Source organism: Ranitomeya variabilis, chromosome 4 (genome assembly GCF_051348905.1).
Source record: "Ranitomeya variabilis isolate aRanVar5 chromosome 4, aRanVar5.hap1, whole genome shotgun sequence".
NCBI classification, from domain to species: domain Eukaryota; kingdom Metazoa; phylum Chordata; class Amphibia; order Anura; family Dendrobatidae; genus Ranitomeya; species Ranitomeya variabilis.
Window position 1 is genome coordinate 82,438,224 of NC_135235.1, and position 72,089 is coordinate 82,510,312.

The 72,089-nt window shown below is 44.0% G+C and overlaps 1 protein-coding gene across 1 annotated transcript; it reads left to right on the plus strand.

Moving 5' to 3' along the window:
• The first annotated feature begins 12,594 nt into the window (after nt 1–12,594).
• On the plus strand, nt 12,595–47,809 carry IPMK (inositol polyphosphate multikinase). Its single transcript, XM_077258867.1, has 6 exons — nt 12,595–12,900; nt 24,371–24,456; nt 32,460–32,556; nt 33,994–34,166; nt 44,503–44,584; nt 46,597–47,809. The coding sequence occupies exons 1-6, from the start codon at nt 12,780–12,782 to the stop codon at nt 47,202–47,204; spliced, it is 1,167 nt and encodes a 388-aa protein (XP_077114982.1). The 5' UTR covers nt 12,595–12,779; the 3' UTR covers nt 47,205–47,809.
• The last annotated feature ends 24,280 nt before the right edge of the window (nt 47,810–72,089 follow it).

Genomic DNA, 72,089 nt, shown 5'->3' on the forward strand with positions numbered 1-72,089 from the left:
CGGCGGTTAGCAAAATGCCGAGTCTTCTCCTGGGACAACTCCAAATTGTCCACCACCTGTCCCCAAATCCGATGCAACCTATCCATCACAGTATCCACTCCAGGACAATCCGAAGACTCCACGTGACCAGAAGAAAAGCGAGGATGAAACCCCGAATTGCAAAAGAAAGGAGAAACCAAAGTGGCAGAACTATCCCGATTATTGAGGGCAAACTCCGCCAACGGCAAAAAGGCAACCCAGTCATCCTGATCCGCAGACACAAAACACCTCAAATAAGTCTCCAAGGTCTGATTAGTTCGCTCAGTCTGGCCATTAGTCTGAGGATGGAACGCAGACGAAAAAGACAAATCAATGCCCATCCTAGCACAGAACGCCCGCCAAAATCTAGACACGAACTGGGTCCCCCTGTCAGAAACGATATTCTCCGGAATACCATGCAAGCGAACCACATGTTGAAAAAACAGAGGAACCAACTCGGAAGAGGACGGCAACTTAGGCAAGGGCACCAAATGAACCATCTTTGAAAAACGGTCACACACCACCCAGATGACAGACATTTTCTGAGAAACAGGGAGATCAGAAATAAAATCCATAGAGATGTGAGTCCAAGGCCTCTTAGGAATAGGCAAAGATAACAACAATCCGCTAGCCCGAGAACAACAAGGTTTGGCCCGAGCACAAACATCACAAGACTGCACAAAAACTCGTACATCTCGAGACAGAGAAGGCCACCAGAAGGACCTAGCCACCAAATCCCTGGTACCAAAGATCCCGGGATGACCTGCCAACGCAGAAGAATGAACCTCCGAGATGACTCTACTGGTCCAATCATCAGGAACAAACAGTCTACCAGGCGGGCAACGATCAGGTCTATCCGCCTGAAACTCCTGCAAAGCCCGTCGCAGGTCTGGGGAAACAGCAGATAATATCACCCCATCCTTAAGGATACCTGTAGGTTCAGAATCACCAGGGAAATCAGGCTCAAAACTCCTAGAAAGGGCATCCGCCTTCACATTTTTAGAACCTGGTAAGTATGAGACCACAAAATTAAACCGAGAGAAAAACAACGACCAGCGCGCCTGTCTAGGATTCAGGCGCCTGGCAGACTCAAGATAAATCAAATTCTTGTGATCGGTCAATACCACCACCTGATGTCTAGCCCCCTCAAGCCAATGACGCCACTCCTCAAAAGCCCACTTCATAGCCAAAAGCTCCCGATTACCAATATCATAATTTTGCTCGGCGGGCGAAAATTTTCGAGAAAAGAACGCACAAGGTCTCATCACGGAGCAATCGGAACTTTTCTGCGACAAGATCGCCCCAGCTCCGATCTCGGAAGCATCTACCTCAACCTGAAAAGGAAGAGTAACATCAGGCTGACGCAACACAGGGGCGGAAGAAAAGCGGCGCTTAAGCTCCCAAAAGGCCCCCACAGCAGCAGGGGACCAATCAGCAACATCAGCACCCTTTTTGGTCAAATCAGTCAAAGGCTTAGCAACATCAGAAAAACCAGTTATAAATCGACGATAAAAATTAGCAAAGCCCAAAAATTTCTGAAAGCTCTTAAGCGAAGAAGGTTGCGTCCAATCACAAATAGCCCGAACCTTGACAGGATCCATCTCAATGGAAGAGGGGGAAAAAATGTACCCCAAAAAAGAAATCTTTTGAACCCCAAAAATACACTTAGAACCCTTCACACACAAGGAATTAGCCCGCAAAACCTGAAAAACCCTCCTGACCTGTTGGACATGAGAATCCCAGTCATCCGAAAAAATCAAAATATCATCCAGATACACGATCATGAATTTATCCAAATATTCCCAGAAAATGTCATGCATAAAGGACTGAAAGACTGAAGGGGCATTTGAAAGACCAAAAGGCATTACTAAATACTCAAAATGGCCCTCGGGCGTATTAAATGCGGTTTTCCACTCATCCCCCTGCTTAATTCGCACCAAATTATACGCCCCACGGAGATCAATCTTAGAGAACCACTTAGCCCCTTTTATTCGAGCAAACAAATCAGTCAGCAGTGGCAGAGGATACTGATATCTGACTGTAATTTTATTCAAGAGTCGATAATCAATACACGGCCTCAAAGAGCCATCTTTTTTAGATACAAAGAAAAAACCGGCTCCTAAGGGAGATGAAGGACGAATATGTCCCTTTTCCAGGGACTCCTTAATATATTCTCGCATAGCAGCATGTTCAGGTACAGATAGATTAAATAAACGACCCTTTGGAAATTTACTGCCCGGAATCAGATCTATGGTACAATCGCAATCTCTGTGAGGAGGTAGTGAACCAAGCTTAGGCTCCTCAAAAACATCACGATAATCAGATAAAAATTCCGGAATCTCAGAGGGAATAGATGACGAAATGGAAACCAAAGGTACGTCCCCATGAGCCCCCTGACATCCCCAGCTTAACACAGACATTGCTTTCCAGTCAAGAACTGGGTTATGAGATTGTAACCAAGGCAATCTGAGCACCAAAACATCATGTAGATTGTACAACACAAGGAAGCGAATCGTCTCCTGATGGTCTGGATTCATACACATAGTCACTTGTGTCCAGTATTGTGGTTTATTACTAGCCAATGGTGTAGAGTCAATACCCTTCAGAGGTATAGGAACTTCCAGAGGCTCTAGATCAAACCCACAGCGCCTGGCAAAGGACCAATACATAAGACTCAAAGCGGCGCCAGAGTCGACATAGGCATCCGCGGTAATTGACGATAATGAACAAATCAAGGTCACAGACAGAATAAACTTAGACTGTAAAGTGCCAATTGAAATAGACTTATCAACCTTTTTTGTACGTTTAGAGCATGCTGATATAACATGAGTTGAATCACCACAATAGAAGCACAACCCATTTTTTCGCCTAAAATTCTGCCGTTCGCTTCTGGACAGAATTCTATCACATTGCATATTCTCCGGAGCCCTCTCAGAAGACACCGCCAAATGGTGCACAGGTTTGCGCTCCCGCAAACGCCGATCAATCTGAATAGCCATTGTCATGGACTCATTCAGACCTGTAGGTGCAGGGAACCCCACCATAACATCTTTAATGGCATCAGAGAGACCCTCTCTGAAATTCGCTGCCAGGGCGCACTCATTCCACTGAGTAAGCACAGACCATTTACAAAATTTTTGGCAGTATATTTCAGCTTCATCTTGCCCTTGAGATAGGGCCATCAAGGTTTTTTCAGCCTGAATCTCTAAATTAGGTTCCTCATAAAGCAACCCCAAAGCCAGAAAAAACGCATCCACATTGAGCAACGCAGGATCCCCGGGTACCAACGCAAATGCCCAATCCTGAGGGTCACCCCGCAGCAAGGAAATTACTATCCTAACCTGCTGTGCGGGATCTCCAGCGGAGCGAGATCTCAGGGAAAGAAATAATTTACAATTATATTTGAAATTCAGGAAACGAGATCTATCCCCGGAGAAAAATTCTGGTATAGGAATTCTAGGTTCAGATATAGGAGCATGAATAACAAAATCCTGTAAATTTTTAACCTTCGTAGCAAGATTATTCAAACCTGTAGCCAAACTCTGAGGATCCATTTTAATCAGGTGAGATCAGAGCCATTCAAGGATTAGAAGGAGAGAGAGAGGCAAAGGCTGCAATTAGAGCAGAAATGTAACTGAGTCAACTATAGAGCAAGCTCAGAAGAAAAAAAAAAAAAAAAAATCTGCAGACTTCTTTTTCTCTCCTTTCTTCTGCCAACGGTTTTAACCCTTGGCCGGCCATACTGTCATGGTTCCCAATGGCAAGGGAACGTCAGAGAACTTAAATAACAGACTAGCTCTTGGGTGATGGAATCTCGAGCTGACCGTGAGCTAAACCTACCACACAACTAACAGTGGCCGGGTGACGTACCTACGTTTTATCCCTAGACGCCCAGCGCCAGCCGGAGAACTAACTAACCCTAATAGAGGAAAAAACAGACCTGGCTTACCTCTAGGGAAATTCCCCCAAAAAGGAGACAGAAGCCCCCCACATATATTGACGGTGAGTTCAGAGGAAAAGACATACGCAGTATGAAGGTAGGTTCAGCAAAGCGAGGTCCGCTTACTAGATAGTAAGAAGATACAATAGGGAACTTCACGGTCAGCTGAAAACCCTATTAAAATACCATCCAGAAATTACTTTAAGACTCATGTGTCAACTCATGACACCGGAGTGGTAATTTCGGCCCACAAGAGCTTCCAGCTACAGAAACATAACATAACTGTGAACTGGAACAAAAATGCAAACAAACTTAGGACTAAGAGTCCAACTTAGCTGATAGTAGTCTAGAAGCAGGAACATGCAACAGAAAGGCTCTGGTTACATTGATGGCCGGCACTAGAATAACTGAGCAGCAAGGCTAAATAGGATACTCCCATATCCTGATGGAAACAGGTGAACAGAGAAAGTGAAGCACACAAGTCCAGTACCACCAGTGACCACCGGGGGAGCCCAAAAACCAAATTCACAACAGGCCACTATACAGTATTGAGCATCATGTGGGGCCATTATACAGTATGGAGCACTGTGTGGCCATTATACAGTATTGAGCATCATGTGGGGCCAGTATACACTATGGAGCACTGTGTGGCCATTATACAGTATGGAGCATCATGTGTGGCCATTATACAGTATGGAGCATCATGTGGGGCCATTATACAGTATGGAGCACTGTGTGGCCATTATACAGTATTCAGCATCATGTGTGGCCATTATACAGTATGGAGCACTGTGTGGCCATTATACAGTATGGAGCATCATGTGGGGCCATTATACAGTATTGTGCATCATGTGGGGCCATTATACAGTATGGAGCATAATGTGTGGCCATTATGCAGTATTGAGCACTGTGTGGCCATTATACAGTATGGAGCATCATGTGGCCATAATACAGTATTGAGCATCATGTGTGGCCATTAGTGTTGAGCATTCCGATACCGCAAGTATCGGCCGATATTTGTGGTATCGGAATTCCGATACCGAGATCCGATACTTTTGTGATATCGGGAATCGGTATCGATATTAATGTGTAAAATAAAGAATAAAAATAAAAAATATTGATATACTCACCTCTCCGACGCAGCCTGGACCTTACCGATGTAACCGGCAGCTTCCGTTCCTAAGAATGAGCGCTTGAAAGACCTTAGATGACGTTGCGGCTTGTGATTGGTCACGTGAGCGGTCACGTGACCGCCACGCGACCAATCACAAGCCGCGACGTCATCTAAGGTCTTTCAAGCGCTCATTCTTAGGAACGGAAGCTGCCGGTTACATCGGTAAGGTCCAGGCTGCGTCGGAGATGTGAGTATATCAATATTTTTTAGTTTTATTCTTTATTTTACACATTAATATAGATCCCAGGGCCTGAAGAAGAGTTTCCTCTCCTTCAGACCCTGGGAACCATACAGGATACCTTCCAATACTTGGTGTCCCATTGACTTGTATTGGTATCGGGTATCGGTATCGGCGATATCCGAAACTTTTTGGGTATCGGCCGATACTATCCGATACCGATACTTTCAAGTTATATATAGTCATATATAGTCATTATACAGTATGGCGCACTGTGTGGCCATTATACAGTATGGAGCATCATGTGTGGCCATTATACAGTATTGAGCATCTTGTGGGGCTATTGTACAGAATGGAGCACTGTGTGGCCATTATACAGTATGGAGCATCATGTGGGGCCATTATACTGTACGCAGCATCATGTGGGGCTATTATACAGTATGGAGCATCATGTGTGGCCATTATACAGTATGGAGCATCATGTGGGGCCATTATACAGAGCACTGTGTGGCCATTATACAGTATGGATCATCATGTGTGGCCATTATACAGTATTGAGCATCATGTGTGGCCATTATACAGTATGGAGCACTGTGTGGCCATTATACAGTTTGGAGCATCATGTGTGGCCATTATACAGTATGGAGCATCATGTGTGGCCATTATACAGTATGGAGCATCATGTGGGGCCATTATACAGTATGGTGCAGTGTGTGGCCATTATACAGTATGAAGCATCATGTGGGGCCATTATACTGTACGCAGCACCATGTGGGGCCATTATACAGTACTAGACTGTGGCCCGATTCTGACGCATCGGGTATTCTAGAATATGCATGTCCCCGTAGTAAATGGACAATGATGATTCCAGAATTCGCGGCAGACTGTGCCTGTCGCTGATTGGTCGAGGCAACCTTTATGACATCATCGTCGCCATGGCAACCATTATGACATCTACGTCGATACTGTGCCCATCGCTGATTGGTCGAGGCGAATTCGCGGCAGACTGTGCCCATCGCTGATTGGTCGAGGCAACCTTTATGACATCATCGTCGCCATGCTGTGCCCGTCGCTAGATTGTGGCCCGATTCTAACGCATCGGGTATTCTAGAATATGCATGTCCCCGTAGTATATTGACAATGATGATTCCGACTGTGCCCGTCGCTGATTGGTCGAGGCAACCTTTTTGACATCATCGTCGCCATGGCAAGCATTATGACATCTACGTCGATACTGTGCCCGTCGCTGATTGGTCGAGGCCTGGCGGCCTCGACCAATCAGAGACGCGGGATTTCCATTATGACATCATCGTCGCCATGCTATGCCCATCGCTGATTGGTCGAGGCCCAGGCGGCCTCGACCAATCAGCGAATGAATAAACGGGACAGACAGACAGACAGACGGAAAAACCCTTAGACAATTATATATATAGATGGAGCATCATGTGTGGCCATTATACAGTATTGAGCATCTTGTGGGGCCATTATACAGTATGGAGCACTGTGTGGCCATTATACAGTATTGAGCATCATGTGGGGCCATTATACAGTATGGCGCACTGTGTGGCCATTATACAGTATGTAGCCTCATGTGTGGCCATTATACAGTATGGAGAATCATGTGTGGCCATTATACAGTATTGAGCATCATGTGGGGCCATTATACAGTATGGAGCACTGTGTGGCCATTATACAGTATGGAGCATCATGTGTGGCCATTATACAGTATTGAGCATTTTGTGGGGTCATTATACAGTATGGAGCACTGTGTGGCCATTATACAGTATTGAGCATCATGTGGGGCCATTATACAGTATGGCGCACAGTTTGGCCATTATACAGCATGGAGCATCATGTGGGGCCATTATACTGCACGCAGCATCATGTGGGGCCATTATACAGTACTAGATGGTTGCCCGATTCTAACGCATCGGGTATTCTAGAATATGTATGTCCACGTAGTAGTAGTATGCCCAGCCACGTAGTATATTGCCCAGCCACGTAGTATATTGCCTAGCCACGTAGTATATTGCCCAGCCACGTAGTATATTGCCCAGACACGTAGTATATTGCCCAGCCACGTAGTATATTGCCCAGCCACGTAGTATATTGCCCAGCCAAGTATATTGCCCAGCCACGTTGTATATTGCCCAGCCACGTAGTATATTGCCCAGCCACGTAGTTTATTGCCCAGCCACGTAGTTTATTGCCCAGCCACGTAGTATACAGCACAGAGCCACATAGTATATTGCCCAGTGACGTAGTATATTGCCTAGTGACGTAGTATACAGCACAGAGCCACGTAGTATATTGCCCAGCTATGTAGTATATTGGCCAGGCACGTATGACACAGGTAAAAAAAATGAAAAATAAACATATACTCACCTTCCGTAGCTGTGTCGCCTGTGTGCGGAGCAGTCGGCAGCTTGCGGTCCCAGGCTGTGATGACGTCGCGGTCACGTGACCCTGTAGCGGTCACATGACCGTGACGTCACGGCAGGTCCTTTCCGCTCAGGACTTGTTATGACGTCGCGGTCACATGACCGTGACGTCATGGCAGGTTCTTCTGCCAGACCATCCGTGCCAACGGAACGTGGCAGTTGCATCGCGAGGAGCGGGAAAGGCGGCGTAGCTGAGTATATAATAATTTTTTTTTAATTATTTTTAACATTAGATGTTTTTACTATTGGCGCTGCATAGGCTGCGTCAATAGTAAAAAACTTGGTCACACAGGGTTAATAGCAGTGGTAACGGAGTGCGTTACCCACGGCATAACGTGGTCCGTTACTGCCGGCATTAACCCTGTGTGAGCGGTGAGCGGAGGGGTGTATGCGGGCGCCGGGCAGTGAGTGCGGGTAGTAAGGAGCGGCCATTTTCTTCCGGACTGTGAGCGTTGCTGATTGGTCGCGGCAGCCATGACAGGCAGCTGGCGAGACCAATCAGCGAACGAATAACCGCGACAGACAGACAGAAGGACAGACAGATGGAAGTGACCCTTAGACAATTATATAGTAGATGGAGCACTGTATGGCCATATTTTTTTCTATTTATAATTATTGTTCATGAAACAGTGTGGTTGGGGCATGGTTATGGGTGTGACTAGTTGTGAAATGGGTGTGGTCAGGAGCGTGGCCTAAAATCTGCCGCTACCTTTGTCCCTCTTTGCCTTCTTCAAAAGTTGGGAGGTATGCTTCCAGTCATGCGCTGTGCTCGCCTATGGAGCTGGGAAGCATACACCGGGCTTCAGAGACGCAGTGACATTGCTGGAATGAGTGGTGCACCTGCGCAGATTTGCATAGGTGGCGATGACGCCGCTTGTGTAAAATATATCACGTCTACAGGAAGCATAACATGGAAAGAGAGCTGATTAGTCTGAGAACTAACGCCCCATCTACTAGTCAGAGCCCTCCTTAGGCTAGGTTCACATTGCGTTAGGGCAATCCGTTTAGCGCATAGCGCTAGCGGATTGCGCTAATGCAATGTATCTATAGGGATCGCTTTTGCCGATCCCGCTAGCGCAGATCCCCGATCTGCGCTAGTGAGGAACGGACGTCGGGCGCACCTCGGACGCTGCAAGCAGCGTCCGAGGTCCGTCAGGAAATAACGGCACATCGCTAGCGCGTGCCGAAAATGGCATGCGCTAGCGATGCGTTGGCAACCCGTTAGCACATTGCTGTCAATGGGTGCGCTAACGGACCCGTTACATGGCGTTAATTGCGACAATTTCGCCATGTAACGGAGTCCGCTAGCGGACACCCATTAACGCAATGTGAACCTAGCCTTAGCATAGGGAAAGCGGAGGTTGTGATACTTTTTTTTTTTTTTTAAAGCATTTATTTAACTGAATAATGTTATACAGGGCTGGTTAGGGAGGGAGTTTATTCACACATAGCTGAATGCTGCTGGATTGGGGACCTGACAGGCTTCTTTTAAGGCTACGTTCCCATGATGACCTTTTGGTGAGTTTTTGATGCTGTAGATTTCCCGGTCTCCAGGTTTGGCCAATATAAGATGAAGCCACCGCCTTTCGGGGCTTATCTACAGCATTCTATAAGGCTACTTTCACACTAGTGTTGTGTGACAGACGTCGCAATGCGTCGTTTTGGAGGAAAAACGCATCCTGCAAAGTTGCCCGCAGGATGCGTTTTTTCTCCATAGACTTTCATTAGCGACGCATTGCGACACGTCGCATCCATCGTGCGGCGAATGCGTCGTATTTTGGCGGACCGTCGGCACAAGAAAAGTTCCATGTAACTTTTTTTGTGCGTCGCGTCCGCCATTTTCGACCGCGCATGCGTGGCCGGAACGCCGCCCCCTCCTCCCTGGACATTACAATGGGGCAGCGAATGCATTGAAAAACTGCATCCGCTGCCCCCCGTTGTACTTTTACGCATGGCAATGGCCCCGTACCGACGCTAGTGTGAAAGTAGCCTAATGCTGAAGAAAAACACAAAACTGAGCCGGAGTATGACTTGAAAACATGCAAGATGTAAAAGCATGTTCACACTGGCCATGGAAACAAACAAAACCAAAGAAAAACAATATGTGCATATACCCTAAAGAAAATAAGTAAAAAAGCAAGTGCATTAAATAATTAACATAGGGTACTTAGTAAACACTGTTTTAGATTAAAAAAAAAAGCATAAAGCTGTCCCACCGTGGCAAGGTGAACCCATTTAGGACAGTAACTACACTCTCTAATGTTAAAACCTACCTAGTGTGAATAGTAGCAGAGTCACCAGGTCCCATCCTGCTTTGGAGGAACTTTACATGAACTGTGAGCTCAGTGAAAAGGGGGCCACACCCTATTTGTACAGAATACAAAAATACTGAAGAAAGACAGAAAACTGAGCTGAAGTATGACTTGCACATATTGTTTTTCTTTGGTTTTGTTTGTTTCCATGGCCAGTGTGAACATGCTTTTACATCTTGAATGTTTTCAAGTCATACTCCGGCTCAGTTTTCAGTTTTTCTTCAGTATTTTTGTATTCAGTACAAATATGGTGTGGCCCCCCCTTTTCACTGAGCTAGCAGTTCATATATAGTTCCTCCAAAGTTGGGTGTCCGTATGGGTCCAGGTGACTCTCTGCTACTATTCACACTAGGTAGGTTTTGGCTATGTGCACTTTGCGGATTGTGTGCGGATTTTTCAGCACTGTTTTTTACAAAATCCGCAGGTAAACCGCACTGGGGATTACCTGCAGATTTACCACAGTTTTTGTGTGGATTCTACCTGCGGTTTTACACCTGCCGATTCCTATTGAGGAGCAGGTGTAAACCGCAGTGGAATCCGCACAAAGAATTGATATGCTGCGGAAAAAACACTGCTGCGTTTCCGCGTGTTTTTTCCGCAGCATGTGCACTGCGGATTTTGTTTTACATACGTTTACATGGTACTGTAAACTCAGGGAAAACTGCTGCAGATCCACAGCATCAGATCCGCAACGTGTGCACATAGCCTGAAAGATTAGAGAGTAGTTACTGTCCTAATTGGGTGCACCTTGCTGCGGTGGGACGGATTTATGCTTTTTTTTTTTTTTTAATCAAAAACAGTGTTTACTAAGTACCCTATTTTAACTATTTAATGCAATTGCTTTTTTACTTATTTATTTTCATTAGGGTATTGCACATATTGTTTTTTCTTTGGTTTTGTAGCATTCTATAATGCTGTATATAAGCCCCCGATCCGACCTTTAAAAGAAAAATAAGTTTTATTATACTCACCTGGGACACCGAAAGGTGTTGCAGGTCCAGCTCCTCCTATCTTCTTATGATCGCTGCCTTCCTGCTTGCGTCATGGCACCACGCTCCTGTGCAGGCGCACTTATCTCTCCTGATGAGGGTAGAGCTAAGTACTGCAGTGCGCAGGCGCTGGGAACGGTCAGAGAGGCCCGGCGCCTGCGCACTGCAGTACTTTACTCTGCTCTCAACACAAAAGATAAGTACAACTGCACAGGAGGGCGATGACGCAAGCAGGAAGGCGGCGATCATAAGAAGATGGGGGGTGCAGGACCTGCGACACCTATCGGACCGGACTGCCCCTGGGTGAGTATAATAAAACTTATTTTTCTTACCTTCCAGGTCGGGCTGGGGGCAGATACACTGCATTAGGGCTCATTTCCACATGCGAGACATATGTCCGTGTCTCGCAGGTTAAAACCCTCTTCTGGCGCCGGGACTTGGGAGCGGAGTGTGCAGCTCCATGTGTTGCTGTGCAGCCGCACGCTCCGCTCTGGAGTGCCGGCGCCAGAAGAGGGCTTTAACCTGCGAGACACGGACGTATGTCTCGCATGTGGAAATGAGCCCTTATGCTGTATATCAGCCCTGAAAGGTGATGGCCGTATCTTATATTGGCCAAACCTGGTGACGGTTCCCTTTAAGTAAAATAGGTTACTTGCATTTTTATGTAAACACGCAGCATAAGAAAATAGCCCAGAACTCACGGTGGAACCGTACGATCAGGACCAGCAGTGTTTTGGACGCAGGGTATTTTTCTTGCCTCCAGAACGCTGTGTACTAATGAAATGACGCATGTTCTTAGTGAACTCTGCGGATTTACCGCATCTAATGACCGGCTATGGGGAAAACTACACAGCGGAGACGCACCGCAGGGTTAAATAGAAGCACGGTGGGCATGGCACTCCTATAAATCCCATCCACTGTGCTTGTATTGTGGCTGTAGGGGAGCTGTGGCGAAACCGCTGCTGCCCCGCATCAAGGGCACGTACCCTAAGGCCATGTTCACACGGTCAGTATTTTACCTCAGTAGTTGTGAGCCCGTATAATAGAAACACGGCACCACTTCTGCATTTATCACCCACTCCTGGTTTTGTGTCACAGATACTGAGGTAAAACACTGACCAGATACAGAGTGTGTGCATGTGGCCTAAGTGGTAAAAAGACGCTGAAAAGACTGAACATGTGAACAGCAAGTCGATTTTCCATACAAAAGCATACGGTCGGTGTTTTCCGCGTTCTCGTGCCGCTTTTAGAGCAGAATCGTCCAGCTAGAGCGGTGGTGCCCGCCATCACCTCCTCTGCCCTGCAGTGACCTCTTATCTGCACACGCGACCTTTGCACTCTAGGTATATAACCTGCTGATAACACCCGGCCCCGCCTGCATTCTGACCCGGCGACAGAATGGTTAACGCTCGCACCCAGCACAGCACCAAGCCCGCTGCCGTGATTTGCATGGGAACCACGCCCCCTGGTGACGTTGCGGAGCGGCCAGTGTGTGCATTCTGTACGGGCAAACGCGACGTGTGTGCGTCCGTGACGTCAGCAGGGGGAGGTGGGCGGATCCGAAGCTGCCAGAAAAGTAACGCGGTGACGCAGGAGGGTCAGAGAGCCGAGCAGCGGCGCCTGTGTGCGGTGCCGTGTGTACCTGAGCCGGCGCCCGGCATGCCGGAGCTCGGGGACGTGGAGGAGTGCGGCCGGTGAGCGGTGCGGGGGCGCCTTCTCTCTGCAGCATGGCCACCCAGCAGCACAGTGCCGGCGAGCCCCCCTCCGAGAAGGACCACAAGTTACTCAATGGCTGCGTCCCGCTGTCGCATCAGGTGGCTGGCCACATGTACGGCAAGGATAAAGTCGGTGTGTATTGCTGAGCGCCGCTGTTCTTCCCGCAGCGCTGTGGGGTCACATGGGCAGTTTTCTCAGTGTCACTGCAGGGGGCGCTAGTGCCTCTAGCTGTGATGGGTGATGCTGGGGACTATGGGTTTGTGTCCTCCTATGTAATTCTGTCCTGACTGGAGAGCAGACCCGTAAAGGGTCAGTATCATGGAGTGTGGACTTACATTGCAGGGACCCCACTTTTGCCAGAAGTTCTCTCCTGTAGAGAATGAATGGAGCGACAGTGACGCCTGCGGACAAGTGCCCAGTTCTCGCCATTGGTGGCTCAGTCCCTGTGGTCGGACCTTCTCCCACTGATATGTAAATTGTCCTGAGGATGGGTGATTGTGTCTTCTGACCAGGACCGTACAGTCAGTATGAAATGAACGAACTCCTAAATATATAAATTGGGTCCGGTAGTACCATGCAGGATGTGCTGTAAATGTTTTCATAAGAATTTGGGAAAGTTATGAAATGTCCTATAAATGTCTGTTCTGTTCCTGATCTCGGCTGTTGCCTGAGATGAACCTGTCCTGCACTTTATGCACATGCTCAGTAGTGAGGTCGGAGGTTTGGCTTACAGATGCCGCAGCCCTACTTCCAACTGGAGTATTCCTATTAGGCTACTTTCACACTAGCGTCGGGAACAACCCGTCGCTGTGCGTCGGGCCGACGTTCCCGACGCTAGCGTGGTCTCCGCCGCACAATGGGGGCAGCGGATGCATTTTTCCCACGCATCCGCTGCCCCATTGTGAGGTGCGGGGAGGTGGGGGCGGAGTTCCGGCCGCGCATGCGTGGTCGGAAAAAGCGGACCGTCGGGAGCAAAAAAACGTTACATGTAACGTTTTTTTCTCCCGACGGTCCGCTACCACACGCCAAAGCGTCGCAAAACGGACGCACCGTTTGGCAATGCGTCGCAAATGCGTCGCTAATGTTAGTCTATGACGAAAAAACGTATCCAGCAAGAACTTTTGCTGGATGCGTAGTTTCGGCAAAACGACGCATTTGCGACGTATTGCAGTTAACGCTAGTGTGAAAGTAGCCTTAGGCTATGTGCACACGTTGCGGAATGGTGTGCGGATTTTTCTGCACTGTTTTTGGTAAATCTGCACTGTGGATTTACCGCGTCTTTTTTTGCGGATTTTGTGCAGATTCGACCTGTGGTTTTACACCTGCGGATTCCTATTATGGAGCAGGTGTAAACCGCAGCGGAATATGCACAAAGAATTGACATGCTGCGTTTCTGCTCAGTTTTTTCCGCAGCATTTGTGCACTGCGGATTTTATTTTCCATAGGTTTACATGGTACTGTACAACAAATGGAAAACAGCGGCCAGTCGGCTGCGGATCCGCAGCAAAACCCGCAACGTGTGGACATAGCCTTAAAAGGGATGTGAAAACGTTTGTCTTTAAATGTCTGATGGCTGTGAGTCTGACTGAGACACTCGCTGGTCCTGAGAACAGTGGTCCGAAGATCTCCAGTGTGTAAGGATATTAACTTGTTTGTGTTCCATAGAAGTGAATGTAGCAGTGGGTACATATGTGCACTACTATTAACATTGGCTCCAAAGACCCCTGTGTGATCTGGTCATTGGTGGTCCCAACAGTCAGACCTCGATCAATCATACATTTATCAAATGTATTTAGTGGAATAACCCTTTCAAGACTAATATATCTCATTTTATTTTTATTAGGGGTGATGGGCTGAGCAGCTGTTAGATGGGATCTTCTCTTCCCCTAAACTCTGTACAGAAAAATATATTTTCCCCATGGATTAATAGTTCTGGAGCATATTTTCTCTGTACTCTGCTTTGTGCCGTTCCTCTGTTATTCCTCCTAGAAACACATGAATGAATGAACACCTCTGGATTACCTACCTCAGGGGCGTGTCTACTCTGGCATTGTCAGCACTGATTGGACAGTCGGTGCACAGGACACACCCCCTAACAGGTAACTCCCAGCTGTCAGTTACTTACTATTTGTAGGCGGAATAACAGGGACTGCATCAAACAGATCTAAGAGATGAGCCGAGGGTTTGTATATTGGGGAACAATTCATTACTAAAATGGTCATGTCGGGGGAGGTGACAGTTCAGGCTGGTGTTAACTTTGTGAGATGTCATCTGACCACAGTGGGTGTTGGAGGGGCTTTCATGCAAAGAGCCAGCGTCATGGTATTTTGCAGTACTGTAGTCGGCACTGCTTCTTTCTGGAAAGTCACAAGTTGATAATGGACGTGTGTCACTGTATGACCTATATTAGGTGGGGGGGGATAACCTCTCCGTTGGTCGGATTACTTTCTCCAAAATTGCAGCTGTAAGGCTATATGTAATTTTAATGCTTTATTTACCCTGCATAAAGAGGATGTGTTGGGCTAATTCCTCAGCCATGATGGGGGGGCTGCTGCTTTGATCAGCTACGGTAGTTATTGCGCCTGCTGCTTAAAAAAAAAAAAAAAAAACAGCAAACAAAAAAAACTTGCTGTCTAAGGACATAATTTTTCACTTTAGTGACCAGATGATTGGGGCTGTTGTTCATCGGCGCTGAGACGATAGGATGTGACACTTATAATCCTAGTTGATTACTGCTCTGTGATGAATGTGAAGGGCTGATTTACGCTGTCCATGGTGTTGGAGTATTACTGACTGCTTGTATTTATGAAGCTGCCGCACTTTTTCTGAGTTGAACTCTTTCATATTTGGCAGAATGGAAGTGTTGAATTATTCTGCCTCTTTTCAATGAAAGTCGACATTGTAGACCCTTAATGGGAGTTATCTTATACTTCTCACTTTCACATTCGCCGGTGAAGGCGCTGTCCGTGACCACCTACCAGGTCTTGTACCCCTCTCCTACTTGCTAGAAGACCTGAGCTACACACAAGACCTGAGTGTCTGGCTACACAATGTTGGGGCCTTTTGCCTCTTTATGTGAAAGTTAGTGCTGGATGACTCCTCTATCTCTGAGTACAAATTGAATTGTTTCCCTTTAAAACTTGGGGACAAATATTCCTTTAGTTCTCAAAATGTTGAAAGTATGGCAGCACAGAATGACTCTGTTCCTTGCCTCACCTTTGACGTGGCACACTATTTAGTGCACCTTTCCGCCTACTTGATCTGCATGTCTTTACTTCCTCACCTGGAGCAGAGGTGGTTGGGGAAAAGGGACTGAACTCTGCCTTGCCCATGTGTGTTCTGAGCGTCTGTGCTTGGTTTGGAAAGTAAGTTTCTGTCCGACTCCTACTAATCACCATGCGCAGTCTTTGGGAACACGCTGTCCACTACCCTCTGTTTCCCTACCCCTATACAGCTTGGTGGTAAATCATAGCGAGGAGCCTGAGGCAGACAGGACATGGGGGTCTTAGTCTGCCATCTGATGTTTGTGTAAACCCACTTGTAGTGTTCAGACAATAATGGAGGTTAGGTGTGAAAATTGTGCTCTTTCCTGATGCCTGATATGAAGATCTCCCAGTTAATGACTTTGTAGAAAGCATTGGACTTCTACACTTTCTGCTGGAAATGCACCTTGCAGACCCTTAGGATATATGTACTTGGCGTCTTTCTCAAGCAGATTCGGCCTGAAAGTGTCCCATACAGTAGACATAATATACAGCAATGTCAAAACCGTGTTGCTGTGCACTTGTTCTCTTATGTAACTTTTAACACCTTCAGGGTTCTAATGTCCTTAAAGGGCCACTGTCACCCCCTCCAGCCGTTATAAACTAAAAGAGCCACCTTGTGCAGCAGTAATGCTGCAGTCTAGCAAGGTGGCTCTTTTAGTTTTTGATTCAGTTATTCCCTCAATAAAGCGTTTTAAAATTTGTGCAAAATAACCTTTCCTTAGACCTGGAGGCGGTCCGAAGCTTCCTCGGTGAATCTCCCAACGGCCGTCACTCTTCTCTTCTGGGGATGTGGTTGCCGCCCCCTGAGCGCTGTTTCTTCTTAAATCCGGCGCCTGCGCTGTGCGTGCCTGCCTGGGACAGGCGCAGTCTTCATTGTCCGTCATAGGTCAGATGCAGGGTTCCGTTCTGCGCCTGTGCGGGCAGTGCGGCCACCCTGTTGCTGAATCCCCGCCCCGCACTGTTATTCATTATGCACAGTGCGGGGCTGGGGTTCCTGGGCATGCGCACTGCGCTGTTCAGACGCTCCCCCGGTCCCCCGCCTTCCAGCGTTGCCGTAATATACAGGTTTCCTTGCCAGCGTTTGGAATGAAGCAGCCACAAATAACGCTGGAAGGCGGGGGAGCGTCTGAACAGCGCAGTGCGCATGCCCAGGAACCCCAGCCCCGCACTGTGCATAATGCATAACACAGTGCGGGGCGGGGATTCAGTAACAGGGTGGCCGCACTGCCTGCACAGGCGCAGTCAGGCACCCTGGATCTGACCTATGACGGACAATGAAGACCCCAGGCAGGCACGCACAGCGCAGGCGCCGGATTTAAGAAGAAACAGCGCTCAGGGGGCGGCGACCACATCCCCAGAAGAGAAGAGTGACGGCCGTTGGGAGATTCACCGAGGAAGCTTCGGACCGCCTCCAGGTCTAAGAACAGGTTATTTTGTACAAATTTTAAAACGCTTTATTGAGGGAATAACTGAATCAAAAACTAAAAGAGCCACCTTGTTAGACTGCAGCATTACTGCTGCACAAGGTGGCTCTTTTAGTTTATAACGGCTGGAGGGGGTGACAGTGGCCCTTTAAGTGACATTCTCTTATTCATTGTTTACTTAAGCGATTTCCACCGGAACTTGTTGTTTTTGACTGCCTCAACCCCCATAACCTCCATGTGCATGTAACCTAAAGGTACCGTCACACTAAACGACTTTATAACGATATCGCTAGCGATCCGTGACGTTGCAGCGTCCTCGCTAGCGATATCGTTTAGTTTGACACGCAGCAGCGATCAGGATCCTGCTGTGATGTCGCTGGTCGCTGAATAAAGTCCAGAACTTTATTTGGTCGTTTGATCGCTGTGTATCGTTGTGTTTGACACCAAATGCAACGATACCAGCGATATTTTACACTGGTAACCAGGGTAAACATCGGGTAACTAAGCGCGGGGCCGCGCTTAGTAACCCGATGTTTACCCTGGTTACCAGCGTAAAATGTAAAAAAAACAAACAGCACATACTCACATTGCGTCCCCCTGCAGTCTGCTTCCTCCTCTGACTCAGCGCCGCAAAGTGAAAGTGAAAGCAGCACAGCGGTGACGTCACCGCTCTGCTCTCACTGTACGGCGCTCAGTCAGTCAGGAAGTGGACGAAGGGGGACGTGAATGTAAGTATGTGCTGTTTGTTTTTTTTACATTTTACGCTGGTAACCAGGGTAAACATCGGGTTACTAAGCGCGGCCCTGCGCTTAGTTACCCGATGTTTACCCTGGTTACCAGGGGACCTCGGCATCGTTGATCGCTGGAGAGCGGTCTGTGTGACAGCTCTCCAGCGATCAAACAGCGACGCTGCAGCGATCGGCATCGTTGTCGTTATCGCTGCAGCGTCGCTTAATGTGACGGTACCTTTAGGCTGTATTCACATTATTGAACTAGCAGTGTGCTTTGTTGACTATTACTGTGTGGCGCCTGTACAAGAACCAGGGTCATTTGCTGTAAGACTGCTACAGCTTGGACGCGTGATGCACCACATTTGTAAGTGGAAGACATTTATGTAATTGATTAATTTATACATCCGTGTATCATTAGAAACTCTGTGTGCATGATAGAAGTGCTGGCCAGGCAACTCCCCAAGGCTAAGTTCACATATGGCGTTTTTGCAGCATCTTTTTGATGCATGTGTGTGTTTTTTTTTTTTTTAATGCAAATTTTCAGCTGTGTTTTAAGCAGGGGGCACACGATCCGGAAGTGGCAGTGCTTTGGACGCAGCACATGTTCACTGTGTCCACAGCGCTTCCGTCTGTTGAACACCTGTATATCTGCATGTGTTCACTGAACTGTACAACTTTACTGCATCCAATACATTCTATGGCTGAGATTTCTCTTGCGGAGCTCTGCAAGAAAACTTGACATGCTGCGGTCTGGAAAGACGCGCTGCATGTCAGCCTCCACGGGTGATCCGCGTGAGTGTGTGGACATATAGTGGGCATGGGATTTCATGAAATCCACTATGCTGTAACATCTGGATGCTGCACAAGTACTCAGCGTCAAACCCGCAGCTACTCCAGATGCACCCATGTTGTTTTTTTGTCATCAGGATTTGCCTTTTGTACAATGGAGCAGGTCACTTCTTTAAGATATTTTTTTTTTTTTTTTTGTCAGCGTTTTTCACTCACTGAAATGAATGGGTGGTGATGTTGGGGGGGGTGGGGGGGACACTTTACCAGCATGCACAAGAGACAAATCTAGCACGCTAAAAAGAAGGCAACAAAAACCCCCAGAAAAAGCAAGAAAAACATCATTATTTTTTTTTTCTTTTTCCTCGAGCTTCTTTCTTGCCAAAAAAACGCTGACAAAATGCCTACTGTGAACTTAGCCATTCTTTCCTAGGATTAGGCTATTTTATTATTACTCTCCCACCTCTGAGCCTGATGGCACCTGATTTTCTGGTAATACTTCTCTGCCCTCCATTGTACCCAGCAGGATATCGCTCAGCGCGGTCATTCGCAGCCGCGCCTTTTGTGAAATGTTTATTTTACGGGGTTTAACTTTGCTCTGTGAATCATTAGAGGTCTGCACTGATGCCTTCATACAGAGCTCCAGCAAAGTCAATCGCCCCATAATGAGGCTTCCTGGTGAAGGTGCCACAAATTCTAAGATTGCAGAGAGCTGCACAACACTCAGGATAGCGTGTGTCATGGTCTGTGTGTGCAAGACTGAATTGAGAAAGTGCTGACATACTTGATGTTGCATTAACTTCCTTTCAAGGAAACCATTTACTCTTGCTGAATGGCCTGCGCTTTACTGTCCTGTTTAGTTGGCACCTTGATTTAAAGGGTTTTTTTTTTTTTTTTTTTTTTGGGGACACAAAACCAAACATTTTCCAGTATTGGGTCAGTGGGTAACAAACTTCATCGATCTGATTGCCAGGAGTTTACCCTTCTTACTTCTGTCTGCCACAAGACCTGCAAACAGCTGATAAGTGAGAGTGCCACGTGGAGCCCAGTCCTGGGATAACTCCCTTGGGAGTATAGGCCTGTGGCTTTTCACCCCCTGTATGGTGGCACCAGTGCTGTGGTTCTTGTTTCTGCTCCTTTAGTTGATCGCAGTGATATTTAAAGCTCTTGTCCAGGATTTCTATGACTTTACGGAACTGTTGATTCATGAAGGTGCACACTCGCGAGTCTCTGGTGTTGCCTGTGCAGGCGGGCTTTCACGTGACCGTGCATGCGATTTGCCGACTAGTCTCAACAGCTCTCTGGTATCTTCTTTTTGAGAGAAGCTGAAAATGCCTAGTTGGCACATGACTGCTTGTAAAAGTAATATCATTGTGACAATGTGCGTAAAGTGACTGCAAACTTTTATCCAAAGGCCCCTTTTTAATTTTTACAAGTATATTAACCCCTTCACCCCCAGCCTGTTTTCACCTTCATGACGAGGCCGACTTGTTTTTCATTTCTGACAATCTTCACTTTGTGGTAATAACTCTGGAACTCTTCATCTTATCCCAAAAATTGTGAGGTTTAAAATTTTTTTTTTTTTCCCCCCCCCCCCCCCCCCATGATGTTGTACTTAATGTTAGGGTAAACTTTTTTTTTTTTTTTTTTCTTGGTAGCACATCACATTTGAAGTGACTTTAAGGGGCTTATATGACAGAAAATACCCAAAAGATGCTGAAAACCACATCCAAGTACCGTAGGTTATTATCCCTTCAGGTGCGTCACAGAAATTAATGCAACGTGGAAGGAAAAAAAAAAGATGTTGAATATATATATTTAATTAATTTTTTTTTTCTTTTTTACTTAAGCTCTCAATTTATTTTCACAAGGGTAATAGGAGAAAATGGAACCCAAAATTTGTCCAACAATTTCTATTGAACTAGAAATACCCCATATGTGGCTGCACAGTATTGCTTAGCCACATGGAGAGATTTGGGAGGGATGGAGCGCTATTTGCTTCTTGGAGCATAGATTTTCCTAGAATAGTTTACGGACTCCATATACAGGGCTCCTGTAGAAAGCAGAATCCACCTCAAGTGACCCCATTTTAGAAATTCTACCCCTTTGGGAATTTATCTGTAGGTGTAGTCATACCTCCCAACTTTCGAGGAAGGGAAAGAGGGACAAAGTCAGCGGTGCGCGCAGCGCGCCGCGGCAAATTTTAGGCCGCACCTCTGACCACACCCATTTCACAACTAGTCACGCCCCAACCACACCCATTTAGCACTTCTGATCACAATGTTTCGTAAACAATTATAAACAAAAAAAAATATGGCCATACATGACGCTCCATACTGTATAATGACCGCACATGATGCTCCATACTGTATAATGGCCCCAAATGATGCTCCATACAGTATAATGGGCCCACATGATGCTCCATACTGTATAATGGCCACACATGATGCTCCATACTGTATAATGGCCACATGATGCTCCATACTGTATAATGGCCACACATGACGCTCCATACTGTATAATGGCCATTGGCCACATTATGCTCCATACTGTATAATAGCCCCACATGATGCTTCATACTGTATAATGGCCACACATGATGCTGGGTACTGTATAATGGCCACACATGATGCTCCGTACTGTATAACGGCCACACAGTTCTCCATACTGTATAATGATCCCACATAAAGCTCAATACTGTATAATGGCCACACATGATGCTCCTTACTGTATAATGGCCATTGGCCACACATGATGCTCCATACTGTATAATGGCCACACAGTTCTCCATACTGTATAATGATCCCACATGATGCTTAATAATACTGTATAATATTCCCCCCTGTATGCATGGCTCATATTCCCCCTCCCCCTGTATGCATGGCTCATATTTCCCCCCCTCCGGTATGCATGGCTCATATTCCCCCTAAACCCCCCCCCCCCCCCGTATGCATGGCTCATATTCTCCCCCCCCCCCCTCTGGTATGCATGGCTCATGATTCCCCCTTCCCCTGTATGCATGGCTCATGATTCCCCCTTCCCCTGTATGCATGGCTCATGATTCCCCCTTCCCCTGTATGCATGGCTCATGTTTCCCCCTCCTGTATGCATGGCTCATGTTTCCCCTTCCTGTATGCATGGCTCATATCTCCCCCCCCCCCCCCCCCCCCCCCCCGTATGCATGGCTCATATTCCCCCCCCCCCCCCCCCGTATGCATGGCTCATATTCCCCCCCCCCCCCCCCGTATGCATGGCTCATATTCCCCCTTCCCCTGTATGCATGGCACATATTTCCCCCCCCCCCCCCGTATGCATGGCTCATATTCCCCCCCCCCCCCCCCCCTCCAGTTGGCATGGCTCTTATTCCCCCTTCCCCTGTATGCATGGCCCATATTCTTCCCCCCCCCCCCCCCCCGTATGCATGGCTCATATTTAACCCCCCTTCCCCTGTATGCATGGCTCATATTCCCCCTTCCTTTGTATGCATGGCTCATATTCTTCCCCCCCCCCCTCCCCCTGTATGCATGGCTCATATTCCCCCTCCTGTATGCATGGCTCATCTCTCCACCCCCCCCCCCCCCCCCCGCTCCCATCTTGAGTGGCGCGGCTTACAGTCCTCCTTCATTCCCCCCTACCCTGTCCCTCATACTTACCTGTTCCTCACCGCGTGGCCGCGACGACATCCCTCTCGCTCTCTCTCCCGGCTCCCGGCGCAGCACCTTCTTCCTGCGTGAGCGGTCATGTCATACCGCTCCATTAAGGTCATGAATATGCGCATATTCATGACCTTAATGAGCGGTACAACGTGACCGCTCATTCAGGAGCGCTGCAGAAGCCGAGACCAGGCATCGCTGGAGCAAGGTGAGTATCGTCCCTGCTGGGTGATGTACACAGTACACCTCCCAACCAGTGCGGGACAACTAATGTCCCGCCCGGGATCGCGGGGCTGACTGCCAAAATCTCGACAGTCCCGCTGGATCCGGGATGGTTGGGAGGTATGGGTGTAGTGATGATTTAGACTTATTGAGGTTTTCCAGAAACAAGCAGCAGTGGATGTTTGTGAGTGGAAATTGCAAATTTGCTATTGTGCCCAGGGCTGTGGAGTCGGTAAGTCAAACCACCAACTTTGACTCCTCAACTTCCCAGACTCCGACTCCCCAGCACTGGTCACTACTGAGCAAGTACATAAAGTGCAGCACAGATTCATCTCCGCTACAAGCCGAGATCCTTAGATCAGGAACAGACATTTATAGGACATTTCATAACTTTCCCAAATTCTTATGAGAACATTTACAGCACTGTACTACTGAATCCAATTTATTATTTATTTTAGAAGTCTGACTCCACCAACTCCATAGCCCGTACATTATTCCCAGCTCATGCTTCTGGAGACACGAACCCGTAAACTAGGTAGGCTCTCATTGCTCCAGAAATGTCAACCATGTGGGTGCTAAATGTGGTTAAGGCACACTGAGTGGCTCAGGGGGGGGCATTTGGATTTGGCAGTGCAGAATTCACTGGGTTTCTTTTGGAGGGCGAGGTGCTGTTATGCTTCTTCAGAGCCTTTGTGCTACCAGTAATGTGGCAGACACTACGTTTCCATTGATAGATGACACACCTGAGTGCTGCTTTTTTGTGTGGATTGAGTTGAAGCTTTTATTGGGAACATTTTACATAACATTTGGGATGACATTTATCCGGTGCTCTACGCTGAGCCCTTACACCGGGTTTCCATCTAAATCTCCAAATGACGTAGTTCAGATGACACACCCGACATACTCATTCACTGTGAGGCAACAGTTACTCTGAACTCTGTCCGGCCTCTGTTCAGCGGTCTCCTTTTCAAAAGTGTACAAAACTGGCAGATCGCATTTCTATGCACGCCTAAAAAGACGGACACCGCCTGATCACAGGTCAGGCGGCATCCACAGTGCTTTCATCTGCCTCATAGGAAATCTTCCGCTGAGGATTCCATCTGAATCATGTATTTCAGAGAATTACATGGAAACCAGGTGTGAGCGCAGGATAAATGTGTGCCGAGCCTTACTGCAATCTTTTGGAGGCAGAATGAAAAACAACAAACAAAAACAGCACGTCAAGAATTGGTCTTATTTTTCTTACGCCATTACTGGTGATTAGATGACTTTTTTTTTTTTTTTCTCTTTATGGTATCGTTCCGACCCGAACAAGAGGTACACCGGTTTTCTCCTGGTTGGCTGATTTCATACAGAAATTTTATTTTCTTTTTTTTTGAGGGGGTGCACTTTTTTTAATGTTTGGTAGGGTCTCAGGACCCAGTCCTACACTGATCTACTTGCAAATAAGAAGAACACATGTGGTTTGCATTTGATCTGATGAAATATGTTGAATACTTAAAATATTACTTTCCTTTCAGGCATACTGCAGCATCCTGATGGTACGGTGTTAAAGCAATTACAGCCACCACCACGTGGACCAAGAGAACTGGACTTCTATAACATGGTACGTGAAATGCCATTGTTGAAAGGTGTGGGCCACCATCTGTCTCCATTCTGTATGTGATGCTTCATTTTTCTTCTGTTGGAGGTGTCGGTCAGTCAGGACCGGCTTTGGGGAGGTGGCAAACCTGAGGATTGCCCAGGGCAACCACCCTTCCATGTGCCCCCAGTGTTTCAAGCAGAAATTGCTTTAACGTGAGTTCTGTATTGTCAATATATTTTCTGAGTTTGACTGCAAAAGTATCTTTGGTGATATCGAGAACATGTGACCATGCTGTCATCAAAGGTTTTTTAACCTGCGGGAGGCTAGAGGAACTGTAGAGGAGACAGACTTCTAAGTCCTCTGTAGTGTGTACATTTCTGCTGGAGACACAGCACTTGTAAGATTCCTAATGCATTTAAGGTACCTTCACACTGAACAACTTAATAACGATAGCGATCCGTGACGTTGCAGCGTCCTGGATAGCGATATCGTTGTGTTTGACACGCAGCAGCGATCTGGATCCTGCTGTGACATCGTTGGTCGGAGCTAGAAGGCCAGCACCTTATTTCATCACTGGATCACCCGCTGACATCGCTGAGTCGGAGTGTGTGACACCGATTCAGCGATGTCTTCACTGGTAACCAGGGTAAACATCGGGTTACTAAGCGCAGGGCCGAGCTTAGTAACCCGATATTTACCCTGGTTACCATTGTAAATGTTAAAAAAAACAAACACTACATACTTACATTCCGGTGTCTGTCGCGTCCCCCGGCGTCCGCTTCCCTGCACTGTGTCAGCGCCGGCCGGCCGTAAAGCAGAGCACAGCGGTGATGTCACCGCTCTGCTTTCTGGCGGCGCTTACACAGGATGCAGGAGGAGTGCAGGGAAGCGGACGCCGGGGGACGTGACAGGCACCGGAATGTGAGTGTGTTTTTTTTGTTTTTTTTTACATTTACAATGGTAACCAGGGTAAACATCGGGTTACTAAGCGCGGCCCTGCGCTTAGTAACCCGATGTTTACCCTGGTTACCCGGGGACTTTGGCATCGTTGGTCGCTGGAGAGCTGTCTGTGTGACAGCTCTCCAGCGACCACACAACGACGAAACAGCGACGCTGCAGCGATCGGCATCGTTGTCTATATCGCTGCAGCGTCGCTTAATGTGACGGTACCCTAAGTGGTTTGCGTCTTGCTCCCAACGGCCCCGTTCATTAAGATTGGCTGCACGATTCCAGTCTTAATGAGTCAGGACCATTGTTCTCAGAAGCGCATCACCAAATGTTAACAGGAGATGTGCTGCTGATAACATATGCATGGTGACAGAACGATCTGTTAGGCCTTCTTCACGCATCCGTTTTTTTGTGTCCGTATGTGGCCGGTTTTTAAGGGCGGAAAATATGTTCACGCACACACACCCATTGTATTTAATGGTGGTGCGCACATGTCAGGTTTTTCACATGGACTGTGTATACGTGTGAAACTCGTAGACATTGGTTTTTTTTTTTTTTGTTTTTTTTTTGCGCAGCACAGACAAACTGCATGCCGCACACTGCACTGATAGTAGAAAATAGCGTGTGCACTACTGGTCAAATGGTGCTAAGGTAGGCTCCCACACCTTAATCCAAATAAAGAAAAAACCTAGCACTCAACTGATGCTTATGTGCAAATTTTATTGTAGTACCCAAAAACGTTTCGGTCCCTCAGGCGGACCTTCATCAGTTACGTACTAAACTGAAGCTCGGGCATAAGAGACAATATTGTCTCTTATGCCCGAGCTTCAGTTTAGTACGTAACTGATGAAGGTCCGCCTGAGGGACCGAAACGTTTTTGGGTACTACAATAAAATTTGCACATAAGCATCAGTTGAGTGCTAGGTTTTTTCTTTATTTGCACACTGCACTGATGACATACTGATGACCATTTGCACTGTTCCCAGGTCTCGGCGGCTGAAGGCAGCTTTCATGGTCTCCTTCGCGTGCTGGGATCAGCGTGACCAGGACATAGTGATGGGAGTTGTATTCAGCAGCAACTGTATAACATCTGTGTAAAATAAAGAATATGGCGTGGGCTCCCTCGCAATTTTCATAAGCAGGAGAGGGAAAGCCCATGACTGGGGACGGATGCTAATAATCTGGGGCAATTGACAGTATCCCATAATGGTCCCAGGCTTTTAATAACAGCTCACAGCTGTTTGCTTACCCTTTACTGGTGAATTTACTTGGGACCCCAGAAAAGATGTCGGGTCCCTCTATAAATTCAAACTAGCAAAAGCTAAACTGACAGCTGTGGGTTGATATGAATAGCCTAGGAAGGGTATATCAACCCACAGCGGCCCCAGAAATGCAGCATCGATAAGGTGCTTAGCCTTGCTCTTAACTACTTGCCCTGGTGTGGAGGCAACTAGAGTTAAATTTATGTGGCTGATGTCAGGTGACATCAAGCCCACGGAGTAGTAGTCGAAAGGCGTCGGCTGACAATACAAAGGTGACATCAACCTCACAAATATTACCGTACTTGCCACTGCACCAGAGCAAGTGGGAGGAGCGAGGCTAAGCGTGAGATTTGGGGCATCTTCTGGGGCAGCTGAGCGCTGATGTTAGTAGCCTGTGGGGGCAGTATCCATGACCCCTTCCCAGGCTTCTAATATCAACCCAGAGCTGTCTGTTTAGCCTTTGCTGGTCTGAAACTATAGGTGGGCCTCCCCTTTTTCTTTTTTGCTTGGGGGTAAATTCACCAGTAAAGGCTTATCAAACAGCTGTGAGCTGTTATTAGTCTAAGAACCTTTTGGAATATTGTCCCAGATTATTAATATTAGTCCCCAGCCGTGGGCTTTCCCTTTGCGTATGAAAATTGCACGGTATGCCACGCCGTATTCTTTATTTTACACAACTGTTACACAGTTGCTGCTGAATACAACTCCCATCATTGTCTCTTGGTCTCGCTGACCTCAGCGTGACCAGGAGACAATGGTGATAATTGCATTCAGCCACTGGTGTCTGAGAACAGCACAAACTGTACCGCTTCTTCCCAGACGCTGGTACGTGTCACACGAACAGCAAACAGATACACGGATGTCACATGCGTACATATGGATGGCACAAGGACCACGGATCTCACCAGTACTAGTTTTTCCTGCACGGGAATCGCCAGGTCGTGTAAAGGAGGTGTTAGTGATTAGTCTAACCCAATCATTCTTTGTCAGCCTGTGTTAATGAGGCTGTATTCTGTGCATGGCACAGCGACTATGTTGAAAGATATAAATGTACATTATGTGATGGTGGTATAATCAAAGTACGGTAAATGTCTTTTTAAAAAATTGTATTACTGCCTCAACGCGTTTCCCTCACGCTTCCTCCTGAGACGACAGGTTCATCAGGAGGTAGGATGATACAAAGGGACAACAGTTGAACGGCCCTTCATGACCTTTGTAGTTGCTTAATCCTCCTCTTTCCTTATTTCATAAAGTATTTTTGGTCCCCTCCCTTATATGTATGTAAGTATTTTGGTGTGGTGTTTTTTTAGTATTTTTAAGGGGAGTAATTTAAACTATTATATACAGCGGGTGAAATAAGTATTGAACACGTCACCAATTTTCTAGGTAAATATATATCCAAAGGTGCTGTTAAGATGAAATTCTCGCCAGATGTTTGTAACAACCCACCCAATACACACAGGCAAAGAAATCAAAACCATAGATGACCATAAATTAAGTTGTGTAATAATGAGAAATGACACAAGGAAATAGTATTGAACACTCTTGCTGAAACCTAATAAATACTGTGTACAAAAGTCTTTGATGATGACTGCTTTAAGACTCCTCCTGTATGGAGAAACTAGTCGCATTGCTCAGGTGTGATTTTTGGCTCATTCTTCCATACAAAGTCTCTTCAAATAAGTTTCTGTGGGCTCCTTCTATGAATTCTGAGATTTAGTTCCATAAATGCTCTATTGGATTCAGGTCAGGTAATTGGCTGTGCTATTCTACTAGCAGCTCTATTTTCTTACTCTAAAACCAATTGAGTTTCCTTGGCTGGGTATTTGGGACCACGGTCTTGCTAAAAATGTCCACCCTCTTTTCATCTTCATAATCTTAGTAGATGGCAGCAGATTTTTATCTAGAATGTCTGTACATTTGTACCTTCATCCTTCAATTATATAAAGTTTTTCAGTGCCATATGCTGAAAAAGTGTTGTTTTTGAGGTGACATGCAGTGCCTTTTGGCATCCAAAGAATTCATAGTTACATAGTTAGTTATTAAGGTTGAAGGAAGACTTTAAGTCCATCTAGTTCAACCCATAGCCTAACCTAACATGCCCTAACATGTTGATCCAGGGGAAGGCAAAAAAACCCCATGTGGTAAGAGTAAGCTCCACCATGGGGAGAAAAATTCCTTCCCGACCCCACATACGGCAATCAGACTAGTTCCCTGGATCAACGCCTTAACAAGGAATCTAATATATATACCCTGTAACATTATACTTTTCCAGAAAGGTATCCAGTCCCCTCTTAAATTTAAGTAATGAATCACTCATTACAACATTATACGGCAGAGAGTTCCATAGTCTCACTGCTCTTACAGTAAAGAATCCGCGTCTGTTATTATGCTTAAACCTTTTTTCCTCCAGACGTAGAGGATGCCCCCTTGTCCCTGTCACCGGTCTATGATTAAAAAGATCATCAGAAAGGTCTTTGTACTGTCCCCTCATATATTTATACATTAACATAAGATCACCCCTTAGCCTTCGTTTTTCCAAACTAAATAGCCCCAAGTGTGATAACCTATCTTGGTATGGCAGACCCCCCAGTCCTCTAATAACCTTGGTCGCTCTTCTCTGCACCCGCTCCAGTTCAGCTATGTCTTTCTTATACACCGGAGACCAGAACTGTGCACAGTATTCTAAGTGTGGTCGCACTAGTGACTTGTATAGAGGTAAAATTATGTTCTCCTCATGAGCATCTATGCCTCTTTTAATGCATCCCATTATTTTATTTGCCTTTGTAGCAGCTGCCTGACACTGGCCACTGAATTTTGAGTTTGTCATCCACCCATACACCCAGGTCTTTTTCATTGATGGTTTTGCCCAGAGTTTTAGAATTAAGCACATAGTTATACATCTTATTACTTCTACCCAAGTGCATGACCTTACACTTATCCCCATTAAAGCTCATTTGCCATTTATCAGCCCAAGCTTCTAGTTTACATAAATCATCCTGTAATATAAAATTGTCCTCCCCTGTATTGATTACCCTGCACAGTTTAGTGTCATCTGCAAATATTGAAATTCTACTCTGAATGCCCCCTACAAGGTCATTAATAAATATGTTAAAAAGAGGGCCCAATACTGACCCCTGTGGTACCCCACTGCTAACCGCGACCCAGTCCGAGTGTGCTCCATTAATAACCACCCTTTGTTTCCTATCCCTGAGCCAGCTCTTAATCCACTTACATATATTTTCCCCTATCCCCATTATTCTCATTTTATGTAACAACCTTTTATGGGGCACCGTATCAAATGCTTTTGAAAAGTCCATATACACTACATCTACTGGGTTCCCTTGGTCCAGTCCGGAACTTACCTCTTCATAGAAGCTGATCAAATTAGTCTGACATGAACGGTCCCTAGTAAACCCGTGCTGATACTGGGTCATGAGGTTATTCCTCTTCAGATACTCCAGCATAGCATCCCTTAGAATGCCCTCCAGGATTTTACCCACAGTAGAGGTTAAGCTTACGGGCCTATAATTTCCAAGTTCAGTTTTTGTCCCCTTTTTGAATATTGGCACCACATTTGCTATACGCCAGTCCTGTGGTACAGACCCTGTTATTATGGACTCTTTAAAGATTAAAAATAATGGTCTATCAATGACAGTACTTAATTCCTGCAGTACTCGGGGGTGTATCCCATCCGGGTCCGGAGATTTGTCAATTTTAGTGATTTTTTTTGACGCCGCCGTACTTCCTGCTGGGTTAAGCAGGTAACATTTAATTGGGAATTTTTATCACTAGTCATATTGTCTGCCATGGGATTTTCTTTTGTAAATACTGATGAAAAAAAGTCATTTAGCATATTGGCTTTTTCCTCATCCTCATCCACCATTTCACCCAGACTATTTTTAAGGGGGCCAACACTATCATTTTTTAGTTTCTTACTATTTATGTAGTTAAAGAATATTTTGGGGTTATTTTTGCTCTCTCTGGCAATGAGTCTCTCTGTCTCAATCTTTGCTGCCTTGATTTGCTTTCTACAGAATTTAGTTAATTTTTTGTATTTATTTAATGCCTCCTCACTACCTACTTCCTTTAATTCTCTTAATGCTTTCTTTTTGTCCCTTATTGCGCCCCTTACAGCTCTATTTAGCCATATTGGTTTCCTCCTATTTCTAGTATGTTTATTCCCATACGGTATATACTGTGCACAGGTCCTATCCAGGATGCTAATAAACGTCTCCCATTTTCTTTGTGTATTTTTATGTCTCAGGATATCGTCCCAGTTAATTGCACCAAGATCCTCTCTCATCCGTTGGAAATTTGCCCTCCTGAAGTTTAGTGTCCTTGTAACCCCTCTATTACACATCTTATTAAAGGAGACATGAAAACTTATTATTTTGTGATCACTATTCCCCAAGTGACCCCCAACCCTTATATTTGATATGCGGTCTGGCCTGTTGGTTAATATTAGGTCTAGCAGTGCCCCCAATTCAAGCTTGGTCTTGTCTGACCAGATTAAGTATTTATGATAGAGTTGAGCGAATTTGATCGGGTCCCTGCTTTTTCAGCAAGCTATAGCGCTTACCGAATAAGCTGCAGTAGGAACCCGGATACATGGAACGCGCCGGCTGATCAGCTGTCTGGCGCCGCAGCTGCATGTGTCGCGGTTGTGTCAGTTACAACACATGCATGGAGAGCCTGTGTGTTGGATGTGCTGTGACTATCACACAGCCGCGACACATGCAGAGCTAAACAACTGATCAGCCGGAGCGATCCAGGAAGCCGGGTTCTCTCTGCAGTTTATTTGGCAAGCTATAGCGCTTACCGATTAAGCAGGGACCCGATCAAACTCACTCATCTCTAGAGGAGACCAAAAATATTCCCTTGAAATGAGGAAAGAAGGTTTAAGCAACTACAAAGGCCATGTAGGGCCCTTCACTTGTTATCCCTTTGTCGCCTATATAGTACATACACTACCTCCTGATGAATATATGTATATTTTTTTTGTTTTTTTGAGACACCGTTGTATCCAATGTCTGACATTTCATATGGTGATCACGGTAAGAAAGCCTCACCTGCTTTCCGATGTATGTTCTGTGAGACACATGGGAGTATGACTGCATGTTCTGACTACATAGATTTGTTTGTGGTCTGTTACCATGGAAGCAGGCAAACAAATAATTTCTCTTTAAACGATCCTATCTGCAATGTTGCTACATTCTAATAGGTGCCACGTAAGACTAAGACAGGCCATGGGGACTTGGAATCCGTGTAAAATATTATTGTGTTGATCAGTCACTGTGGAAAGCCTCTGTCTGCTGGGGTGATGTCCCAGCTGATCTAGAGGTAAGGCTTCTCGGGAACGCCGGTACAGTAGAGATTAATTGAGTAGTAGAGTGCAGAGATAACGGAGCCCATCCTATAGGAAATGATGTACTCCCTTGTTTGGGATGCAGTTAGTTTAATTTTAGCTTATGTTTTTGCTAATTATATATTGCCAGACTTGGGGATCAGAAGATTTTTTTTTTCCTTTGCTTCGAAGAATTCTCATAATCCATTCTCGCTCTGTGATATTTCATTTTGTCTGAGCTCCGGCTATTGGCAGCTGTGTCTGATATTTGAACCAGTGAACTTCACGTTTGCTCCATTACAGAATCATTAAGCAGAATGTTCACTTCACAGCTACTGTGTGTCTGATGTTTTCTCTTATCCCAAGGGGATAAAAGTAGAAGATCAGTCACTTTAACATTTCACAGATGAGTCTTCACTGCCAGCAAAACAGCCAAATATATATATGTTTTTTTTGTTTTGTTTCAGGTTTTCTCAAGTGACTGCACTGATCCTAAGCTGCGAGACTTACAAATATTTTTACCGAAATATTTTGGCACATGGGCACCCCCTGGATCTACTAATGGTATTATTATTTTGCCCTTTTGTATTTTAATCACCTAATTGTACAACGCTGTCTACACGCTCAGTTCCCCACATGACGCCCCTTGCAATTCATCTATTTATTAGTGAATAGAAGCTGTCTGGTTTAAAAAAAAAAAGAAAAAAAAATACAAAAAAAAGCCCACATCTTTACCTTGCTCTGCTCGGTTTTGAGTACAATGTAGTGTTGTTTTGATGTATCAGTAGCCTGAAAAAACATTAAAGAAATTTGATTGTTTAAAAAAAATAAAATAAAATACTTAGTTTTTAAAGATGCTAAATCAGAGAGTTTATTAAACACCCTTTAACCATAAAGTTTGTGTTCAACTGCTCCCCAACAATTTTGCTATACTGTATGTCAGCAAATTGGGGTAAATTGGAGTTGAATTCTTCTTCAGCTCGTAACTGGCATATATATTTCCGGTACTGACTGATAGAAAACTCAGATGCCCAAAGGAATTGACAGTCTTGATAAATTCCCTGTTTGTACTCAATTGGGAGAACAGCACAGTTTGCTCTGTTACACCCTCAGCCCACTCCCTGTGCGATCTCTTAAGGTACCTTCACACGAAACGACTTTACAACGAGAACGACAACGATCCGTGACGTTGCAGCGTCCTGGATAGCGATATCGTTGTGTTTGACACGCAGCAGCGATCTGGATCCTGCTGTGATATCGCTGGTCGGAGCTAGAAGTCCAGAACTTTATTTGGTCGTCAGATCGGCGTGTATCGTCGTGTTTGACAGCAAAAGCAACGATGCCAGCAATGTTAAACATGGAGCTAACGACCTGTGAGAACGATAAGTGCGTCACCGCTACGTCACAGGATCGCTCCTGCGTCGTTCTGGAGCTGCTGTGTTTGACATCTCTACAGCGATGTAAACAGCGACGCTGCAGCGATCAGATCGTTGTCGTTCTCGTTGTAGAGTCGTTTCGTGTGAAGGTACCGTTACACTGTGCAGCTGTGATAGGAGGCAGGAGAGCATGTTAGCCCTGGGCTATGTAATGCCGGTCAGTGTCCAAAGCTGAATCGCAGCCAACTCTCTAAAGCCTCATTCAGACGTTCGTTTCACATACATGAAAAACCGCCGAACCTGTATAGAGCACTTACCCATGATAATATTTGGGGTGGTGGTTATTTCTCCCTACCACGACGTCACGGATGAAAATTACTGATACAAGGGTTCACTAAAATCATGGACGGCACACAGATGGCGTCAGTCTGCGATTAACATTACAAAGCTTCTCCTATCATTGCAAATTAGCCATGCGTGAAAATCACCAATGAAACTGATGGTATAGGTTGACACTCGGACATCAATGAGGCCTAAAGAAGTTTCACATGCTTTTCAAAATTATTTTTTTTATCATATGTAGACTGCTGGTGTATCATAATAAAGGTGTGTATTTTGCTTTTAGATCTTTATTTAAAACTGGAAGATGTAACCCGAAAATTTGACAAACCATGTATCATGGATGTAAAAATAGGCCAAAAGAGTTATGATCCACATGCGTCAGCTGAGAAGATCCAGCAGCAGATCAGCAAGTACCCCTTGATGGAAGAGATTGGCTTTTTGGTTTTAGGCATGAGGGTAAGAAGGAGTCTTTATAGTATGTTTTGTGGGAGAATGAAACTTGCCACAATACTTGTTGTTAAACCAGATTGCACCATAAATATTTTATCTGAACCAAACCTTTCCACGTTCCGGATCCATTCCTGTACTTCATATTGTAGCTTCTGGTTCTGGAGGAGTTAAGGGTTGTTAGAATTCCAGCAGCGGCCTACGTTGGCGCCCATCCTATTTCCCACCACAGCTGTGCTCCGTACAGGTCATTGAACTCCATGAAAAACTCTCGGAGGCTGAAGATGTAATCGCTGCAGAGTATAGCAGATCATGAATACGGAATGTCCTGTTATACACTTTTTTTTTTTTGTTGTCTATACAATATGCAAAAAAGAGATCTCTTTAGTGCGATTTGCTCAGTAAAGGCTCCCACTGTAGAGTACATAACACGTGTCACACTTGTGTTATTGCAACTGGGGGGAGGGTGTTTATCCTACTTCCACATTAGTGAGCAATGCCGATAATGTTACAACCACCATACCCTTCAGCAGATATTGCGCTCATGTCCTGATCATTAGAACAATCCCTGCCGATTTGAGCGTAGGAGATAATGTCATCGGCACTGCTTATTTCTGATGTGAGCGTCTCTAGATGTCACCTTTGTAGCTCCTTTAAGATGGCAGAGCCACTTTTATTTCTGATTAGTAGACCTGGTGTCAAACCTTGAAAGTAGTGTGAAGTGATGCCGCCCCCTCTTCTGGCACGCCGGCCCTGTTGCTGACCAGTCCCTTGCCGGTCTCTACTTCCTGCTGCAATGATGGCCACTGATCAGGAATGTGGGACCATCTTGCGATACTGGATAAGCAGTCATCTTTTTTTTGTCTAGGGGTAGGGGGCTGGAATGCATTGAAACAGGATCTGCAGGAATCTGAGAACTTGTAACTTATTTTTTTTCTTCTAAATGGTAGCGGTAAATGCATGAACCAGTCATGTTTCTGCCTGTCTGGCAGTGATTTAGGTTAAACGCTGCTAATGGAGCTCATTACCCCTTATCCCTCGCACAAAGCCTTTACACCTACTGTTCTAAATCCTGATTTGAGTATTGGAACGCAGTCAAACATAATAAGCCTGCGGGGAACTAATTTTCCTTGGAGAAAAATTCACAAGATCCTTTTGGATGAGTCACATGTTGTCCGCGCCATGCTTATCTGCTGAAGTGAAGACATTTATTTAATTTTTTTTTTTTTTTAATTCCATGATGTGTAAAAATGGAATCTGTCTGCCAAATGGGACTTTGTCCCAGTGCAGATTAAGCTTGTTGTTTTGTCAGGAGTTTGTCAGCACGCCACTGGAATGGGAAAGCAGCCGGTATCTGTCCTGGCTTTCTGTAATAAAGCTTGTAAGTGCAGGACCCCCCACTCCCACCCAACACCTCCAAATCTAATGGTTTCACTTCACTGCTTTAACTACATCATGACCGCCATTTTTTCTCTAACCTTTAGAAGTCATAGCTTTTACTTTATGCAGCGGAGTGCGATCCTGTCTAATTCTAGGAGAAAAACTGCTTTATTGAAGTGTGTTTAAACATGTATCTACATTATTTATTTAATTTTGTTTTGTATTCTAATATGAAGCAACTTTATTGCCCCCCACCAACTCTTTTTGTCTAAGGGTACTGTCACACAGTACCATTTTGATCGCTACGACGGTACGATTCGTGACGTTCTAGCGATATCGTTACAATATCGCAGTGTCTGACACGCAGCAGCGATCAGGGATCCTGCTGAGAATCGTACGTCGTAGCAGATCGTATGGAACTTTCTTTCGTCGCTTGATCACCCGCTGACATCGCTGGATCGTTGTGTGTGACAGCGATCCAGCGATGTGTTCGCTTGTAACCAGGGTAAACATCGGGTAACTAAGCGCAGGGCCGCGCTTAGTAACCCGATGTTTACCCTGGTTACCAGCGTAAACGTAAAAAAAAACAAACAGTACATACTTACATTCCGGTGTCTGTCCTCCGGCGTCTCAGCTTCTCTCCACTGTGTGAGCGTCTGCCAGCCGGAAAGCGAGCACAGCGGTGACGTCTGACGTCACCGCTCTGCTTTCCGGCTATGGCGCTTACACAGTGGAGAGAAGCAGAACGCCGGGGGACAGACACCGGAATGTAAGTATGTACTGTTTGTTTTTTTTACGTTTACGCTGGTAACCAGGGTAAACATCGGGTTACTAAGCGCGGCCCTGCGCTTAGTTACCCGATGTTTACCCTGGTTACCGGGGACTTCGGCATCGCTCCAGCGCCGTGATTGCAACGTGTGACCGCAGTCTACGACGCTGGAGCGATAATCATACGATCGCTGCGACGTCACGGATCGTGCCGTCGTAGCGATTAAAATGGTACTGTGTGACAGTACCCTAAGAGAATGTATTAAAATATTGTCCCATAAATAGTCATATGCCTACAAGGAGTGATAACATTGCTGATACTTCTGCTCACTTCATGATTGAGCCAAGGACCTGACCCCTTCTACCTGTTTGAGATCCCTGTATTGTCAATCCCAGAGCTGTCCATTTAAAAAAAACAAACAAAAAAAACCAAAAAAAAAAGCAGGCGCTGTGCACCCACTGGCATCTGCTGACCATTATCCCAGCAACAATAGGAGAGTTTTCCTATTGATTCCTTTAAGTCACTGTGATAGACCCTATCACAGTGATCAAAAAAAGAAAAAATTGTAAATCAAATCCTTTGTCACTCCCTTAGATATAATATTATATAATATTTTTTTATTATATTTTTATATACAGTGGGGGAAATAGGTATTTGATCCCTACCAACCATTAAGAGCTCTGGCTCCTACAGACAAGTTAGACGCTCCTAATCAACTTGTTACCTGCATTAAAGACAGCAGTCTTACATAGTCACATTTTATAAAAGTCTCCTGTCCACAGACTCAGTCAGACTCTAACCTCTACAACATGGGCAAGACCAAAGAGCGGTATAAGGATGTCAGGGGTAAGATGATATACCTGCACAAAGCTGGAATGGGCTACAAAACCATAAGGAAGATGATGGGTGAGGAGACAACTGTTGGTGCAATAGTAAGACAATGGAAGAAATACAAAATGAATGTCAATCGACATAGATCTGGGGCACCATGCAAAATCTCACCTCATGGGGTATCCTTGATCATGAGAAAGGTGAGAGATCGGCCTAAAACTACATGAGGGGAAATTGTTTAATGGTTTAAAATCCTGCAGTGTCTACAAGGTCCCCCTGCTCAAGAAGGCACATGTGCAGGCCCGTCTGAAGTTTGCCAATGAACACTAGATGATTCTGTGAGTCATTGGGAGAAGGTGCAGTGGTCAGATGAGACAAAAATTGAGGTCTTTGGCATTAACTCAACTCGCTGTTTGGAGGAAGAGAAATGCTGCCTATGACCCAAAGAACACTGTCCCCACTGTCAAGCATGGAGGTGGAAACATTGTTTTAGGGTGTTTCTCTGCTAAGGGCACAGGACTACTTCACTGCATCAGTGGGATAATGGATGGAGCCATGTACCGTAGAATTCTGAGTGAAAACCTCCTTCCTTCCACCAGGACATAAAAATGGGTCGTGGCTTGGTCTTCCAACAAGACAATGACCCAAAACATACAGCCAAGGCAACAAAGGAGTGGCTCTAAAAGAAGCACTTTTAGGTCAGAGTGGCCTAGCCAGTCTCCAGACCTTAATCCCATAGAAAACTTATGGAGGGATATGAAGCTCCGAGTTGCCAAGCAACAGCCTCTAAATCTTAAAGATTTAGAGATGATCTGCAAAGAGGAGTGGACCAAAGTTCCTCCTGACATGTGCGCAAACCTCATCATCAACTACAAAAAAGTTTGCTGTGCTTGTCAACAAGGGTTTTGCCACCAACTATTAAGTCTTGTTTGCCAGAGGGATCAAATACTTATTTCTCACTGCAAAATGCAAATTTAGATAATTTGTACAATATTTTCTGGATTTTTTTATTTTTTTTTTAAATTCTATCTCTCAATGTTAAAATTAATCTACCCTTAAAATTATAGATGGTTCATGTCTTTGTCAATGGGCAAACTTACAAAATCAGCAAGAGATTAAATACTTGCTTCCCCCACCGTGTATATATTTTTTCTTTGCCATATTTTGCTGTTAGAATTCATTTTTTTTTCAAAAGTTTAAAACAAAAAACTGACGGCTGGTGTTGAGTCCAAGTGCTCGCTACTCGAGTTTGCATCGGGTCCTCTGGTATGGACGAAGTGTCATGGATCCCCGCATTTTTTTTTTTTTCTTGTCTAATAGCCACAACCTGTGGGGCAGGAACTAGTGATGAGCAAATATACTCGTTACTTGAGATTTCCTGAGCATGCTTGGGTGTCCTCCTTAGTGCTCGGAGATGGTTTTCATTGCCTCAGCTGAATGATTTACAGCTTTTAGCCAGCATAAGTACATGTGGGGATTGTCTGGTTGCTAGGGAATCTCCACATGTAATCATCTGGCTAGTAGCTGTAAATCATCCAGCTGCGGCGAACAAAACTAAATCTCCGAGCACTAAAATATACTCAGAGGACACCTGAGCGTGCTCGGGAAATCTCGAGAAACGAGTATATTCGCTCATCACTAGCAGGAACTCGAGCATCCATGATATTCAATGCATACCCCAGCACCTGATGAAAACTGGAGGAACGAGCACTTGCGCTCACCACTAATCGCAACATATTCAATATGACAATCTAATGTTATCAAGTTCTGTACCGTACCTGTGGGTCCCAAATGGGAAAAAAGATAAGTTACATAACCAGGGACCACCCAAATAAAGATAAGGTCATTTTATTAGAGTACAAAAACACACCAAAATACACTATAAAAACATCTAAGAACAATGGTAACAAGAATAGTACTCTATCAGGCCCCAGTGGCGAGATGTTCATCAGGTCATGCCTAATATTGCACTACACCCAAAATGTACATTGTAAACAACCAAAGATATCGACATGAACAATAACACTCAAGTCCAAGATTGTTCATGTCAACTCTGTTATAAATAAAAGTTATCATATAGAGAACATATTGATAACCAATACCTAAAACACACCAGGGGGTGTGTATAGAGACCCAATAATTACAAACTCTATGATCTGCCTATTCTTACATGAATGTGTTGTAAGGGGGGGGGGGGGGGGGGAAGGTGACTGGGTCTTTCAGTAGGCTCCTTCTGGCAAATCATACTGCGAACTGGTCTTGAGCTATGGGCATCTCATTATGGTATGTTGGTGTCACTAGTATGTGGCTCCACTTTATAACCACTGGTTTGTTAATGTGCCCTTGGTAGGGGTTATACCTTTTCCCCTCCTTTTACACCACATTCACGGCTTCTTACCTGCCTGAGAATACCAGCCTCCAGGTGTCTGCTTTAGCAAGGCTGGTTGTCAAAAATCGGAGGGAACCCATGCCGTTTTTTTTTTGTTTGTGTTTTTTTCTCAATTTAAATACGGCGTGGGGACCCCTCTATTCTTTATAACCAGCTTTGTTGAAGCGGACAGCTGAGCATAGGAGCTGGCTAATGAGTACACCTATCAGCTGCTCCTGCTCTCGCTGTTATTAGCGGCAGCTGATGTCAGATGATTGGAGCTGTAGTCCCATCAGCTGACACCAGTGATCAGAGGTAAACTTTATACCTCTGATCACAGCTGAGCGCTCACGTGAACAGTAACATGGACTTTCTGATGAAGTCCATGTTTGGTGTCTGTGCCCGAACAGTAGGTGTTCGGTACGGACGCCGAAGAGCCCATCTGCCTACCTGCAATGCAACTGCTGAACCTTGTACCTGAAATATTTGGAACTATATACTGAAATATTTCCGGCATATTGTAGAAGCAGTAAAAAAAAGTGAGGTAGGAAAAAAGATATATTAGTGGCCCGATTCTAACGCATCGGGTATTCTAGAATATGTATTCGTAGTGTATAGCACAGCCCACGCAGTACATTGCGCAGCCCACGTAGTATATAGCACAGCCCATGTAGTATATTGCCCAGCCCACGTAGTATATAGCAATGTGGGCATCATATCCCTGTTTAAAAAAAGAAATAAAATAAAAAATAGTTATATACTCACCTTCCGGATCCAAGCGAAGCGGTTACCGACGCTGCTTGTACACTCCGGTCTCAAGAGTGCATTGCGGTCTCGCGAGGTCGCAGCATGGACCGGTTACCGGAGTGTCGCGAGCGGGAAAGGCCTGTTGTCGATCCGGGGGCCGATGGACGGTGAGTATATAACGATTTTTTTTTTTATTATTATTATTTTTAACATTAGATCGTTTTACTATTCATGCTGCATAGGCAGCATGAATAGTAAAAAGTTGGTCACACAGGGTTAATAGCAGCAGTAACGGAGTGCTTTACACCGCAGCATAACGCGGTCCGTTACCACTGCCATTAACCCTGTGTGAGGGCAGACTGGAGGGGAGTATGGAGCGGGCACTGACTGCAGGGGAGTAGGGAGCGGCCATTTTTTCACCGGACTGTGCCCGTCGCTGATTGGTCGTGGCAAAACAGCCACGACCAATCAGTGACTTGGATTACATGACAGACAGAGGCCGCGACCAATGAATATCTGTGACAGACAGACAGAAGGACAGACAGACGGAAGTGACCCTTAGACAATTATATAGTGTGTATATATATATATATATATATAATTTTTTTTTTTATTTTTTTTTCTTCTCCACCCCTCAATTGCTTATTACATTTATATGGTAAGATGAGCAGTGTCAATCAAAATCTAACTTGGCAGTACATTTTGTTCCCACATTTAAAAGGATTTTCCACTACTCGGACAGTCTTTTGTTTTCCTCTTGTGTAAGGACACCCATACCTACCTCCGGCGTACGTCCAGAGGAATACGTCTCCTGATGTATGCGACTTGTCTGAGCCAGCACTTATTGGCCCCAGGGATAAAGTGGCATAAGTCATGCGATCCCTGGGAGAGGCTGTAACAGCACTGGCACCGGAGGTGGGTATGAGTAAACTGACAGTATTTACTCTTTTGTAAGAAGAGCTGTATGGCGTGTGTGTGATTGTGGGCAGCACAGTACTATTTCCAGAAGTCTCATAGACAATGAAGCGTAGGTTGAGCTCGCGCGCCTCCATTGTGATCGCCGAGGTCCAACCGATAAGTTACCTTTCATCCTGAAGATGGGAATGCACTGACTGCGCTAATATGTGTTCTATATTACTGACGGATCTATAATATTAATGTTGCAATGAATTGGGATCCATAAAAATTATTGTAATTTCTGCAGGGCGTGTTACCGCCATTAAAGCGGCTGTCGCCATACAGCCGTTCTCTCCATGCTCTGTCTCTCCCATTTTAAAGATGGACACACGACGTTGAGTGCTGCACAGACCATTTGCCTAATGTCTGTCTTCTTGGCATAGCTTTCTAATCTGTTCATCTTGGCAGAGCAGCCTGAGAAATGTAAGAAAATCTCACTTTTTTTTTTTTTTATTTTTTTTTTAAGCCTTCTTTCCTTCACTCTAATACAACCTTGGGGTCATACGAATTGTGAGGCTGATCTGGTGCCTCGTTGTGCCCGTATTCAGATGATTTAGCCTTTCCCCTAATGTAAGCATTCGGGCTTGGAATAATTGGAAGATTAGACGACTTAGCCCTTTTACTGCCATGCCTGACAGAATTTCCAGGCTTTCTTGATTTCTGGCGAGTGCGCACTATGTAGCTGGAGACTCTCGACTTTTTAATTGGAAAGGAGGCTTCACATTAAACCAGTTCTATCCGACTGTCAAGTGTCTGATCACAGGGGAAGGCGTATTCTGTGATCGCAGGGGATTCACGAGCTTAGATAAACATGACGACGGCATGAAGAGCCATCGCAGCCTTTTAATCAAATGAACGCCTTATGAATCTGATTAAGAGCTTGGACGTGACTGACTCAGAACTTTGCTTGAAACGTGTTTCATGATTTATTTCAATAGAAATTCTTCCCTTTTTTTTAATAGTGCCAGATTGTTCCCCAACTGCCAGATTGGTGTATGGTGACCTCTCAACTCTTCCTGCCCCAACACATGATATTTGTGCATTAGGAGCTTAAAGGGAGCTGGCCAGCAGTTTGTTTTTTGCTATATAATCTGAGCACAGCTTGATGTAGGGACAGACACTGATTCCAGTGATGTATCACTTACTGGACTGCTTGATGTAGTTTTTCAGAAAATCCTTATTTGTCAGATGTAGAAGAGTTAAGGCTTCTGTGCTGTGTATAACCCCGCCCACATCACTGGGTGAGTATAATCTAACCTCTTTTTCTCATCTTTCAGGATACATCGGGGCTTATCTACAGCATTCCAGAATGCTGTAGATAAGCCCCTGATGCCGATGGGCTTAGCTCACCCTCGATTTTGGGGGTGACAGGTTCCCTTTAAACACTGATTTGTATTGAAACTACAACACACATCCTAATAAGTGACACCTCCCTGGAATCGGGCTCTTGAGCCCTATATTATGCTGCTTTCGGATTTAAATAGTTAAAACCTGTGGACAGATTCCCTTTTTAAAGGAATAGCTGTCATCAAGCCACCAATCGGTGGCATTCTACACGTGGTCGAAGATGTCAGTACCGCCGGGGTCCTGCTTATCTAATTTTTGATGAGCAGGCTATTAAAATTGCAGTTAAGTTTCCCATGAATATTTATATAATTTAAAAAAAAATGGCCCTGGTCAGGAACGGGCTTCAATGTGGAGAAACGCAGCTCCCAAGACTTGTGCGTCAACTGATAGTAGACCAGAAATGTAACTCCAGTCCCTGAGGTGCACGCCACTGGTAAGACACCGTGAATTCATTAAGTGGTGTGCGCCTCATAGTGACTTTGGCGCATCTTATTCCTATACCCTCCACATTTAACGCTTGGAGAACGAAACACCAGTATTAATGAATCTGGGGCCAAAATTTGCGATGTTATGGCATACATAGTTAGAAGTTTAGTAGCCACATCTTGGAAGGAGGGTAATAATAAGTAGTAGTAGTTGTTTCCACAGCGCTTTACATTTATAGAGTTGGACATTTCTGTCTTTGGCAACTGTAGTGCAAGTGACATATCACTGGAATCAGGCTTTAAGCCCCTACATTGTGCTGCTTTCAGATTACATAGACAAAAATGAGGCTGTAAGTAGTGCCACGCCACACAGTGCCCTTATTAAATGTTGAAATATGCCTACTGGCATGACAAGGACTTCTGGAAACGTAGCCTAAGGGTATGTGCACATGATCAGTGGACGCTGCGTACGTCTGCCGCATCCAGTCCGCAGCATCCAGATGTTACAGCATAGTGGATGGGAGTTCAAGGAATCCTATTCCCACTATGCGTCCGTGGTTCGCCTGCGGAGACTGACATGTGGCGCGTCTCTCCAGGCTGCACTATGTCTATTTATCTTGAGACATGAGCCTCCAAGATACGGTAAATTTCACCCATACAATTTATTGGATCCAAGACCTTGCGTGCTGCCATTTGCCACTGGATCTAAAATGCAGGGTCTGTTGCAAATTGACTTGAAGAGAATCGGTCACCAGATGGTTTTTTTTTTTTTTTTTTTTTTGCTGCCTCATCTGCGTGACAAAGACCATGATTTCAGTGATGTGTCACTTACTGGGCTGCTTGTTGCAGCTTTGGTATGAATCCGATAAAACAATGTTCTTATCTAATCAGTTCTCTTTAGAACTTTTGTTTAATTTTCCCACACCACTGACTAGCGGTTTTCTGCCTATGCACAGTGTAAGCAGAAAGCTGCCAATCAGCGGTAGCGGTGATCAAATCACTATTTTATTAGCAGGAGTTTATGAAAGCTGCGGCAAGCAGCCCAGTAAGTGTATCATCACTAGAATCAGGGTCTGTCTCTACATTATACTGCCTGGTGACATCTACATGATGGCTAATGGGATTAAAAAAAAAGTGTTATTAAATAACGGCCAGAATCAATCTCCCTGTTTTGTTTTCCAGCTTTTATACTTTGGTATCCAGAACATAAGTATTTAATAGATTGGTACACTAGATGGCAGTGTTGCCCCACACATGTCTATTGTGTCCCATACGGCCAGTCTGCATTTTCTTTTTTTATTAAAATTACATAGAATATTTTATTTTCTGCATTGGCTCAAACACCAGTGCATCTTTTTTTAATAATATTCCGAATGGTCTTCCTATGTTCCCGGAACAAATTGTGTCCTTGTTAGTTTGGAGAGTATAATGTTTTTCTCTGCCTTTCACATGGCGGTTGAGTGCTGATGTCCTAACCTGGATTTTTTTTTTTCTGTCCTTGTTCTGTAATACTTATAATAGATTTATCACATGGATTCTGACAGCTTTGAGACTCAAAACCAGCATTATGGCCGGAGACTGACAAAAGACACAATAAAACCGGGTGAGTAACCTGCAGATAGTGTGAGCTCACAGTGGCCAGCTCAGATGTGAAAGCCACATTGAATGGACCTGTAAGCCGAACATTGTGCAGACTCTCTATTCCCATCCATTAGGCATCTCCAAGAGGCGCCCAGGAATTTACCCACTTATCATTACTCCTTGCTAGGCCTTATTATACGCCTGAGGAACTATTCAGTATTGCTCTCCATGAAAGAACAACTTTTGTGATTTCTGCAGCACTTTGATCCTCATTATTCCGCTTCAGCCAGAGTAACCAGCTGCAAAAGTCTGCGGCTACTGCCAAAGCACTCGATTACCATTCTATCTGCTAGCTGTGTCTCCAGATTCTACATTTAAAAGGATTGTCCAGAACTGAGATACTGGTCACCTATCCTTAGCATAGTTCAGCAATATCAAACGGTGGTGGTCTGACACCCAGCACCCCCACCATCAGCTGGTGGAGAGGCTGCAGAATACTGTATGGAGCAAGAACTCCACAGCGCCGTGCAGTGGCTGCTGTTAGGTACTTCAACTCGGCTCTCATTAAAGTCCTAGCATTAAAGGGAACCTGTCACCCCCAAAATCGAAGGTGAGCTACGACCACCAGCATCAGGGGCTTATCTACATCATTCTGTAATGCTGTAGATAAGCCCCCGATGTAACCTGAAAGATGAGAAAGAGGTTAGATTATACTCACCTGGGCGGGCAGTCCGAACCAGTTCTGGTCCGATGGGTGTCGTGGTCCGGTCTGGGGCCTCCCATCTTCTTACGATCACGTCCTCTTCTGGTCTTCATGCTGCGGCTCCTGCGCAGATGTACTTTGTCCTGTTGAGGGCAGAGCAAAGTACTGCAGTGCGTAGGCGCCGGGAAAGGTCAGAGAGGCCCAGCGCCTGCGCACTGCAGTACTTTTCTCTGCCCTCAACAGGACAGACAAAGTACGCCTGCGCCGGAGCCGCAGCGTGAAGACAAGAAGAGGACGACATCGTAAGAAGATGGGAGGCCCCGGACCGCGACACCCATCGGACCCGGACCGCAGCGGGACCACCCTGGGTAAGTATAATCTAACCTCTTTCTCATCTTTCAGGATACATCGGGGCTTATCTACAGCATTGCAGAATGCTGTAGATAAGCCCCTGATGCTGGTGGGCTTAGCTCACCTTTGATTTTGGGGGTGACAGGTTCCCTTTAATTAGTTTATTATGGAAGCAAACTGAATCAAATGCTATGGTGCGATCTTTGCATCTTCCCATCTACCCTATGCTGATCGCAGATCCTATGTTACGAATACTTGCTGATTTTTAATATTTGTTTCTTGGTTCAGTCGACTGGGTAGTGTCGACCATGTACATTTTTCTTTTGTATGCACTATAATTTCTTTTGAAAAAGAAAATCCAGTCCTGTTGAGCCGGACTCCAATTTTTTTCTACATGCATGGAGTGCCTGTGTGTTGTGACTATCGCACATCCGCGTCACATGCAGCTGCAGTGCCGGACACCTGATTATCCGGGTTCCCGCTACAGCTTCTTCGGTAGGCGCTATATCTTGCCGAATAAGGAGGGAGCCGAACATATTCACTCATGTCTAGTTACTGCAGAAAAGAACTGGTGCAAGATATAGGCCACTAAAGGGGGTTTATCTGGAATATTTTTTCTTTGGTTATGGCCTGTCTTTAGAATAGGCCTTCAATATCTGATTGGGGGAGCAACACCTCAGCCAATAAGCTGATCCCAATGCCGGCAGCGGACAGATGTGCACAGCTCTGTCAACTGCATAGTGGCCGCGGCGTGGTACTGCACATCTACTTCTGTCCATTGAAATCAAGAGGCAGATGTGCCGTGACCACTATACAGTTGATGGAGCTGTGCAGCTGATCATATCCTGCTGGCATAGTTACCTGTTTGGCAGGGGTTGCCAGATGTCGCTGTACCCCCCCATCTTTAATATTGATGACCTAGCCTGGTTGGGCATGAGAGTAATTACGTAGTCTTACAGATTTATTTTTTTTATATGCAGGTCTATCCAAATTCTTCCACAATGGCTGTTATCTGAGAAAAGACGCGGTGTCCGCCTGCCTCCATAAGGTGCAGCACATTCTGCAGTGGTTCGAGGACCAGGACACGCTCCACTTTTATGCAAGCTCCCTGCTCTTTGTGTATGACGGTTCTTGCCCACAGTCGGCAGTTGATGGAAGAGTCCACGAGAAGAAAGTCTGTACCACGGAGCTGCTCACAGAGGACGAGGTGACGGAGTGTAACAATAACATCAGCATAATGAGCTCTATGGAGAATGGGAAAAACGAGGAACTGGCCGGAAAGAAACGCTGTAAAATCTATGCTGTGCACAAAAAGACATGTCCTAAAAGGCTGCACAGCGAAGCCTTTCTGGAAGGAGAAGACACAACCCCCCAAAATCCTGTTCCACAGGAGCATCTAAATGGAAACCTTCTCACTAAACTGGAAAGTGTACTTTGCCAGGTTTCTGCAGACACGAGGGATAGCGCACAAGTCGACGTGAGGATGATTGATTTTGCTCATGTCTTTCCTAGTGACGGCCAAGACCTTGGGTATATCTATGGACTGAAAAATTTAATCTCTGTCTTGCAGAGTATTTTAAATGAATAGATTTTATGTGATTCTTATTGGGAACCAATGACCAGATAATCAAGAACTTACCTTCAAGAATATTTGCACTTGTAATTGTGGTAACTTTTTTTCTTCCCCCTTTTTATCGTGATTCTTCATTCTTTTGTTTTTCTCATCTCGGTGGGAGGGGTATACCTTTCTGTTATAATATTTACTCAGGAAATTTGGAATGATATGTAGACATTAGTGAAATTATGGAGGGTGAGCAAACTGGATAATCTTCTCAAAGTGCTTGGTTGATGATGAGGATTGGAAGAGGTGTTGGTGCTCTGGTGGAAACTTCTGCAATTTTTGGCCAGGTTCTAGCTAAAATTGGGACCATTCTTCCAAGACTGTATATTGTATATGGGAAGTCTCGATGTAAAGGAAACCGTGCCTTCCTACAGAAATCACTAGTGTTCTACTCGTCTTGGAGGAAATTATTCTACCTTAATGGAAAAATAGAATGGCTAAAATGCATCCTTCCTGATAATGAGCCATTTATCCATGTATGTTTAACCGCAATCTAATGGTTTACAAAGATTTAAAACTGGAAATGCCTATGGTAGATGGATGTGGAGAAAAAAAAAAAATAAAAAAAAAATATATATATATATATATATATATATATATATATATATATATATATATATATATTGCCTACAAGTAGTATTCAACCCCCTGCAGATTTAGCAGGTTTACACATTTGGAATTAACTTGGCATTGTGACATTTGGACTGTAGATCAGCCTGGAAGTGTGAAATGCACTGCAGCAAAAAAGAATGTTATTTCTTTGTTTATTTTTGTTTTTTAAATTGTGAAAAGTTATTTCAGAGGGTCATTTATTATTCAACCCCTCAACCAACCAGAATTCTGTTTGGTTCCCCTAAAGTATTAAGAAGTAGTTCAGGCACAAAGAACAATGAGCTTCACATGTTTGGATTAATTATCTCTTTTTCCAGCCTTTTCTGACTATTTAAGACCCTCCCCAAACTTGTGAACAGCACTCATACATGGTCAACATGGGAAAGACAAAGGAGCATTCCAAGGCCATCAGAGACAAGATCGTGGAGGGTCACAAGGCTGGCAAGGGGTACAAAACCCTTTCCAAGGAGTTGGGCCTACCTGTCTCCACTGTTGGGAACATCATCCGGAAGTGGAAGGCTTATGGAACTACTGTTAGCCTTCCACGGCCTGGACAGCCTTTGAAAGTTTCCTCCCGTGCCGAGGCCAGGCTTGTCCGAAGAGTCAAGGCTAACCCAAGGACAACAAGGAAGGAGCTCTGGGAAGATCTCATGGCAGTGGGGACATTGGGTTCAGTCAATACCATAAGTAACGTACTCCACCGCAATGGTCTCCGTTCCAGACGAGCCCGTAAGGTACCTTTACTTTCAAAGCGTCATGTCAAGGCTCGTCTACAGTTTGCTCATGATCACTTGGAGGACTCTGAGACTGACTGGTTCAAGGTTCTCTGGTCTGATGAGACCAAGATCGAGATCTTTGGTGCCAACCACACACGTGACGTTTGGAGACTGGATGGCACTGCATACGACCCCAAGAATACCATCCCTACAGTCAAGCATGGTGGTGGCAGCATCATGCTGTGGGGCTGTTTCTCAGCCAAGGGGCCTGGCCATCTGGTCCGCATCCATGGGAAGATGGATAGCACGGCCTACCCGGAGATTTTGGCCAAGAACCTCCGCTCCTCCATCAAGGATCTTAAGATGGGTCGTCATTTCATCTTCCAACAAGACAACGACCCAAAGCACACAGCCAAGAAAACCAAGGCCTGGTTCAAGAGGCAAAAAATCAAGGTGTTTCAGTGGCCTAGTCAGGCTCCTGACCTTAACCCAATTGAAAACTTGTGGAAGGAGCTCAAGATTAAAGTCCACATGAGACACCCAAAGAACCTAGATAACTTGGAGAAGATCTGCATAGAGGAGTGGGCCAAGATAACTCCAGAGACCTGTGCCGGCCTGATCAGGTCTTATAAAAGACGATTATTAGCTGTAATTGCAAACAAAGGTTATTCCACAAAATATTAAACCTAGGGGTTGAATAATAATTGACCCACACTTTTATGTTTAAAATTTATAAAAATTTAACTGAGCAACAAAACTTTTTGGTTTGTAAGATTTATGCATCTGTTAATAAATCCTGCTCTTGTTTGAAGTTTGAAGGCTCTAACTTATTTGCATCTTATTAAACCTGCTAAATCTGCAGGGGGTTGAATACTACTTGTAGGCACTGTATATATATATAAATGTTGTTGATGTGTGGCCGAGCGGATACTAATTAAAGGGCGTAACTGTAGTAAGATTCGGAGAGATGGTGAAGGGAAACTTGTAGGTCATGGAGTAGTAGCTTCGGTGTATGAAAGTAGAAATGGAAGAAGGCATTGCTCTTGAGTTGATGTGGTGTATCTCACTATTCATTGGTTTCTTCCACTAATTAGTCCCTGAAACCTACATAATGGGACGCATGGCCTCTTCACCTGCATCAGCGTAATGCCCAGGAAGCTTTATGTTCTCCCATATTCCAATTTAGTCTTGTTCTCTGAAGAAATCTTTCATTTTCATTTCAGATATTCAGTGTCCATAAAATATTCAAACCGAATATTGAATTACCATTGTGAGCAGTGTCATTCCTATTACTAGACTGATCATATGCTGCTCGGTTACAAAAGAAGTTTTCTACCTCTCGAAGGAAATGAACCCTAACTTTTTACTGCTGCACCAGGAAATTCTACAATTGCTCTGTGAGATCATATTTTTTTTTTTTTTTTTTTTTCTTCCCTTTGCAAATCTTAGATCTGATTTTTGCCTGCTGGTTTCATTTTTGATGTGCATCTTAGCAGCAGCATAAAATTGGAAGGCAAATGTGACTCCCAAATTTCCTATTCTGATTGATTTTTAGATGCATTTACTTGCGATGTCTTATTGTGAACGGTTTTATTTTTTTCTCTTATACTTTTTGCATTATTGCACTGCTCAGTCTTTAAAGGGAAACTGTCACCTACTATTTGGTATATAAGCTGCGGCCACCGCCATTGGGGGCTTATCTACAACATTCTGTAATGTCCGTTGCGGTCCAGTCCGATGGGCGTCGCGGTCCGGGTCGGAAGCCTCCCATCTTTATGCGATGACGTCCTCAACAGGGCAGATAAAGTACACCTGCGCAGGAGCTGCGACAGGAAGCAAGGCAGAGGACGTCATCGCATGAAGATGGGAGGCCCCGGACCGCGACTGTTTTAGTGCATCATACTGTTTGACCAGTACGAATCGGATGACCTCTTCTCTTTGATTATGGTTTGCCATACATTAGTGCTTTCATCTCATTACTTATTTCTACATTAATTTTTGCTGCTGTGATTTAAAGATTAGTAATGTATTTAAAGTGGTACCTGCTGTTTCTTGGAAACGATGGAAGGCTTCTTGTACCGTGGTGTAGATCATTCTAGATCTTTGCGGAGAAGCGATTATAGGGGCAGGCTCAATTCTGTTACTTAAGATATCTATAATCATTGATTTTATCTTTTAAAGGAACGTTTGAACTTTCTATATACCTCTATACCTAGGGCAAAGCTTAGGGAGGTGGTACGTGACTGTGCTGGTGTAGTTCGAGTTCCTCTGTCCCAGTACTAGGTATAGCACGGTATGCAAGTTAAAATGTCAGCTTAGAACACAAAAAAAAGAAAACCAAGCCCTCTCTAGTTTACCTTCTCTAACTAAACTTATATTCTCATGAGAAATCCATTTTGTGTAAGCAATAAAGCTAAAGAAACAAAAAACTTGTTTAAAGGCCTGGTGTAAAACACTGGAGAGAGAAAAAAAACAAACCAAAACTATATTTGAGTGTTCTTCTTTAGGCTAGGGTCACATTGCGTTATGTGACCGCATTTAACGGACTACGTTACACCGCGGCATAATGCGGTGTAACATAGTCCGTTAATGCCGCCATTGCCTGTAATGGCGAACGCATCGCTAGCGCCCGCCCACATTGGGCGTGCGCTAGTGATGTGCCGTCATTTGAGTGACGGCCCGCGAACGCTGCTTGCAGCGTTCGCGGTCCGTTCCTCGCTAGAGCAGATCGGGGATCGGCTAACGCTATCCCTTTTGGAACATTGCGTTAGCGCAGTCCGTAGCACTATGCGCTAAACCGACTGCCCTAACGCAATGTGACCCTAGCCTAAGAACGCTAGTTTTTACAGGGGCACTTTATAGGATTGTGGCTCCCATGAGCCCCATCATATGGAATCCTTTTATTTTTGGCTGGCTGCTCCCCTTTCCCCACATGAAGGGATGGGACAAGAATTTTAAAATGTCTGGAAGTGGATTGATCCACTGACTTATTAGTTTTCCTGTTGCTGATGACGGCAATACATGCTTAATGGTTGCAACGTTGTAATAAATCTGAAATATAAATTAACATATATACTAGTTTTTATACACCAGACATTTCCCAATCTTAGCGCCTGCAAACATCCCTAAATTCAGTTTATATTGAACTCTATCCATTACCCATGTTCCACCACCCATTCTGAACTTCCACTAAGCCTCCAAAACTAATTCTAGATAGGATTTTTTTTTTTTTTTTTTATCAATTCTGTTCTTTGGATTTTTAACTTTAACATGTCCTGATTTTTTTTTTTTTTTTTTCTGTGAAGGCAGTGAAATTCTGGTTCTGAAATTGATAGTCTTCTGTAGCAAAATAGTACGTGTCCATAGCAATATCTGAGAGTTTGGCAATATAGACACCTAAATTGTTAGCAAAAGTCAATGTTCACTACTGTGGTCTGAAATAATTGCATGAACTTTATAGATCCTCTTTGCTTGTGGCTCTTGTTTCCCTAGAGACATTTTCTGTGCTTTGACAGTCCTGAAATTTGGCAGTGGACATAATTTTTTTTTTTTCTTTTCGTTCACCCTTCAATCCGAATTTGCTCTACAATACTGCAGATTTGTTTCGTCATATAAGTTTAGTACTAGTTCCATCTTTCTGATACAGAAATTCAATTTCCCAGGATAAACATTGATGGTGGGGTTAACAGAATGACAAAATTGGTAGCCATTCTAATTCTAGGATCCCTGGTAACTTTTTACTTGTATGCTGTCCGTATTTATTCCCCCTGAATTTTGGATTCAAGTAATGTTGGAGGTTCTGCTGGTGGTTTTCTTGTATTTTATGAAGCGCTGACAGTTGTATGTGAAAGACTGATCGACTCCTCACCCCTCCATTAGTGTCAGTAGGTCATCAAGCTGCTGGCCACTTTCAGTTCTGGCTCTCTTGGCTGGATGGTAGCACAGCGCATGTGCTGGCTCACAGGCTGTCAGTGTACACACACTCGAGACCTTCCAGTGAATGGTGCCTAGGGATAAGAAAAATGGAAATCCAAAGACTTGCGATGAGCGCACGTTCTTGGATAACATGCTATCCGAGCATGCTCCGGTTTTCAGAGCGTCTTCTTGTTCTCGTAGATTATGTTCGAGTTCCTGTGGCTGCATGATTTGCGTCTGTTAGACAGCCTGAACACTTGGGGATTACCTGTTTGTTAGGCTAGCCCCGCATGTGTTGAGGCTGTCTAACAGTCGCAAATCGCATGTTTTGAGGTTATAAGGGGTGCTCACTGTTAGTGACTCATGGTGCTCTGAAGAAAATTCCAAAAAGTAAAGAAACAAACTTTGGCACCTAATTTATTACCAAATACTCATATGAAATATAAGGCAAACCTCCACCATATAAAAGAGGGGAAAAAAAAATGACCCAGGCGTAAAGCAGATGTACTCCTGCTGCAACGTTTCGGCAAGAAGATTACTTTTTCAAGTCAAATCTGAGTGGAGAAGGGTCTTCTGGTCATGGAATTTAATCCACAGTCATGCCTGTTTGGTGCGGGAACTACCGTTGGATGGCAAGCTACCTGTACCTCATTTTTCATATGAGTATTTGGTAATAAATTTAACTTTTGAGTGCTGAGGCTGTCTGTCGCAAATCATGCAGCTGCAGGGACTCGAACATAATATACGAGCACGAACAGAGATGGTCGGATAACACCCGAGCATAGTCGGATAAGACATTATCTTAGCATGTTCCCTCATCGCTAATAAAGACCTTTTAAGAAATAATTCTTCTAGAAATAAAATTCTGTTTTGAGGATTGCTTAAGGCCACGTTTGTAATAGGTATGTGTATATGTAATGCCGAAAGGATTAGACAGTATATCGACGGGAATACTGGAAAATGTTTTCGACCATTTGCATTGGGGAAAAACCTCTTTATTACTTCATATATTGCTCCTTGTATAACCAAATCATGGCCAGCTAATACTGCAGTGTGACTATATCCTAACGTTTATTCTTAAGTTTTTGTACCAAATGAAATCTCAAAACTGACCACTTATCAATGAAGCTGCAATGTGGCTTGGCATTGTATGTATGCATTGAGTGATGACCTTGTATGCACGCCGACACTTTAATCTCTGGGATACGTACTGCAAGTTGTATGAAAGATCTGGAAACTAAATAGAAAAGTTTGTCTTAAAACTGTTCATAACTCCAGTACTAAAAATCTATTGTACTTGATAAACTAATGTACGACAAGTGGTATAAGCGTTATTTTGATGTAATTACAACATGGATGTTTTAATTTTTTGGTAATCTTGGTCACTACATGTAGATAAACAATATTTTACCTGTGATCTTAGTGGACATTTATTTTTCAAAACGGTCTAATCCACTTTTTTGTAATGTAAGTGGTATTTAGCTAAATATAATTGTATATTTGACATACCTGAATTGCTATTAAAATCTGTTCTACGATAATTTGCTTGTTTTTTATTTGTTTGCTTGAATAACTAATTACCCTCGCCCCAACTGTTGTAACTTGTAATCATACCCTATATCGTTGCACCTTTTTGCTGTAATTTTCCCAAATTGTGGTAAAGTGGCTGTTTTTTATACCACGATTTTATACTCTTTGAAACCAAGAAGAAAACATTATGGAAATCACAGGACTGAGACCTGTTACTGATATGCAAGAGATGAAGAAAAGTGCTGAAAAACCTTTAGATATATTGAATGTGAGTACCATGTGCAGAAATACACTTGCACACCTTGGCATGTTGATTATTAATGGTCATCCATGAAATGTTATACCACGCTGAATGCACTGGGAGCACAAGTCATCAAGATCTGCTGCTGGCAGCTCTTTTTTTTTTTACTTGCCCACTAATGTCTAAGATGTGCTCAATCGGTTACTCCAACCGAAGATGTTCAGGCCACATAGACTACTCGCAGTTTTCAGGTTAAGGCTGCCGTCACACTATCAGTATTTGGTCAGTATTTTACCTCAGTATTTGTAAGCCAAAACCAGGAGTGGGTGATAAATGCAGAAGTGGTGCATATGTTTCTATTATACTTTTCCTCTAATTGTTCCACTCCTGGTTTTGGCTTAGAAATACTGATGTAAAATACTGCTCGTGTGACGGCAACCTTAGGCTGAAGGCTTCGTTCCTTGGAAGGTGATCTGCTGTGCTGAGGAAGTGAGTTACAGATAAATGGGGATGCTCTTGTGACATTTTGAGAATGTTGGTGGAATATGCTAAGGAGAGAAGTAGTTTTTGTTTAGATCAGAGTTTTGTGTGTCAAGGTATCAAGAGATTTGTTTGGAGGTTTATGGGGACGACATTATGGATGTCTTTTAAGTCTTTGTTAATATATTTAGACTGGATTCGCGAGCAATTGGAAACCAAAGGAAGGGATTGGCAGAGAAATAGACCTTCTCTTAACTCAGCTGCCAAAATAATCAAGCTCTACCGTTCCTGAGAGCTGCAACAGTGCTAAATTGGGGTCACAAAGGAGAGTATGGCAGTAGTTGAGATGGGAGATAAGTTGAATTACTGACATTTTGGGTTGGAAAAAAGGACAGATTCTGGAATTGGAGATACTATGGGCTTGGAAGTGTGATTTAAAGGACAGAGCTGAGACAAGGGTGACACCCAGGTGGCAGTGGTCTTGTGATACAGGGGCGAGTGTGATGGATCGGTCTGGTATTGTGGTTGAATGAGAAGTTTGTGGTTTTGTTTTTTTTTTTTTTTTGTGTTGTGTTTTTTTGTGCTAACTTTTGAGTTTTGGAAAGCGTGAGAGAAGGCAGATTTAGCTGATAAACTCTGGAATGCAGGACAGCAGAGGTAATGTGAGCCAGAGGTAGATTTGAGTATTATTGGCATATAGCTATATAGCTGATACTAGAAGCCATGGGACTTTGGTTTATCTTCCCCATGTATACCGTTTGGCCTAGGACAACTCAAAGAAAAAAATGGTGCTGCAAAGTATCTCTCGATATAAGATTCATAAAGAATAATACATTTGACTAAAAGTTTGATATGAAAGAGTAGCTCAATGGAGGCCTGAAAACGCCACCTAGAGCTGCAGACAATACATAAATAGTATAGCCATATATCCATTGCAGTATATTGCCTAATTGGGTTTCATGTACATCCGTTATAATACCATTAAATGCAGACTTGCATAACCATTAGGTGGGGTCCTGTTAGATGTTTAGCCCTGTACTCTTATGGGTAGGGTGTTTCAGAGGTTATCACCAGTGGTAGTAGCTCAGCTCCATGCACTGCTGTTAGAGGCAAATATGTCTCCTGGCAGTGCTATAAGCTTTCATCAAATAAGGAAACGTGTAATATGTTGGTAAGGGATTGAAAGGATTTTCCAGGCCTACAGGTTGAAACGTAAAGCCTAGAAGATATGAAGAAATGTAATACTTTACCTGCTGTTTATCCCCTTTCTGTCATTGGACTTACTATTCCGTCCATGTGGGGTGGGCCCTACTTCCCAAGGACGGAATAGTACGTCCAGTGCGATAGGTCGCGCTCACGGGGGGAGCGCGGCCGGGTGTCAGCTGACTATCGCAACATACATTGCAAAGTAAAAATGTAGAAAAAAAAATAAATTCCTAAATAATAAAAAAAAGTATTGTTCCAATAAATACATTCCTTTAGCTAAATAATAAAAAAGACAAACAAAAGTACATATATTTAGTATCGTCGCGTCCGTCCGTAACGACCCGACCTATAAAACTGTCCCACTAGTTAACCCCTTCAGTGAACACCGTAAAAAAGAAAAAAAAGAGGCAAAAAACCAAAGCTTTATTATCATACCGCCGAACAAAAAGTGGAATAACATGAGATCAAAAAGACGGAAATAAATAACCATGGTACCGCTGAAACCGTCATCTTGTCCCACAAAAAATGAGCTGCCATACAGCATAATCAGCGAAAAAATAAAAAGGTTATAGTCCTCAGAATAAAGCGATGCAAAAATAATTATTTTTTCTATAAAATAGTTTTTATCGTATAAAAGCTCCAAAACATAAAAACATTATATAAATGAGGTATCACTGTAATCGTACTGACCCGAAGAATAAAACTGCTTTATCCATTTTACCAAACACAGAACGGTATAAACGCCCCCCCCAAAAAAAAGAAATTCATGAATAGCTGGTTTTTGGTAATTCTGCCTCACAAAAATCGGAAAAAAAACGATCAAAAAATGTCACGTGCCCGAAAATGTTACCAATAAAAACGTCAACTTATCCCGCAAAAAACAAGACCTCACATGACTCTGTGGACCAAAATATGGAAAAATTATAGCACTCAAAATGTGGTAACGCAAAAAAAATTTTTTGCAATAAAAAGCGTCTTTTAGTGTGTGACGGCTGCCAATCAAAAATCCGCTAGAAAACGCGCTATAAATAGTAAATCAAACCCCGCTTCATCACCCCCTTAGTTATGAAAAATTAAAAAATTAAAAAAATGTATTTCCATTTTCCCGTTAGGGTTAGGGCTAGGGTTGGGGTTAGGGTTGGGGCTACAGTTAGGGTTGGGGTTACAGTTAGGGTTTGGATTACATTTATGGTTGGTAATAGGGTTGGGGTTAGGGGTGTGATTGGATTAGGGTTTCAGTTATAATTTGGGGGGTTTCCCCTGTTTAGGCACATCAGGGGCTCTCCAAATGCGACATTGCGTCCAATCTCAATTCCAGCCAATTCTGCATTGAAAAAGTAAAACAGTGCTCCTTCCCTTCCGAGCTCTCCCATGTGCATAAATAGGGGTTTACCTCAACATATGGGGTATCAGCATACTCAGGACACATTGGACAACAACTTTTGGGGTCCAATTTCTCCTGTTACCCTTGGGAAAATCCAAAACTGGGGGCTAAAAAAAATAATTTTTGTGTGGAAAGAAAAAAAATATTTTTTTATTTTCACGGCTCTGCGTTATAAACTGTAGTGAAACACTTGGGGGTTCAAATTTCTCACAACACATCTACATAAGTTCCTTGGGGGGTCTAGTTTCCAATATGGGGTCACTTGTGGGGGGTTTCTACTGTTTAGTTACATCAGGGGCTCTGCAAATGCAACGTGATGCCTGCAGACCAATCCATCTAAATCTGCATTCCAAATGGCGCTCCTTCCCTTTCGAGCTCTGCCATGCGCCCAAACGGTGGTTTCCCCCCCACATATGGGGTATCAGCTTACTCAGGACAAATTGGACAACAACTTTTGGGGTTCAATTTACACTGTTTCCCTTGGGAAAATACAAAACTGGGGGCTAAAAAATAATTTTTGTGGGGGAAAATTTTTTTTTTTTATTTTCACGGCTCTGCGTTATAAACTGTAGTGAAACACTTGTGTTGTGAGAGCTTTGAACCCCCATCTAGATGAGTTCCTTAGGGGGTCTACTTTCCAAAATGGTGTCACTTGTGGGGGTTTCCACTGTTTAGGCACATCAGGGGCTCTCCAAACGCAACATGGCGTCCCATCTCAATTCCAGTCAATTTTGCATTGAAAAGTCAAATGGCGCTCCTTCGCTTCCGAGCTCCGCGATGCGCTCAAACAGTGGTTTACCCCCACATATGGGGTATCAGCGTACTCAGCACAAATTGTACAACAACTTTTTGGGTCCATTTTCTCCTGTAACCCTTGGTAAAATAAAACAAATTGGAGCTGAAATAAATTTTTTGTGAAAAAAGTTAAATGTTCATTTTTATTTAAATATTCCAAAAATTCCTGTGAAACACCTGAAGGGTTATTAAACTTCTTGAATGTGGTTTTGAGCACCTTGAGGGGTGCAGTTTTTAGAATGGTGTCACACTTGGGTATTTTCTATCATATAGACCCCTCAAAGTGACTTGAAATGAGATGTGGTCCCTAAAAAAAAAAAAAAAAAAAAAAAAAAAAAAAAAAAAAAAAAGTGTAAAAATGAGACATTGCTGGTCAACTTTTAACCCTCATAACTCCCTAACAAAAAAAATTTGGTTCCCAAATTGTGCTGATGTAAAGTAGACATATGGGAAATGTTACTTATTAAGTATTTTGAGTGACATCTCTGTGATTTAATTGCAAAAAAAATTCAAAGTTGGAAAATTGCAAAATTTTCCAAATTTTCGCCAAATTTCCATTTTTTCCCCACAAATAAACGCAGGTAATATCAAATAAATTTTATATCATGAAGTACAATATATCACAAGAAAGCAATGTCAGAATCATCGGGATCCGTTGAAGCGTTCCAGAGTTATAACCTCAAAGGGACAGTGGTCAGAATTGTAAGAATTGGCCCGGTCATTAACGTGCAAACCATCCTTGGGGGTAAAGGGGTTAATATTCTACTCTGTTCCTGAGCGATCATTTGGTGTCCAGCTCCTCACTTCCAGCTACAGTTGAGCTGGCTCTGATCACAAGTAATGAGCTGTGAACATGCGTCCGAATTGACATCTGACACATGCTCAACAGAGCAGGGACTAGCCCCTGATATTAAGGTAATTGACTCTTTATTACATGGAGTGGGCAGAGGCTGTGGCAGTGACCACAGCCTTTGCCCCCTGATGATGCTTCATTTGAGTATTCCAGCATGCGTTGACTCGTTAGAGAATCCCTTCTAAAAGGAAGTGATAGTGTAGTTAGGGATGGATAGGGACTTTTTAATTAAGGTATATTTGAAAACAGATTGGATTATGTCATTAAATAGGGATTTAAAACGAACTTGTGTTTTGGACTACTTCAAGTGCATTTTCCCACCTATTTATTATCCATCTGTCGCTGCCATTTTCTGGCTCTATAAAACCAAAGAAGAGTGGAGATAGTGGGAAGGTGCACTCAAATGTCTGGCCACGACAAGGAGGCGCCATTTGACTGTACTTGATTTGAACAGTCATTCTGTCATGAGACTCCCTCAAAGGCCACAGTCAGATGGCCGTATATCGGGAACGACTCGCAATTCTCGGACTGTGACTGCTCTTCTGACCCGAGCAAAGTATGAAGGTGGCTGACAGCACTCACTCATTCGGGCGCTCGTTCCATATCCAGGGAACCCTCCTGGGTAAAGCTTCAGATTCTCACAAAAGAACAGCGCTCCACCGGGTGTAATAATCCAAAGAAATCTTTATTCAGCCATAAAGCATCAAAGCGACGTTTCGACCATATGTTGGTCTTTTTCAAGTATACAAACATGGCGGTAAGGGGGTCTTAAATAGTGTGGACACCACACAGGGAGCCAATCACTACTAAGCACCTCCCTCATTGCCTCCTAATACAATATTCTGCTAAAGCATTACAAAAAACAGACATCAGACATTTGTATAAATATGAACTTAACATTATAATATCATTATTATTTCAATAAATATATTACTCACTAAAAAAGGCATGAAATAACGCTTTGTTTACACCTCTATTCCACGTGTATATTGTCGCATCTCCATTGTCATAGTAACAAATCACCAATACCTTGTTACTTCCTGGCTCTTCATATGGCCAATCGATGCCCAGATCGTCATTCAGCCAATCCAGTATATCCTTACACTGGAGCTGAATAGCATAACCCAATCAGATTGTTTCTTCTTATTCAGCTGTTCCACGTCATACCCAGCATCCATTTTCCCCGGCAGGCACTAGGAGCAGTGAAGCGCAAGCGCATCAGCGTCACCCCGGGATCACATCACATCACGTGATCCGGATAGAGATGCGTCCAGAGGCGACGCAGACCCGCGTCGCACAACATCTGCGTACACCAGTACACCGCCTAGGGAGTGCGCGTATCCACAGCGCGTCTCCTAGGAAACCATCCTGAGCGTTCTGACTGGGCCGTGGAGTAGGGGCGCAGACACACTGCATCACTGCCGTGCCTCGTCATGTGACCTCAGAGACACGCCCAGCTGCGGTGTGTATCAGCGTATCCCAGCAACCACCGACAATGCCAGACGAACAGGCCGGCCATTCCAGAGATATAAATAGGATCCACCAGGAAGGCATAAGCAGGCATATAGCCATATTGTTATTAAATGATAAACCTTGTGAACTCCCATATAATCTGGGAAGTTAAAGAAGAAAGCATCCCTCATTATATATCATAATATCACCATAGCCCAAAGTGATGCGTAACATAAATGTATCTTGGTATATATACATAGGAACATGTGGAAAATATATACATCAAACCCTCTATATATATATATATATATATATATATATATATATATATATATATATAAACCCATGTGTATAAAAAAAGCACACACTCAAATAAAAAAATCAACCAAAAGATAGACCAACCACATAAGGGGCAGTCGGGATTCAAATGGAATAGCATAACCAGAAGTAGCCAGCTTTCGATAACCATAAATATTCCTTATTTCAATTTCAATATATTCCATATTTTAATGTCTTCATCCACGTTCATCCACCGACTGTCCCTTTTGTGATCATCTAGAATAAAATACAATAAAAATGTCAGAAATCTAAAAACAATAAGAACACATGACGACTGCAGCTATATCATCAGGGGAGAATTAATTCAATGGGTACACAACTGAAGATTGAAATCTATATTTAAACCCCCTGGTTGTAATGAACCTAGGGTATAGATCCATTTCATTTCTTTTGTCTTTAACATCTGTAGTCTATCCCCTCCCCTCCTTAAAACCGGAACATTGTCTATGACCCTAAATCTAAGTTGGTTTACTGAATGCTTTTTCTCTATAAAATGTTTTGGTACCGGTAGTTCTGTAAGACCTGTTCTAATTGTGCTCTTATGTTTAGTGATCCGGGCCTTCAAGGTTCACAAGGTTTATCATTTAATAACAATATGGCTATATGCCTGCTTATGCCTTCCTGGTGGATCCTATTTATATCTCTGGAATGGCCGGCCTGTTCGTCTGGCATTGTCGGTGGTTGCTGGGATACGCTGATACACACCGCAGCTGGGCGTGTCTCTGAGGTCACATGACGAGGCACGGCAGTGATGCGGTGTGTCTGCGCCCCTACTCCACGGCCCAGTCAGAACGCTCAGGATGGTTTCCTAGGAGACGCGCTGTGGATACGCGCACTCCCTAGGCGGTGTACTGGTGTACGCAGATGTTGTGCGACGCGGGTCTGCGTCGCCTCTGGACGCATCTCTATCCGGATCACGTGATGTGATGTGATCCCGGGGTGACGCTGATGCGCTTGCACTTCACTGCTCCTAGTGCCTGCCGGGGAAAATGGATGCTGGGTATGACGTGGAACAGCTGAATAAGAAGAAACAATCTGATTGGGTTATGCTATTCAGCTCCAGTGTAAGGATATACTGGATTGGCTGAATGACGATCTGGGCATCGATTGGCCATATGAAGAGCCAGGAAGTAACAAGGTATTGGTGATTTGTTACTATGACAATGGAGATGCGACAATATACACGTGGAATAGAGGTGTAAACAAAGCGTTATTTCATGCCTTTTTTAGTGAGTAATATATTTATTGAAATAATAATGATATTATAATGTTAAGTTTATATTTATACAAATGTCTTGATGTCTGTTTTTTGTAATGCTTTAGCAGAATATTGTATTAGGAGGCAATGAGGGAGGTGCTTAGTAGTGATTGGCTCCCTGTGTGGTGTCCACACTATTTAAGACCCCCTTACCGCCATGTTTGTATACTTGAAAAAGACCAACATATGGTCGAAACGTCGCTTTGATGCTTTATGGCTGAATAAAGATTTCTTTGGATTATTACACCCGGTGGAGCGCTGCTCTTCTGACCCGAGCATGACAGTATGTATTTCTGTGCAGCTGTCACACTGTGGAAAGTAGAGCCAACGACCAGTCTGTACACTCATGCGATCGTCAGTTATACGGCCATGTGACTGCACCCGACGAATGACAAACTGCGGGCAGCCATTTATCCATCTTGAGGCTGTCTAGGAGTCTCAGGATGATGCTTTGTAGGTGGAGTGGGCAGGGACTTGAGGGTGGCAGTGTGGGCTGTGGGACAAATGCAGCTCTGCCTCTTGTGAAATGTAGTTTAGAGGCGCAGTGGAAAATCTGGCTCTGTTTAGGTTGTAATCAATAACATGGCTAAGAATGGCTGCAACGGGCTGAAGGGGAAGATTACTGTAGTATATGAATTTATTACAGGGACAAGAAGATCGATTTTATATTTAACATTGTTTAACTTTCCTGTATTTGCAATCAGACCTTTTCATCACATTATTTCTGTTCCATATCTTTATTTTTTTTCAAGTGGAGCCTTTTGAAAGAAATAGAATCACACACTAGTCTTAACTTTCAATTCTAAGGTTAACTGCAACCCGACGAGGTTTCCCTCTGCAGTGAACGTATTACTGAGTCATGATCAAACTTTCTGTAGTGCTTGAGATTATTCCAAATGGCCTGCAACCGCAGTGCAGATTGCGAGGCTGCCATGGTTCACAGCTGGAGGTGACTGAAGACATCAACGGCATTTGCTAAAAAGCCTGTTCAAGTGCCAAACATATTCTGCAGTCTGTATGTTATACACGTCCCATAATGTAAAGAACGGTATGAAATGTGAAAATGTATGTGTGCCTTCCAGGACTGAAAGGGCTTTAATTGAAAATATAAAATAATAGGCTGTGTTTAAGTGGTGATTAGGCGCTTTATATTAAGGAATGGAGTTCAGAACGGGAAAATGTAGTGCAAGTGTATGTAAACTAATAAATGTATTTCTTTTTTTCTGTAAAGCTTCATAGGAATATAAAGACTGCTAAATTAATAAAGCTTAAATGTCAAATAGAAACCAATTAACACCATATATGAATAAATCACTCAACAACCGGTTGGATAAATAAGGCCGCATTGCTTTATTAAGGATAAAATTCAAACAGTAAAATAAATATAACTTTAAAAAAAACCAGAAAACCTTACCGACTCAGTCCGAACTTGACTCAAGTCGGTCAACCAATTCCATTCTAAATAATAAAGATCACACAGCCGGATGGCTAACTGTTACCTCCCACACGCCATGAAGGTTGGAACAACTAGCTGCCCCCCGAAGCTCTGCTCTGAAGGCCCATGATAAAAATGTCCAGAGTGACCTCGGATAAATGAATTAAATCATTTCTGAACAGCCCTGGAATGAAGCCTTCCAAAAGCATATGGCGGTAAGTGCTGTTGCCAGCAGCTCGTGTTCTGTTAACCCGTTTTCTGACTTTATCCCTGAATTTAAGATCATTACTGTTCCATAAAAGTCTGGGAATTATTTCAGAGAAAATTTATTGAGAATAAGGGTAAACAGACTTACAGTACCAGAAAACATTTTGAATTTCTTCTATCAAAAGTTTAGTTTTAACTCTTCCCAAGTCATTGTCACCAGAATGAATAATCATCAGGTGCGGATCTGGAAAAATCAATCTAGCGTGAAGAATCTGGTTAACTAGATCACATAACTTCAAACCGCTATACCCCAACCAATATAATAAAACAGATCCCGGGTCAAAACCAAAATTAACTCCGTACCACAGCTCTTTTTTCAGCCCAATGTATAAAGGAGTGGCCAATGAGCCAAACACATCTTTATCCAGGATCTAAGGGAAAGATCAGAATAAAATCAACTAAGGTCTAACATACATGTTAAATCTGTCAGACACCAATCTACCAAGCTCCTTCACAGCCTGTTCAGTCAAACTCAGTCTTGTTGCTTCAGTGCTTCCCCGATCCCATCCTGTAGGTAGATATGTGTTCCAAGGTCCGATTCCAGTGAGATGTCCTCAAATCTTCTTGCAGCCCACTGTTCCGGCTCAGCTTGTAAGTCCCCAGCAAAGGGACCCTGAGCTCCACCACTGCATACATGTAATCGATATTGATGACCTATCCTAAGACTCCTGGGCAATCCCTTTAATGTTAAATCAAAGAATATGCCCTGAATATGTATTAGATACAGATTCCACCTCTGATGCCTGTATCGTCAGAGCATGGCTTTGTTGCTGCCTTTGGAGAGGTGGTCGGTCGCACATGCTCGGATTTCTCAATTCATTAGTGTCAACAGTTTTTGGAACTCTCATTGTGGAGCAAGTTTAATCGTTAATTTTTAGAATTCCCACATAAATGAATGGAGAGGGACAAGTGCAGCCTCCCTGTAACTGACAGCATATATGACAGGGTCCCATTTTTGAGTCCTACCAGTGGGACGCACAGCTGATAAACGCTTTTGACCTATTAACAGGATATGCTATAGATGTGTAAGATAGAAATACCCCTTTAGATTCCAATTGCCATCAAGCCGTCCATTGATCAGACCATCCTGTGCGTTCATCTATCGTTACACTTGTTTCAGCAAGATTATTAAATAAGGGTTTCTATAACCCCTGGCAAAAATTATGGAATCACCGGCCTTGGAGGATGTTCATTCAGAGCAAAAAAACATGGTAGTCAGTAGTGGTTACTTTTTTTAACCAAGCATAGGGGAAAAGTTATGGAATCCCCCTGTAAATTTTCATACCCATAAATAACACCTGCATCAAATTAGATCTGCTCGTTAGTCTGCATCTAAAAAGGAGTGATCACACCTTATAGAGCTGTTGCACCAAGTGGACTGACATGAATCATGGCTCCAACATGAGAGATGTCAATTGAAACAAAGGAAAGGATTATCAAACTCTTAAAAGAGGGTAAATTATTATTATTATTATTATTTATTGTTATAGCGCCATTTATTCCATGGCGCTTTACATGCGAGGAGGGGTATACATAATAAAAACAAGTACAATAATCTTAAACAATACAAGTCATAACTGGTACAGGAGGAGTGAGGACCCTGCCCGCGAAGGCTCACAATCTACAAGGGATGGGTGAGGATACAGTAGGTGAGGATTGATCTGGTTATGCAGCGGTTTGGTCGATCGGTAGTTACTGCAGGTTGTAGGCTTGTTGGAAGAGGTGGGTCTTCAGGCTCTTTTTGAAGATTTCGATGGTAGGCGAGAGTCTGATGTGTTGTGGTAGAGGGTTCCAGAGTAGGGGTGATACGCGAGAGAAATCTTGTATACGATTGTGGGAAGAGGAGATAAGAGGGGTGTAGAGAAGGAGATCTTGTGAGGATCGGAGGTTGCGTGTAGGTAAGTACTGGGAGACGAGGTCACCGATGTATGGAGGAGACAGGTTGTGGATGGCTTTGTATGTCACGGTTAGGGTTTTGTACTGGAGTCTCTGGGCAATGGGGAGCCAGTGAAGGGATTGACAGAGGGGAGAGGCCAGGGAATAGCGGAGGGACAGGTGGATTAGTCGGGCAGCAGAGTTTAGAATAGATTGGAGGGGTGCGAGAGTGTTAGAGGGGAGGCCACAGCAGGAGGTTGCAGTAGTCAAGGCGAGAGATGATGAGGGCATGGACTAGGGTTTTTGCAGATTCTTGGTTGAGGAATGAAAGGATTCGTGAAATATTTTTGAGTTGAAGTCGGCAGGAAGTGGAAAGGGCTTGGATATGTGGTTTATTATCACACAATGTTGCAAAAGATGTTGGTTGTTCACAGTCAGCTGTGTCTAAAATCTGAATCAAATACAAACAACATGGGAAGGTTGTTAAATGCAACCATACTGGTAGACAAAGGAAGACATCAAAGCGTCAAGACCGGAAACTTAAAGCAATAGGTCTCCAAAACAGGAAATGCACAACAAAACAAATAAGGAACGAATGGGTAGAAACTGGAGTCAACGTCTGTGACCGAACTGGAGGAAACCACCTAAAGGAAATGGGATTTACATACAGAAAAGGTAAACAAAAGCCATCATTAACACCTAAACAGAAAAAAACAAGGTTACACTGGGCTAAGGAAAAGCAATCATGGACTGTGGATGACTGGATGAAAGTTATATTCAGTGATGAATCGCGAATTTGCATTGGGCAAGGTGATGATGCTGGAACTTTTGTTTGGTGCCCTTCCAATGAGATTTATAAAGATGACTGCCTGAAGAGAACATGCTAATTTCCACAGTCATTGATGATATGGGGCTGCATGTCAAGTAAAGGCACTGGGGAGATGGCTGCCATTACATCTTCAATAAATGCACAAGTTTATGTTGATATTTTGGACACTTTTCTTATCCCATCAATTGAAAGGATGTTTGGGGATGCTGAAATCATTTTTCAAGATGATAATGCATCCTGCCATAGAGCAAAAACTGTGAGAACATTCCTTGAAAATAGACAGATAAGGTCAATGCCATGGCCTGCAAATAGTCCGGATCTCAATCCAATTGAAAATCTTTGGTGGAAGTTGAAGAAAATGGTCCATGACAAGGCTCCAACCTGCAAAGCTAATCTGGTAACAGCAATCAGAGAAAGTTGGAGCCAGATTGATGAAGAGTCCTGTGTGACACTCATTAGGTCCATGCCTCAGAGACTGCAAGCTGTTATAAAAGCCAGAGGTGGTGCAACAAAAGACTAGTGATGTTTTGGAGTGTTTTTTGTTTGTTTGTTTTTCATGATTCCATCATTTTTCCCTCAGAATTGAATGACTCCATAATTTTTCCCCTATGCTTGGTTAAAAAAAAGTAACCATTACTGACTGCCACATTTTTTGTTCCTGATCTCTTTTAGTGTTTCTTAAAGCCAGAAAGTTGCCATTTGAAATGACTTTAGTTTTGTGCCATGTCTTTTGATCTGCTTTTTTTCTACAAAATTAAACAACTGAATGAACATCCTCCAAGGCCGGTGATTCCATAATTTTTGCCAGGGGTTGTATTCTTTAAAAGCCCAGGCAAGTTTGGATGGTTTGGATGATGCTCAGGGGCGCGTGTCATGCTCGCACTCACAGCATGGGTAAGAACCTACAATGATTATGGTTTGCATCACTACCACTGGTACTTATTCAAATGCAATTGGTCACTGACCTCATTGAATTATGATATATTAAGTACTCTACTAGTAGTGATTATGAATCTGTCATTTCTGCTAATATTGTGGTATAATAATTTATGCACGGTCACTTTGTATTGATATATTGGTTAATACTCTGGTTCTATATGCCTATGTAATTGTGTGTGTGGGGTGACACTCGTATTGGTGCACCCTTCAATTGATTCGAACATCTCTGTAGTGACATAACTTTATGTGATAGATATGTATATGGTCTGTTTTTGATTAAAGATTTATATTTTTTACAACTAATCGTATGTGGTTTATGCGCTCCAAGTAGTCTTATCAAGTTTAGATGATTTGCTGTGATGCTTCCGCACAGCATTCAGTAGAGTAAAATATTGTACTGTGGCCTCTTGGGTCGTTGAGCATATTGTTCAGGTTGTCACATTAGTACCTGAATGACATCTCAGGAGCCTGTGGGTGCGGATTGCTTGAGACTTGAGTCTCTGCCAGTAAAGTGGCTGGAATATACAGGTTTTTTCCAAAAGATTCAGTATAACTTGCATTTTATTCATTGAATGCCCTAGTATGGATATGAGTCCAGTGGGCGGTCCTACTCAGTACGGAAAAGTTATCTGTGCATGCGCAGTCATATAGATGTCAATCACTGAATAGTACCTCCCACTGGACTCCTATCCACACCAGGGATTTCAATGAATATAATACAAGTTTTACTGAAACTTATCCCACAAAAATATACATCAATCTCATCAGCTCGGCCTGATCTGTAACCTGCTGATCAGATACCGTTTTCAGCACGACCAGTTCCTTATAGTTGTCTGCTGTAACAAGAGGCGCATTTTGCAGAACATTTGGCACCGTCTGCAGCCTTTTCCTTGGCCCTTCCTGTGATGCCCACATTAAGCCTCTAATCACCACATCTCAACTATGCGCACATAATTGACATATGACCCAGCAGTTTTCACAGTGCTCATATATAACGCCCTTCTCCCAGAGTTGCCTGTAGGCAGATGCCTACTGGGCCTATTGGTTGATCTTTGGATCAGCACTATATTTGTAATGTAAATTTGGGAACCTAAAGAAGACATAAAAAGTCAAATAAAAGCTTATTACTGAGAAAGAGATCTCAGATGGACCCAACTGTTGTAGGTCATGAACAAGTTTGTAATGTAGCAGATTTATTTTACTCACTTATGGCGCCACCATATTCTGCAGCGCTTTACAGACATCGTCATCACTGTCCCCATTGAGGCTCACAGTCTATATTCCCTATCAGTCTTTGGAATGTGGGAGGAAACCGATCCAGAACAAACTCCTTGCAGATGCTATCCTTGGTAGGAGGTGAACCCACACCATTAGTGATGCAAGGCTACAGTGCTAACCACTGAGCCACCATGATGCCCTGATGGTGGTGAGCGACAGTAAATAAAATGGGAAAAAAAGTCTATTAATTATTTCTCATAATAGTATCACATGGGGAACAGGTATTAGTTACTGTACCAAGGTGTTGTACTGTGATAGCTGTTTAACCCCTCAGGGGCTGAGCCCGCTCCACACACTGCACGGCTATGTTATTCAGCAGGCTCATGCTTCTAACAGCAGTTATCTGAGCATGAAAAAAAACAAATTGGCATGGGGTTAAATGTTGATACGTCAACAAATGAAGGCGGCGATACATGTAAGAGTCGTCAACGTTTGTGACACACTGAAAAAGTGTGACCGTATTCGAGGTTCTTGATGGGCAAGGCTAATTAGGCCACATTCACACGTTCAGTATTTGGTCAGTATTTTACATCAGTGTTTTTAAGCCAAGATCAGCCGTGGGTGAAAATGACAGAAGTGGTGACGTGTTTCTATTATACTTTTCTGCAGATTGTTCACCTCCTGACTTTGGCTTAAGGTACCTTCACACGAAGCGACGCTGCAGCGATAGCGACAACGATGCCGATCGCTGCAGCGTCGCTGTTTGATCGCTGGAGAGCTGTCACACAGACCGCTCTCCAGCGACCAACGATGCCGAGGTCCCCGGGTAACCAGGGTAAACATTGGGTTGCTAAGCGCAGGGCCGCGCTTAGTAACCCGATGTTTACCCTGGTTACCAGCGTAAAAGTAAAAAAAACAAACAGTACATGCTCACCTGCGCGTCCCCCGGCGTCCGCTTCCTGACACTGACTGAGCTCCGGCCCTAACAGCACAGCGGTGACGTTACCGCTGTGCTTTCACTTTCACTTTAGGGCCGGCGCTCAGTAAGTGTCAGGAAGCAGACGGCAGGGGACGCGCAGGTGAGTATGTACTGTTTGTTTTTTTTACTTTTACGCTAGTAACCAGGGTAAACATCGGGTTACTAAGCGCGGCCCTGCGCTTAGTAACCCGATGTTTACCCTGGTTACCAGTGTAAAACATCGCTGGTATCGTTGCTTTTGCTTTCAAACACAACGATACACAGCGATCGGACGACCAAATAAAGTTCTGGACTTTATTCAGCGACCAGCGACATCACAGCAGGATCCTGATCGCTGCTGCGTGTCAAACTAAACGATATCGCTAGCGAGGACGCTGCAACATCACGGATCGCTAGCGATGTCGTTTCGTGTGAAGGTACCTTTAGAAATACTGCTGTAAAATACTGACCAAATACTGAATGTGTGAACGTGGCCTTAATGTGAGTGTGTAATTTCACATCTCAGCAAACACAGTGCAAACGTGGCAGATATTCACCAGCAGGCACGAAAGAGTTAAAGGCACAAGTATTCTTTATTCTGGACCTAATCCCCATCCCCTCATGTACAAGAAGCAGCACCGGGAGGTTCCTCTCATTAATCTTCAAGAGTCAGACACAATCAGATGTACAGAAAGCTAAATGCTAATCATGGTGCTGCCAGCATGGCACAAGGAGAAAGTGTTGATGTAGCCTGCGCTGATGAGCTGATGAAAATCACTGTGTCGCCCATAGCAAGTGTCAGGAGCGCCGCGCTGACTTCTGCTGCTCCTTTCATTAATCTCTTCAGGACCAATGCAACTTTTTTCTTAAATTTTTGCTCCTTTCATACCTTCATCCTCAGACCTATCTTCTACATAGCTTTATGAGGTTTGGTTTTTTTTGCAGCAAAAGTTTTATTTTTATTGGTATTATTTATCGTCATTTTCCAAATAATGTCCTGAAAAACAGATAAAACAAATCTTTTTTTGGGATCAACAGAAAACCCAAATTTCGCCTTTTTTTGTTTTGGATTTCTTCTTTATGGCATTTAGTGTGGATCGAAAATGACATGTTCTGTCTGCCAGTTTAATCAGATCACATTTTTATAGTTTTATTAATTTCTACTACTAGAATGTTTTCTGAGACGCATACCTTTTTATATTTTTCCAGCAATAAAGTTGTGTTACGGGCAAACTTTAGTTTTTATTGTTGGCATTTTGAGGACTTTTTGACAGATGTTTTATGCCGCTTTGAATGGAGGTTGGCAAATTCTGGCATTCTACTTTTTGTGACACCGTGTACTCAGACCAGATAATTTCAGATATATAAACTGATAATGAGGGAGGTCCACAATGGATGATTCATCTCTTGGTCGTAGTTGACAACCGTCTGTAAATTTACGGACAGTCTGTAAAAACCTGGTGCTTTTCTCTGCCGTCCATAGTGTCCTGCAGAAAAAAAACACTGACTGTGAATTTTCCCCCCCACGCCCGATGCTTGTACTGCATATGAGATAAAAAGACTGCCATGAGCAATACAAACAGGACCTGTCCCGGAAGAAGAGTCATGTGTGAGACTGGAGGGTGGCCGGCAGCTGTGCTGCCATAATGGAGCGGTGGCACACCTGCATGTGGGTCCGTAGACGTCAGACATGCTGACCTACCTGCTGCTGATTATCGCTGGTTGGCTGACAATTCACCTGTGCACTACAGGTAGTCTGGGGGGCCTATGCCAGTGTTGGCACCGTCTGCCTTGCCCTTTAAGCTGTTTCAAATACTCACCTCTCCCCGTTCCCTGCTGCCAGTGCTCCAATGTCCGCTGCTCCGGTCTGCTCATCGTCTTCTGACTCTCTGTCGCGCCGACATCACTACAGTGCGACACCTGCACTGAGACATCACTGAGAGTCAGAAGATGCTGAGGAGACCTGACTGGAGCAGCAGACACTGGAGCACTGGCAGCAGGGAATGGGGAGAGGTGAGTATTTGGTTATTTTATTTTTGTTATGAATTGAGCAATATATGGGGCCAATTATAGTGTATGGAGCATTATATGGGGCCATTATTCTGTATGAAGCAATATTTGGGGCCCATTATAATGTATGCTAACACAGCCCCCCGAGGAAGCCCAAAACGCGAAACGGGCATTGGGGCGACGGACGAACACACACCATTTTCCTTCCCACTTGGGTAAGCAGTATTTTGCACTTTATCTATGTTAAGGGACTATGGATCTTGCCCTGTCTTTTACATTCATATAATCTGCCCTCTTTTTTTCACTTTACATCTGGACAAATGCTATGAGAGTACTGTTCTGTGCTTGCATGCCATCTTGTGGCCATATAATAGTACTGTCCGGTGTATAAACAGGTATATCCTTTGAGTAGGATTTGATATAATCTGTATCAGGTTTTTTTTTTATATATGGCGATAAAACCCAGTGTTCTTTAAATTATTATATTTACTGTAACCTATGGTGCCGTTCTTCTGTGTCTTTACCAGTGACTCATCATAT

Coding starts and splice junctions, on each gene's coding strand:
- IPMK (XM_077258867.1), top strand. CDS start 12,780: ATGGCCACCCAGCAGCACAGTGCCGGCGAGCCCCCCTCCGAGAAGGAC. Junction 12,901..24,370: donor GTACGGCAAGGATAAAGTCG/GTGTGTATTGCT, acceptor CTTTCCTTTCAG/GCATACTGCAGCATCCTGAT. Junction 32,557..33,993: donor ACCCCCTGGATCTACTAATG/GTATTATTATTT, acceptor TTTTGCTTTTAG/ATCTTTATTTAAAACTGGAA.